This window comes from Denticeps clupeoides, chromosome 11 (assembly GCF_900700375.1).
Source record: "Denticeps clupeoides chromosome 11, fDenClu1.1, whole genome shotgun sequence".
NCBI classification, from domain to species: domain Eukaryota; kingdom Metazoa; phylum Chordata; class Actinopteri; order Clupeiformes; family Denticipitidae; genus Denticeps; species Denticeps clupeoides.
Genome location: NC_041717.1, coordinates 13,613,334 through 13,685,076, shown reverse-complemented (window position 1 = coordinate 13,685,076; position 71,743 = coordinate 13,613,334). Strand labels below are relative to the sequence as shown.

The 71,743-nt window shown below is 44.1% G+C and overlaps 4 protein-coding genes across 4 annotated transcripts; 1 reads left to right on the top strand and 3 right to left on the bottom strand.

The window, feature by feature from the left end:
* Window positions 1-20,448: 20,448 nt before the first annotated feature.
* LOC114799824 (transmembrane protein 17A) lies at window positions 20,449-23,305 on the bottom strand. Its single transcript, XM_028996705.1, has 4 exons — window positions 23,170-23,305; window positions 22,570-22,673; window positions 22,386-22,499; window positions 20,449-20,819 (listed from the first exon to the last, which is right to left on the bottom strand). Exons 1-4 carry the CDS (start codon window positions 23,294-23,296, stop codon window positions 20,508-20,510), a joined length of 657 nt encoding a protein of 218 aa, XP_028852538.1. The 5' UTR covers window positions 23,297-23,305; the 3' UTR covers window positions 20,449-20,507.
* Window positions 23,306-23,875: 570 nt separating this feature from the next.
* Window positions 23,876-25,488, bottom strand: selenoe (selenoprotein e). Its single transcript, XM_028996943.1, has 4 exons — window positions 25,375-25,488; window positions 25,178-25,254; window positions 24,646-24,724; window positions 23,876-24,019 (listed from the first exon to the last, which is right to left on the bottom strand). The coding sequence occupies exons 1-4, from the start codon at window positions 25,486-25,488 to the stop codon at window positions 23,876-23,878; spliced, it is 414 nt and encodes a 137-aa protein (XP_028852776.1).
* Window positions 25,489-32,672: 7,184 nt separating this feature from the next.
* On the bottom strand, window positions 32,673-50,464 carry scarf2 (scavenger receptor class F, member 2). Its single transcript, XM_028997065.1, has 11 exons — window positions 49,417-50,464; window positions 46,192-46,250; window positions 46,004-46,105; window positions 44,817-45,336; window positions 44,137-44,355; window positions 43,877-44,005; window positions 42,327-42,430; window positions 40,267-40,375; window positions 39,461-39,585; window positions 36,366-36,518; window positions 32,673-35,962 (listed from the first exon to the last, which is right to left on the bottom strand). Exons 1-11 carry the CDS (start codon window positions 49,569-49,571, stop codon window positions 34,809-34,811), a joined length of 2,829 nt encoding a protein of 942 aa, XP_028852898.1. The 5' UTR covers window positions 49,572-50,464; the 3' UTR covers window positions 32,673-34,808.
* A 1,360-nt stretch (window positions 50,465-51,824) lies between these two features.
* Window positions 51,825-62,822, top strand: prodhb (proline dehydrogenase (oxidase) 1b). The gene is made up of 14 exons (XM_028996132.1): window positions 51,825-52,248; window positions 52,646-52,854; window positions 54,747-54,781; window positions 54,863-55,012; window positions 55,564-55,628; window positions 55,721-55,837; window positions 56,079-56,152; window positions 57,149-57,230; window positions 57,526-57,618; window positions 57,839-57,985; window positions 59,335-59,510; window positions 60,151-60,249; window positions 60,448-60,536; window positions 60,775-62,822. Exons 1-14 carry the CDS (start codon window positions 51,910-51,912, stop codon window positions 60,960-60,962), a joined length of 1,863 nt encoding a protein of 620 aa, XP_028851965.1. The 5' UTR covers window positions 51,825-51,909; the 3' UTR covers window positions 60,963-62,822.
* The last annotated feature ends 8,921 nt before the right edge of the window (window positions 62,823-71,743 follow it).

Here is a 71,743-nt window from a genome sequence, read left to right as displayed (position 1 = left end):
CACGGGTGGGCTGGACATGGCATGAAGGAGGAAGCATTCGCACGATCACAGGACAGGGGCTTAATACAAACTTCACGAGACAGGGGAACATCTACACGCACAATTACCTGAGGGCAAACAGACAGGATAGTTTTATACAATTATATAAATATACACCAGGTGAACACGATCAGGGAACATTGCACAAGACGAACATGAAACTCGGAGTAACCCCTGCCGGTCCGGATCATGACAGATTTCATAATGTGAATTAAATTCTGTTTAGAAGATTGATTGGAAAGCTTCATTCCACAGAACCAGCAGGAGTCATTCAGTCCTAAACACCACTGCTGATGCTGCTGTAGCACCACCTTAAGTGTGGGTGGTAGTAGCAAAGTTGGTAACACACTCGCCTATAAACCAGAAGACCCAGGTTAAAATCCTACTTACTACCATTGTGTCCCTGAGCAAGACACATAATCCTAAATGTCACAGGGGGGGACTGTCCCTGTAACTGCTGTTAGTAAGTTGCTCTGTATAAGGACGTCTGACAAATGCTGTTATCATAAAAAATTTAAATTATTATAATAACACAATTGAATGGGAATTAGTTATGATGTTTCATAATCATCATTCAGCAGAAGCTGGTCACATGACACTTTGACCATAAAAAATTTAGTCATTTAAAATGGCACTGAATACAAGGTAAGATATATTCACATATTGGCAGTCTGTAAGCAAATCCAACCCATGCACATCAAACAGCCAGTCAGGATCAATTTAGCCAGACCATAGTATAATAATCAGTTCAAAGGAAGATGCTAGATCAAGGACAAACCCAACAAAATTTATCTCAACAGTTAAACCAGTATGTTACCAGCCTATCTGATCCTGGACCTGTAATTCTTATTTCAGGGACATAAATGCTGACCCTGTGTTAAACAAAGAGCATTAATTAATGCAGAGAGTTTATTCTGCACAAAGACTATTTATGGTTGTGATCTGCTCCGCACTGATGACTTTAGGTATTAAATAAGCTTGCCGATTTGTCCACAGGCACGGTTCCACCTTTACGCCATGAGCTTATTATAATGCAAAAATGATTCAGACAATCGGTTTCAAAGATCCCACAGGCATAAAGCAAAAAAAGCAAAAGCATTTTTCCTCCTGTGAACATTTATCAGTTTAGCTGGAGGCCTGATGTTAATCAAAAGGCTACATAACCCGCAGTCCATCATGTTCCACACCAGTCATAGCTGAAAGTCAGAGGTTAGTGAGTTGGAGATACTGCAGTTCTGCAACGTGGAATTAAATTTTGGGTCTTCTGTTCAGTGTATTTGTAAGATGCATTTGTAAAATGACTGCTGGATGCTGGAGAGAGAGATATTGTGCTTGTGAAAAAAAAATTCACCTCCAATCTCAACAGTGGTTTTTGGATTAGTTTTACATTGTAGAACAGATCTGAGGACTCAAAGTTGTGAAATAATACAATAATACATAGCAAAATTTTCATATTTGAGGCTCTTGCCAGCTGTGAATATTTGCTGTGATGGAAGCATTTCACATGAACGGCTTCTCTCATCCACATTAAGTTAAACAACACTCAGCAGTCCTGTTGAACACTTGGCTGTTTCTCCTTCATTCATGTTAATGATCTTCTCATGATCCTGATTATAATGATGCTAGTAGTGTGCAAAGCAGTCATGAAGGTAGGGTGAAAGTGAAGTGATTGTCGTTGTGAAACACTGCAGCACAGCACACGGCAACACAACGAAATCTGTCCTCTATATATAGTGATCAGTGGGCAGCCATGACAGGAGCAGTGTGTGGGGACAGCAGAGTCTGTTTCCACAATGGATAACACATGACCATGAGAAAATCAATGAGAAGTCAGCGATGTTCATAATACAAATGCACTAGTTACTAGAAATATTGATTTTGCATTTTATTGACCATAGTTGACCACAAATACACTGTAGATACAGCTTTAACAGGGACATTAAAGGGTGCTGGTTCAAATCCCGAACTGCCAAGGTGCCACTGAGTGTCAAGGTGCCAAGGTGCCGCGACTGTCATTGCTGCCCACTGCTCACCAAGGGTGATGGTTAAAAGCAGGGGACACATTTCACTGTATGCACTGGTTGTTGTGGTGTGTCACATGAGACAACAAATCACTTTCACTTCATTAAACAGTTGTGAGGACTGTAGTCATAATTATGTAAAGTCATATAATAGCAAAGTCACATTAATGCCGCTAATAGAACTATCATTTCAGATTGCATGTTATTGAGTTTTAGTAATTATCTCTGTTTTGGCAAATCCCACTGACATCTGATCCCAGATGAGAAGAGAAAATGTGTCCATATATCAGTTTTACAATCAAAGCAAAAATACACATGACATTGGCCAATCAAACATGGGATGAATTACATCAGTAGCAGGGATGCATAACGCCTTAGGACCGCTGAGAGTAAGATGGGTTATTAACAGGCATGACCCTTCGCCAGAATTTGCAATCCGATCAGAGGAATGCTCTTCACATGAAGCTTAATGATGGGATCTTGGGTGTCTAGACATAAATCATTAATGCGTGACTCCTCCAGTCTTGAACGTGACTTTGATAACTTTTAAGAGCTTGTTTATCCTGCTCCGAATATTTGACAGCTGCTGGTGGAGAAAAACATCACTTATTAAGCATATACTGCATTAGTTATTTTAAATGTTGCTTGCGGGGTGTTGTCTATATCTTAAAATGATCTGAGCTCTTTTCCAACTGAATAAGAGGACCAAAAAATAAGAAGGCCAAAAAAACAATCTTTCTCAGCACTGTTGGAACTCCACAATCGGCAGACTGTGTTGGTAAGAGACAACGTTTTCTGACATTGAATGCCTGACTCTCCAGTTCCTCCTCTACCACAGATCAGTAAGCATGCAGCGATCAACATGCACGGCACGGAGTGGTGTCCACCTGCCAGGAGCAAATGCCACTCACGGTGACCCTTGAGTCACTATTGCATTGCTGGTTGGAGGACACTTAAAAGGTTTAATTTCTCGTATGTAAGAGTGTGGAGTTTGACCATTCTTCATTTTTGACCAGTTTTTTTTTACTGGAACCTGGACAAGAATTGAATCAAGGTCACGTTGCATCAGAATGACACATGCATATCGTAAACTCAATAATTACCTCATTAGAAACTGGTGTTCTGCACCTTCATTATGTCTACCTGTGACCAGAGTACAGCTGCTGGTTCGATATTTTTGACTAGTGGAGCATCCCATTACCACCTTAGTGTCACTATACTGTTAAAAATGATCCCATGCCACAATTACACCTGGTCAGCAGAGGTCTTTTGGACAGAAACTTCAGTAGTAGGTGTCTGATAAACAGCAGATGCGTTGCAGTTGAGAAGAACACAAATAACTAAAATAAATCAAGATCTCTTGGAGGGATTCGGCAAAATCTTGTCTGGTTCAGTTTGAAAGGAATCCAGAGACTTAGCTTGCAAAACTTATATCGGCAAACTATTCCAAATAAATTCTGAACTGAAGTGTTCCCCCTACTTTTTTTCAATGATGGCCATGTCAAAACCCACCTATAAACTGCTCTCACGCTGCAATATGAGCACAACTGCTACATTTGCATGAATAACTGCTTTCGTTCTGTGCTTACATTCACGGTACTCTTCAGTACATTTGCACTTGTTGCACTTATTACTTGTTGCACTACTCTCTTCAATACTTAAGCACTGTATGTTCCCTTTATATATCCTTCAATAAAGCTTTACTCACTTACTTAGGTTGAATTTTGGGTTCAAGTTGGTCAGCAGCCAGAATACGGGCATTAACAGACCACTGAAGCTATCCAGGACTTGGATGGGTGTTCCCCTTGTAGGGCCTGGTTAGTTCTGGTTTCACCTGGTGGTTTTTGTGGATCTCGATGTCCCCAAATGTGCACAAAACACACACATACACACACACACACACACACACACACACACACACACGTTTGTTGTGCAGCAGTGGGTTGTGGCCTATTCTCATGCCTAGCATAGTCTCGGAGGAGGTCCAAATGAGGAAATTAATCAGGTTGCTTAACTTACACTTTTAATTGAACATTAAACCACCCGCTCTGCAGCAGGGCAGCGGTCTTCTGAGATACGCTTTTAATTCTAAATGCTAACTGGGAGATAACTACACAAATGGAACCCATTTAAAAAAAAAAGTGCACAAGGCCAGCGAGTCTGTCATTCTTGAGAATTTATGACAAATGGGTTTTTGTTAAATGTTGGCATTTGTTTGTTTGTCTGGAGTGCACAAATGCCATGTGTGCTAGCAGCTGTGTGGAACAGGGTAATGATGAAATGATGGAGGGCTGTTTGGGATGTGTTTGTGTGAAAACAGGGCTCCCTCTGGGCAAAATCCAGAAGCCTATAATGAAGTTCAACACCAGCAGTTCTCTGATACTGAGCAGATTTCAACACCCAAGGACATCAAAAACTACATTTGCATATTCAATGGAGACTGAGATTCTCTGATTAAATGGTGTTTACAAAAATACACACGGCATTGCAGGATCATAGTAGCCTAGTATGTAAGAAACTTGCTTTATCCACCACCTGACAGTGCTCTAGACTAATGGTTTGCAATGGTACGGCTTTTTTTCTTAGGTGCACCAGCCTTTTCGAAGGTGGCGGGGAGAGAGGACACAGCACCAGTATTGGTGCAAGTATGGCCAGAATTTGCTGCAAAAATATTGTCGGGTTTGGGGTTTTAAAAAGCTGTACTTCTCATACTTGGGTCTAACTATTGAGGACTGATTAAAGATCTACTCCGTGGTACTCCGTACTCACCTCTCTGTCTGACTGCAGCATGCACACTTTCAAACGTACAGGACTATCTGAACCACGGCCAATCAGAGAAAGACCCCAACCATCACGATCTCTGATTGGCTTAGAATATGACATATATCATATATGTCTGTTCCATGAACCACCTGGAGTTTACAGAGATTTTCTCAGTTTTTTTTTTTGGCTGGTTGCACCAGTGTGACTGCCATTTTGATTTTGTTGTACCATTTAGAAGTTAGTTTGCATGAGAGCCCTGGCCTGATCCACTGGTTCTGCAATTCATTTTCTACAATTATTGCAAAAAAAATGCGTCTTCATGAAAATTATGAAGGTGTGGCAACTTCATCATTGTGGCCACTGCTTTTTGTAAGCGTTTTTGAGCCTTTTGCAACTACCATAGTAATTTACAACATTTGTCTGGACAATTCTATTTGTCTCATCAATTGTATTTTAACATACAAGATAATTGTTAAATATCACAAATTAGGACCCCTAAATGTTCAGACATAAATGGAAGAACCTCTGGTAATTGCAAATGCAAGTTTCTAGACCAGACGGTTTAACAATGGTGTGCATAAAAAAAACAATTGTTCTACATATCATTTAACATAACTATCACAAATCATCAATTATTTCTGCAAAAATGATTCAGATACATTTTTTTTTAACAGTCACTTCTGACGTATCTGTGAATTTATGACATCCATTTCATAACATCTTGGTTGTAGGTTACACTCCTCTCTCTTTCTAAGTGTCTACTAGAAATTACAACAACCAATGAGCTGCCCTTTGGTTTCATATTCAAGATTGATATTGAAAGTAAAAATATGCAATCCTTCTCCTCCACCGATGTTCTGTTTGACTATTTTAGATGATTGAGAAGAAATTAAGGGGCTCAACCTTAAATAACAAATTATTCACAAATTAAAAAAAACTTATTCAATTTCTGCTGATAAAGCTCTCTAAACTGGTAAACCAACAGGACTTATGCACTTTATTGTATGTTGTCTACATACAAAAATACAGAATTATCTAAATACAGAATTATTTAAATGCTTTAAATGAACTAAATGTAAATTATAGAAGCAATTTATTTTGTCTGGGCTGCCATGGGCACACTGCACTAAAGTGACAAATCGGAAGCATAGCACAAGATGAGCTGTCAGCGTGTTTTCCAGGCAAATGTCAAAATGAGGTGGATCATGTGGAAAACTGGAAATGCTTCCCTTGTGGTCTGACTATGGGGAACGCCGGTTAACTACCATTCTCCTGTGAAAATGAGCTCGTTTTGCCGCTGTCCTCAAACACAAGATAAAAAACCTTTAGAGCCAGCTTTCAGATACGGAATTTTTAATCAACTGCAGCAAAATGTAAAAACTGCACATTGAACATGAAGTGAATAATAATGCTTTATTTTGAATTTATTATATCTTTTGCGCATATTTTTTTTTACCCTAACTTGTGAATTTGTTATTGAGACAGAGAAAGTACTCCCATATCTAGCATCCTTATTCTGATGAGCTATTGCTGCCTTCAACTGTTTGTTGTAAAATTCTATCCATTTCAGAAAATTCTAAATGATCAACAACAACATTAACAACATTTATTTATACAGCCCATAATCACAATGGGCTTTGACAGGACACACACTTGACCCTTCTGCATACAAGGAAAAACACAAAAAAAAGTGACCTGCAATTGTTGTCAGTGCAGTTTTGTAGATTAAAAAAAAAAAGTCAACAGGTGTAGTGGTGGAAAAGTACAAAGTTTAGTACAGAGTACCTGTCCATCTTTTAAGCTACCAGACCGTGATGAGTAGGCTTCGGTCCAGTGTCATGGTGTATATTATACCAATGGTCCATTTGAAGATCCCTGAAACTTTAGCTTGGTGGCTGTGCTGACCCTCTGGTACATTTCGTCTTGAGACATCTTGTCAATGGCTAATTGTCAGGGACCAGGATCCCTCAGGTAGATCTCTTTTCATTGGACTCCAGAGGTCGTCTGGGCACTTGATTCAGTGCCTTGGAGAGAATAAACAGAAACAGAAGCAGACAGTGGCATTGTACAACTGGTACAGAAATATCTGACTATAGTGGAACATTTGTGCAATAGTGGCCCGGTACTCTAACTAGGACAGCCTAAGCTTGACTAGGTGACTGTGTAATAAAGTGAACTTAATAATTGACACTGTGTCTTGGATTTTAACAGAAGGCCAGAGTGAACAGATGTGTTTTCAATTTAGATTTAAACACTGAGACTGTGTCTGAGTCCCAAACACTGACCAACAAGCCGTTCCACAATAGTGGAGCTCTATAAGAGAAGGATCTGCTCCAAGCTGTGACCGTCTGTTCTTTGGGTACCAGTAGTGACCCTGCACCCTTTGAACGCAGTGGATGTGGCAGATCGTAAATAACTAAAAGTTCACTTAGGTACTGTGGGGTGAGACCTTTAACTGCTCAAAAGTAGGATTTTATAGTCAATCCTAAATTTCATGGCCAGTGCAGTCATTGTAAGACTGGAGTGATGTGGTTGAATTTTCTGATTAGAACTCTGGCTGCAGCATTCTGAGCTAGCTGGATTTACCTCATGCATGAGAACATCCAGATAGTAATATGTTGTAGTAATCTAACCTTTGTAATAAAGGCGTGGACCAAATTTTTTGCATTGTGCATATAGATAATATTTATTTTCTTTGCAATATTTCTAAGGTGAAAGAATGCAATCTTAGTGATATTATCTACATGCAAATCGATTGAGAGACCTGCATCAACAAGGACACCTAGATCCTTTACTTCTGTACTGAGCTGTCCAGAGTTATGATGTATTCAGAGAGTTTACGTCTGGCTGCATGAAGCCCAAGTACGAGAATGCGCATCTTATCAGGATGTTGGTGAGTGTCCTTCAGACAATTCTCTATTCTTTGCCTCTCATCTGGCATTGCTGATAAATACAACTGTGTGTTGTGTAGCAGTACAGCAGTGAAAATTAATACCATGTTTACGAATGACATGACCTAAAGGTAACATATATAAGGAAAATAGCAATGGACCTAGGATGGAACCTTGTGGAACACCAAACAACTACATTCTCAACCCTGTCAATCTGCTGTGGGAGGATGATTTTCCATAGTAAAATCATTAGAGCTGTTTGTTATATTTCGAGTCTATATCTATTAGTTATCTCTATTCATAACAGTTTTAACATTAAAGAAGTTCATATAACCATCACAACTATGATTATATCAAGTGATAGTATCCATGTCAGTCTTCTTCCTGGTTAGTTTGGCTACAATGTTAATACTAATAAAGAGGACAGATACATTGATTGAGCCGTGCTATGAGCCTTCCTATAATTCCATCCATGCTATTTGGAATATGATCAATTTACTTCAACACCATTTACGTTCTAATTTTTGAGCAGTCTGCTTAATCTTTGACTAGTTTCCTTTTTAGGGGACCAGCATTTTCTTACTTAACGTGGTGGTAATTCAGGACATTTAGACGCTTAGTCGAGTTCAGCGGGGTCTGAGGGGGAGTAGATAAGTAGTGTTAAATCAGGGTATTAATATACCTCTGTGCTGTACTTTATGTAATTGTCTGTTTGTTTGTATAGCGCGGGGAGTTGATTTTAGTGTGTCTAAGACATATTTTAAAAGTGAAAAGAAAATGATCTCTGATTATCTCAGATTGTGAAAGAATGACTATATCTTCTATATTTAAGGCAAAGGTCAGTACATCATTGAGCATGTGACCACCTTCATGAGTAGGTTCTATTATATTCTGTTTAACTCTTACTCTATAGTCTAGTCTATAATATAATTACAAGAATAAACTTACAATTTTTTTTTGAGACAACAATGGCAGACGCTTAGTTTAGCCAGTCTTTCTGCCGCCTGGTCTCAACACTGACAAGTCATTTTCGGTTTTTGATTCTAAGACATTCTGTGAGGATAGGAACTGGACTGGAAGCCCCTGAACTGGTGTGCAACATAAGTGAACATTCCTTATTTGCTGTGTCACAAACATCTTTCCATGGGGCTTTTTATATTTAGTTTTGTGACCTATTTTTCCCATTTCACAAGTATTTGTTTCTCTTGAGGACTAGCATGCCATGAGGCAGACTCTACAGAAGTGCAAGTCATGAAAAAACTAATTGTGCAAATCAAAGATAAGAATATCTTATCATAAAGACCTCTTAGTTATGGCATGTATAGGTCAGGTTAGTATTGAGTGTAGAAAATGTGCTTAATGCAATCTGGTTTTATGTATTCCAAATAAAAGTAGAAATTTTCACAGATTCTCAAGACATTGTGTAAAACAATTGCAGGTGTGTGATCTCACACTAGCAAAGTAAAAACAGTTTTTATATTGTTTTTTGCTGGATTCAGCTGCATGCTGGATTCGGCTCCAGCACTCCACAGACAGTAGATGGAAGGATGATCTAGGTTACCGCCAGCAAAGGTCCCGGGTTCTAATTGCTAATACTGCTCATCCCATGAGCCCCCGCTGGGAAACCCATCAGCTCAGGTTGAGTTTTTTCCCACTCTTTCACTTACACGTGTCTCAGTTTTCTGAGCCTCTGAGTATTGTTTGACCTTGATACTTGTGTTACTGTCACGACTACGGACTTACGAGGGAAGGAAGCGCAGAGGTCTGACATGCTGGGAAGGGGATTTATTATAACAAACAATAAATACAAAGAAACAAAAACGGCCAAAAACGGGAAATAAAGGGGAACAACACAAACAAACCCGCAGGCGTGTGGCGATTGACAGAACTCAAAACACATATGAAACTAAACCAGGTCAAGTTCGTGCAGAGAGTCCACGAAAATGCCGGAGATCTCGAAGGGGTGGAAGTCTCTGGCATTTATGGGGTGTCAGGATTGGAGTCAGGTGTGGAGCCCAGCTGCAGGCAATCCTGACAGTTACTAACAAATGCTTTCAGGATCTGACTCTGGGGGAGATCTGATTGAATAAATTGTAATATTATAATTATAGTGTAGGAAATAATATTAATATGCATACATTTATTACAATACATTGCATTAATAAATAATGTAATAAATATGAACAAATACGTTTGTGTGACATGGCAGCAAAATTCACCTGCATCATTTGGGTGCGCATTTATATTATTTTTACATGGTAATATAAATATTATTATATTAATATATAAAATAATAATAATATATAAAAATAATAATACATAAATATATTATTATATTAATATAAAAGTGCTTTTCAGGACTGCTCACAAGGTATTGAGTTAAATGTAGAGGACACATTTCTTTGTGCGCACCATATGCTGTGCTTGCTGTGTATCACAATAACAAAAATAATACCTCTCACTTGTAGTGTTTGCACAATGTATGTATGTAATTTTTCAGTGATGCAGAAAGCAAAAACACACCCAGTAACACATAAATGTTTATATTATAGTGGACAAATCACGGTATGCCAAGTTTCACATGTGAATTAATAAAATGGCTACACCTAGCACATAGCACACGTCCTTCTTGATGAAATCCGAATCATGAATCATAATTCACATGGCTATGCCCCAAAACATTGCAACATAAAGGTACAGAAATTCCCCTGACATGGAAATCATTACAACCATCATAGAAAAATTTTAGAATGGTGCCGTCTGGCATCTTAAAAAGCAGGGTACAAGAAGGTGGTAAATTGCATGTATGGAAGCAGATCAATGCGGCTGTGCACATAATTTTGCAAACACCAGTTATGAATATGCAGTTTAGTAAAGTGTTTAGCAGATTTTACTGAAATCCTAATATTGATTTTAGCTTAGTTGAACTAAATTAAAAATGTCTTACATTTGGGTAAAAATGAAGTGGTCAGCCTAAAATGTTTCTTCATCAAACAGAGACAAATATAAACTTGATCACTTTTAATTTTATTAAAACAGATCAATCAGCGCCATGCACCAATAACCAATAAGTAGGCTATCTCCATAACATAAAATGCGACTGCACGACTTTCCTTTCCTCTCTGACAACAGCGCCAGATCTGCCATGACTGAATATGATGTCCGTGATTATTATTATTTAAGTCGGTGTCATTCATTGTCTAAGCTATAATATTTAAAAATTAAACAATGATTTCAATTATCCTGGATGTGTATGTTTTCTTTGATTGCTGTACACAGTTAAACACATGGTATTTGTGAATGAAATATATTACGATAAAATATGTAAAAAATAATGCTAGCATTAGGCATGTCGGTAATGACGCAACTAACTACGCAACCTAAAATCTCACAATTACATAAATTGATTACTAATCATATATAACCCATTTATCATAAATTTATTTTATTTATGATGTCATTTGTTCTTCTGTCATATCTCTGCAGGTTTGCACTGAGTTGAAGCTAGTACACAATCTGTAAAGATTTGTAAAGTAAGATTTGTAAAGTTGTTGTCGTTGCGATACACTGCAGCACACCTTGTGAGCACCATCACCCTGTGAGCAGTCACCACTTCCCCATCTGAGAGCAGCTGTGGACTATTGCGTATCGCATGCGCACGTCAAAAATTGATAAATCACGAACTCACAATTGATTAATGAGGCCAAGAGTGACTGGGACACGAAGTGCACAACATATGAAAAGTGTTTTTTTAATTAAACAAAAATAAAACACGGCACGATGGCCAGAAACACACAACACAAAGGCCATGTTTAACACATAAGCAGCATACATGGGGAAAACAAATGACAGGGGTGTGTTCTAAATATGCTTTCAAATAAGCATGGCAGCAGCAATAAAGATATATGTGCACAATTCTTGCAGGGTAATATTTGTAGTGATTATGAGTTTTTATTATTTAGCCAGCCACATCAGAGTTTGTATACCCATTTGTATAACCATGTTTCAGTCCCAAGCAGAAAATGCTGTAAATAAACTGCATCTGAATGACAGTCTGGGTCAGAATTTAATATCTCTAAATGTGAGTGTGTGGTCACCCTGTAGTACACTAGCATAAAAACATGCTTTGAGTTTTAAATCATTACTGTGGAGAGCAAGTGGAATAAAAAGGCTTCATACATCCACAATTGTAGGAAGGGATCAAATTAAACCATTGAGAAAAAAACTAAACACACGGAATAAAAGAAAGGGTATTGTCCCCACATACTGGTCCCTGGGCGCCTGTCATGGCTGCCCACTGCTCACTAAGGGTGATGGTTAAAAGCAGAGGACACATTTCGTTGTGTCACCGTGTGCTGTGTGTCATGACAATCACTTCACTTTCAATGACAATCGCTTCACTTTCACTTTTCTGCTGAAATGGATTGAAACCATAGTGATTTCTTTGAGTCGATTATAGTTGGATCTAATTGATGCAACTCATTTGGGGACATTGGGGATTCCACTTGGTACAAAACAATCCATCATTTACTTCATACCATGCCATTGCTTGTGTTCTTCATATACTGTGTTGGTCTGGTGGTGTGTATTACACCCGTCACAACACAATTCCATGTGGCTATGCACTTCATCTGTCACACTACATGACATTTAGCCGGTGCTCTTACCCAGATCAAGGGACACTGGTTAAAATGTGAGTTCATTTCCCATCAGGCTATTAACAATAGTTGCTTTGGACAGATTTCATAAGACCACACTGCCTTCACCTAGACCCCCGGTCCATCATTCCACCTAGGCCAGTGTGTTTGTGGTCTTGTGGAAACCTTACTGCCATCCATCATATTTTTATGTTCTTCTAACTCATACATTGCATTGCCTTACTTGTCTATGGGCACAACTAATCATCTTTCCTCTCTATACTGTTTATCAAGGTGCAGCGAACATTGGAAGACCTGCAGTGAACATCTGCACTTTTTCTCTGATGGGTGTTGTCTGTGTGAATTTTGCCTACAGTGGCAATATATACTGTCAGTTTATATTACCATAAGGTAATTTTTTGTCATTATTGTCATTTTGAGTTATTGTATTAGAAATCACTCATTTGAATGAATTATTTAGCCTAAACAGAACTTTTCTTCCCCGTGTTCAAAGCATCTTGCTAACTACTTTGCATGTTTTCTCAACTCCCAATTAAATAATGATGGTATACAAGGATCCATACAGAAAGTAAGGCTTGGTCTGCATTTACATTCATACCTATTTATCAGGCGGCTTTATCAAAGCAACTTAAAATGAGTAGTTACAGGGACAGTCCTCCTGGAGAGGGTCTTGCTCAGGTACACTGTAGTAATCTGTAACTTTATTGTCTTATGGTTCATATGAGAGTGTCTAACCCACCACGCTAATGCCACCACTGAATTTTTCTTTAAGTAAAAATTGGCTCATGCCTAAAGTAGCATACAGTTGCTATCTTCAGACTAATGTTCATCTTCTGGCACCTGTTAATCTTTCAGAAATCTCTAATAGTTGGCCTGAGTTAAGGGGCTTGACAAACCTGTGTCGCAGGTTCTTTTACAAACCATTTGAAATAGTGTCACGGCTGAGGGGAGAATAGAAAGGATGGACGTCGAGGGTAGGGGGTAACATGGAGTTAAACAATCCACCACACCTTACGCTGAAACAGGGTCCCCTCAGGTTCAGCTCTTCCTGTGTAGAACTCCCTGCAGCTGGACTCGTACACGTACAAGTCCTACGCTTTGTACATGGCCACAGGAAACCTCCAGCTCTCCTGCAGGCTAGCAGTTGCGGATGCACACATGTCCGCACACACTCCTGTGCTGCACTCACAAAAAAACAAACGATATACAGCATGAGCCATGCAGAGGGAGACATTTGGAGATCCACTCTGCCGATCCCTGGCGCTGCCTGGTTATATCAATACAGTACAGTGATATTTGCAGATGCTTATAGTTTTTGCTGAAAAAAGGATTTTTAAAATTTTGTTCCCTTAATACTTGGTAATGAAATGATTGACAGCCTTCACTGAGAGAGAACCTGGCTAAGAAAATGAACAGGTTTCATTTCTTATTGTTCACACTCTGACTCCAAATTTGACCATGTCACTGACATTTACTGACAGACAATGTTGTTAAGCAGGTAGTTCAAAGATTGCTGCCTTTCTTGATTGCTCAATGGACCTGATACCGACAATCCAATCGTGGTAACACATCAAAATATGTCTTGGCATTTCTGATGAGTGCTAGGAAAACATGAAATACCTACTGACCTTAAAGAAATCTAATGGCTCTGTCTACTGGAGCTGCCAAATCTGTACTAGTTTCAGTGGAGATGGAGGTTGAGCAAATGCTGTTTGTTACAAGATTAATAATCTGCTAAATTACACTGTCATTTACATTTTATTGTTTTTAACAATTATTTAACTTAACTGAATTTCTATCACCTATACAAGTGACAGCACAGGACAAATAATGCCAGGATTCCATCAAACCCCAGACTTGGCCTATCATAATCAAAAGGCAAATGTCACGACTACGGACTTACGGGGGAAGGAAGCGCAGAGGTCTGACATGCTGGGAAGGGGTTTTTATTATAACAAACAATAACGAAATACAAAGAAACAATGGCGCGGTGGCCGAAAACAGTTTAACGTAAATAATGAACTGAAACAAACCCGTAGGCGTGTGGCGATTGCCAGAACTCAAAACACATAAAACTAAATCAGGTCAAGCTCGTGCAGAGAGTTCACGAAAATGCCAGCGACCCCGAACGGGCGGAAACTTCCGGCATTTATGGGGCGTCAGGATTGGATTCCGGTGTGGAGCCCAGCTGCAGGCAATCCTGACAGAGCCCCCCCTCCAAGGGCTACGTACTCGGAGCCCCAACAGTACCATCAGTGGAGGTGCCGGGGCGGACAGCGGCAACCACAGGGCTCCTGCCCTGCTGTATCCTCCCCTTGGAGGACCCGGTCCCTCGGGCTGGCTCCCCGGCGCGGTCAGGCGTGGCGGCCCCGGTCCCTCGGGCTGGCTCCCCGGCGCGGTCAGGCGTGGCGGCCCCGGTCCCTCGGGCTGGCTCCCCGGCGCGGTCAGGCGTGGCGGCCCCGGTCCCTCGGGCTGGCTCCCCGGCGCGGTCAGGCGTGGCGGCCCCGGTCCCTCGGGCTGGCTCCCCGGCGCGGTCAGGCGTGGCGGCCCCGGCCCCTCGGGCTGGCTCCCCGGCGCGGTCAGGCGTGGCGGCCCCGGCCCCTCGGGCTGGCTCCCCGGCGCGGTCAGGCGTGGCGGCCCCGGCCCCTCGGGCTGGCTCCCCGGCGCGGTCAGGCGTGGCGGCCCCGGCCCCTCGGGCTGGCTCCCCGGCGCGGTCAGGCGTGGCGGCCCCGGCGCCTCGGGCTGGCTCCCCGGCGTGGTCCCGCTTGGCGGCCCCGGACCCTCGGCCTGGCTCCCCGGCGCGGTCAGGCGTGGCGGCCCCGGCGCCTCGGGCTGGCTCCCCGGCGTGGTCCCGCTTGGCGGCCCCGGACCCTCGGCCTGGCTCCCCGGCGTGGTCCCGCTTGGCGGCCCCGGACCCTCGGCCTGGCTCCCCGGCGTGGGTCCCGCTTGGCGGCCCCGGACCCTCGGCCTGGCTCCCCGGCGTGGTCCCGCTTGGCGGCCCCGGACTCCCGTACCTGCACACAATAATCAGGGCCGATCCATCTGGGTACGTGTGGGCCCTGTCTCCACATGTCCCCTCTGACACGTCTTGTGTCACCCCCTGCACCGCGCAGGGAGATTGTCCCAGAGCCTCCGGCGACTGTTCCAGGCACCCCAGGCTGGTGCCTTCTGGGACTATGCAGCCCCTCTCGCTGCACGGCCCTGGTGCCAAGGGGGGGGCATTGCCAGACCATCCGGCTAGCCCCTTCTGCGTCCGTTGGGACAAGCAGGCCCTCTTCCTGCCTGTCCCAGCTGGGTCCTCATGCCTACCCGGGGGCTCTATGGCGCTCCACCCCTCTGGAGGCAGACGCAGGCCCATGCCTGGCCCGCCCTCCTCACTGGCTACCGGAGGACCCAGCTCCATCGCTTCCCCACCTCCCCTCCCCTCAGGAGGAGTCCCCAACCCGAACTGCACCCCCCCAAAAAATTCTTTGGGGGAGCACCCCCCCCGGCTGCACTTAGGGGTACCTTGGGGCTTGTCCACCTCGCCTTGGACCAGCACATTCGGGTCAGGAACCTCCTCCCTGGGGTTCAGCTCCGCGGCTGGGTCGCCATCTGGTGGACACAAAGAGGGGAAGTGGGGGCGACATACGGACACATATGCCACACAGACACACACAGACAGAGACAGACAGAAGAGAGGGTCATCTAGTTCCCTCTCTGAGCACTCCGGGACCTCCTCAGGGGGCACAGCCAGGATCTCGGGAGGTGCGACCTTCTCGTCGCCCGCCAGTGCTTGGTCTTCTTGCCCCGGATCCTGACTGGCGCTGGATGTGGTGGAGGGGCAGAGTTCGATCCCTGGCTCAGGCTCTGGCCGATCAAACTCCGCCCTCAGTCTCTGCTGGAAGTCCCGAAAACTGCTGTCTGTCTCTCCCTGCTGCCAGAGGGCTGCGCTCCAGCCCCATGCTGACCCAAGCAGACACGATAGGATGGTGGTGGTCTTATCAGTGTCTGCTGCCCCACTGAAGGGTCCCGGGACACTTGGGCTGTCCCACACGGGGCTGGGCACGTCGCTGGAGATGGTGGTAGGTGTGTGGTGTGGAGGGGGGTGGACGTCTTCTCCAGCAGGTGTGGACGCTGGTGCTGCGCTGCCATTTCGCTGGGGAACGTCCGGGCAGAGGGAAGGCGGGTCGGCGACTGGAGCAGGAATGGAGGATTCCCTGCGAGGCAGTCCCGGCAGCGCAGTTGCTGGCTGGCGACCTCCCGTCGCCCTCTTCCACCAGCTTTCCTCACACTGCTGGGAGGGACGTGGGTTTCCACGGACCTCGTGACGATCCTGGATGGGCGCGATGGGCGGAGCCATCCCGGCACCGACTGCCCAAACGGCGTCATCCTGGTCGTCGTCCGTGTCCACCTCGTACCCCCGGAAGTCACATGGGTCATCACGGACGCCGCGATGATCTCGGACGCGCACGCTGGGCGGAGCCATCCCGGCAACGACCGCCCACCGAAAATCCACGTCATCATCGCTTTCGTCATCCGTGTCCTCCCACCGGTGACTCCGAGGGTCGTCCACCCTGTGGACATCCTGGACCCATGGCGCGATAAGCTCCCATGGGCAGTACTCTGGCCATTCGGGCTGGAGGCTGCCCACCTCCTCGCTGGAGGAACACCGCCGTTGTTGTTGCCGCTTCTCACCCCCCTGGAAGTGACGTGGGTCCCCACGGACCTTGCGACGATCGCAGACTGGTGCGATGGGCGGAGCCCAACTCTCGTCTCCCGTGCTCTCGTCGTCGTCCGTGTCGTCCACGGGGAGCCTTGCCAGCAGAGCGCAGAGTTCTTGGCTCGACATGCCGAAGATCGTGGGTGTCGCATCTACTGCGCTCGCTGCCCACGTCACTTCCTCGCTGCTGCCGACGCCAACGTCCTCGCTCCGCCCACTCACCCGCCGACGTTGTCGCTTCCGGGTTTCGCGGAGTTTCCCGGGGGTGACGTCATCACGCGGCGCCGCGTACCACGGCTTCTCGGGGAGAAAACGCTCCACCAGAACGGGCGGCGCGTCTCTCCCCTGCCGTCCGCGTTCGCCGCGCCGGGCTGCGTCCTTCGCGGCGTTTCTTCTCCTCTGCTTTCCACCTCTGCGCTTTTGGGGGGGTCGCTGGCATTCTGTCACGACTACGGACTTACGGGGGAAGGAAGCGCAGAGGTCTGACATGTTGGAAAGGGGGTTCTATTATAACAAACAATAACGAAATACAAATAAACAATGGCGCGGTGGCCGAAAACAATTTAACTTAAATTAAGAACTGAAACTAACCCGTAGGCGTGTGGCGATTGCCAGATCTCAAAACACATAAAACTAAATCAGGTCAAGCTCGTGCAGAGAGTTCACGAAAATGCCAGCGACCCCGAACGGGCGGAAACTTCCGGCATTTATGGGGCGTCAGGATTAAATTCCGGTGTGGAGCCCAGCTGCAGGCAATCCTGACAGCAAAAATAAAGACAAAAAAATCTTGCATTTCGAACAAATGTTTGCTGTTTAAATAAAGGCTTCTCCGTATTGATGAAAAAGATAAATTTTTCTAATATGAGCCAGAGCAAGAAATAGCTACAGGAAAGGTGAATATGTCTTTTGCACGTGTTCATATTATTTTCAGTACAATATTGCTAAAAATCATTCAACGCAAGTAAAATTTTTTAAAGATCCATCTGCTCAGTGACGCCATCAATCACTCTTTAAATTTCACATGCACAAAACCAATTTCACCCATGTCATGTGTGAGGAAAATTTTTTGTCTTGTGTCCCACAAGACCTGCCGAGCATTCAGGATGGAGAATCATTTTCACCCCTCCCCCCCCAGACTCATTAAACCTGAGGACTGTGGAAAGCAGACTTTTCCAAAGCCAAGAAGATGAGGAGCCTGTGATGTGAGGGCACTGCAATGATTATTCCACTTTATCGAGGTAAATCACTGAAAAATAATCTTCAGATTGCCCATGCTACAGTTAATTTCCCAATTGCTCATTAATTTTTAATGCAGAACATGTGTTTTATTGGAATTCATTGTCTACCGCAGGCATGGCATTTGCTCACGAAGACTCCGCCATCCATTATACAATTATACACCACCGCTCAACAGATCCATTTAACAATTACCAGATCAGGAGCAAATATAATTCATCCAATATCTTTCTGCCATATCAGAGTGGATGAAATGAGGCCTACGGCTTTAAACCGGAGGCGAATGCTGATGAGAAGAAAAACTAGGATTTGACTACACACGAGCGGTGGGCCTGAATATTGTTCCTCGTTATTGTTTCTTCACACTCTAGCTCCGTCCCATGGAACGCGATGTATCATTGCTTCGGAGACGCATTCTGTCATAATTAGAGGAAGCGCAGGAGAGTGAAACAACTGGAAAGAAAAAAGGAGAAAGGATGACAGCAGAACTCCTGGTTTAAAGCTCGACCACAAGGGAAACAATATGCTTGGTGCGATAGGGGCCCTCGCCCATTTTTCACTGTATTTCACCAATGAAAGTCAATTTGATGAGACGAAACCTTAAGGACCTAGCCACAAATGGGCTAAAGCCTCCAGGGGGGCTTTTCTGTTGTACCCCTTTCCAGTATTCTGTAAAGAATCCAGCGAACAGAGCCCAAACTTATTAAACGGCAATGATGAAAGGCCACAAAAGGCAAGGTCCCAGGGTAAAAAACCTCCCAGCAGACAGGCTCGACCACCAGAGAAAATGGCATTGTGCTAGAGTACATTTCTTAAGAAATAAGAGCGATATCTTCTGGACGCAGCACAGCCCTTGCTCAGCGGAGCTAAATCAATTACGCTGAGTGAAAGTCATATTCCCTGCATGACCCAGCACGAGTTTTGGAAATCTGGAAAACATTTACTCATCACTCATTCACTCATCTGTCTGGAGGGTCGAGTGTCTTTCGAATTTGGAAGATGATTTAAAGCCCCTAAATGGGATATGCATGTTGGGTGTTATTCACATTCCAAAGTTCGCTGGCCAAAAACTAATTCCCTACGGTGTGTGAGTTCATTTTGAGTTATTTGCTTATTTATTTATTGGCCTAATTAAAGCCATTTTTATCACATTATACAGTGTCCCTGAACATTTCTCTTTTGAATGGATGTTAAAGTAATGTGAAGAGTTTAAAAAGGGAAGAATGGAATTACCTTTTTAAAATATATATTTTTTTATATTTAAAGTCTATTAAAGTCTGAAAACCACGTAATGGCATTATGACCAATTGCATTTGCCTCTTCCCTCAAGATCCGAATTAGCATTGGGATAATTTCCGCAATGATTTCAAAACAGTTTGCAGCTCCCAAAGAAGACAAGTAAAGAATAGCATCATAAGGGACGGAATATAATGGAAAAGTTGTGAATAAGATAGGTGTCATTTTGTGATGTCCCTCAACGACCTAAAATAAAAAAGACACACACAAGGCCCTGAGAAGTGATACAGTGAATGAGTTACACAGACAATAATTAATTTAGTCTCGACCGGGGGTAGTAGAAGTCTAAACTGGCCCAAAGTAACACAGTTATGATATTATAGCGCCACCAAGTGGAGATATGGTGTCTTACTCAATCCCAATTGTCATTTTTCAGATCTGACCATCTCACGCCAGAGGCCTGAACGTGGACGGATTTCACTACACTCCCTAAATGCACTGTCACTTTTCTAGTGAGCTCCACTACACCCATGTACACCACACTACGCCATTCCAATGTCTGGCCCTTACATCATCATATTTGCACAAATATTTTTTTTATTTACACTGCTTACATTCCTGATCCTACCTATGTTCTGTGGTTACTGTAAATTTGCACTGCCATTTTCACCTGCTTTTAAGACTTTTTTCCTAGTGATGTTGCGTGCAGTAGTCTTTGTTCTTCTTGTCTATATGCACTGTCATGTCACATCTGCACTATATGTCTTATGTTGTGTTGTATTATTGGCAATGTCACATTCTTTTGCTGCAGAGTACACCAATATACTGTGTCCATATACTTGGCTGGGCTGACAATTTTCAGATTCCTCTTGATGCATGATGTACAACATGTGATGAAATAATGAAGTGAAATAAGTTTATTGTTTTATGTCTTAGTTGCTTTGCAGTCATTTAATGCTCACTAGTCTCTGTCCGGAGGCATTGGTAGCACACTCCGGCTGTGAGGAAGGGCAAATATGGGGGCCATGTCGATTGCATGTGGTCCCTGTATGTCCTTGAACTGTCGCAGGTGGAACTGCAGTGTCAGCTTGCGGGTCATGGTCCGCAGGGCGATGAAGGAGGCTGCGCTCTCAGCGAGGATGAAGAGCAGGTAGATGCCATGTACAGCCCTCTCCAGAGGCAGGATGAGGATGCCCTCGTCTGTCACGAAGAACAGAAGGATGGGCAGCTGGAAGAGGAAGCTGAGCAACCAGAATCCAGCCAGTTCTGGCACCTGATTCAAAGATGAAAAAAAAAAAAGAATAAATTAAACATACACTGACACACCATTAACTCATATAAATAGACATGGCTTGTGAAGGCCAGGGGCTGGGAGCTCGAAGTCGGTGCTCATGGACCTGATTAACAGGGGGGGTCCTTAACGCACCACCCAAGGCTCATTGAGTGGAGGCGGTTAGGACCTGTTCAGAACAGAGAGCAGCCACAGGACATGGCTGCAACATTGACATGGATCCAGGCAATCTTTTAGCTTTAGTTTGTTTAGTTCCTGACAAGTAGTCACATGCCTCCGGGTTCATTTCTGTTCATTTCTTTTCTTTGTCCTTTTGGCCCTTGTGCCATTTTTGTGTTGGTTTACAATAAAACCCCTTTCTACATAACGCCTCTTGAGCCACGAGAGGTGACACTGCTACTTATTAATCTGCAACCTTCTGTTGTGTGATTGAGAATCATACAAAAGTTCATTTCTGAACTGTCGTTCTGATTGGCTGAGAGGAATCCTAGCAAAGAAAATCTGAGAAAAACTGAGAAATCACATGTACATAAGTATTCACAACCTTTGCCAAGCAGCTCAAAAGTGAGCTCACGTGCCTCCTGTTTCACCTGGTCATCACCTGGTCATGCTTGAGATGTTTCTGCAGATTAACTGAGGTCCATCTATGGAAAAACAGTTGATTTGGAAAGACACACACCGTCTATATAAGGTCCCACAGTTCACAATCCATATCAAAGCACAAACCAAGCATGTCAAAAGAATAGTCTGGAGATCTCTGAGACAGGATTGTCTCAAGGCACAAATCTGCAGAAGATTACAGAAAAACTTCTGCTGCTTTGAAGGTCCCAATGAGCACAGTGGCCTCCATCTTGCCTAAGTGAATGAAGTTCAAAACCACCAGGACTCTTAACTAGAGCTGGCCAGCCACCTAAACTGAGTGATCAGGGGAGAAGAGTCTTAGTCAGGGAGGTGACTAAGAACCCAATGGTCACTCTGTCAGAGCTTCAGAGTTCCACTGTGGACAGAGGAGAACCTTCTAAAAGGACAACCATCTCTGCACTTGGCAGCCCACCTGGAGTTTGCCAAAAGGCACCTGAAGGACTTGCAACGCTCTTGAACTCAGACTGGGGTGATGGTTCATCTGTCAGCAGGACAACAACCTTAAGGACACAGCCAAGATGTCATAGGAGTGGCTTCAGGGCAACTCTGTATATGTCATTGAGTGACCCACCCAGAGCCCAGACTTGAATCACATCCCATTGATGCTGTGCAATCATGCCTCTCATCCAACCTGATGGAGCTTGAGAGGTGCTACAAAGAGGAATGGACCAAACTGGCCAAGGTGTGCCAAACTTGTGGCATCACAATCAAAAGGACTTGAGGCTGCAAAAAAGTATTTGGCCAAAAGCAGTGAATACTTATGTACATGTGATGTCTCCATTCTCTATTTCTCTTTTAAAATATATTTGGCAAAACCTCTGGTAATTAAAAAAAAGTAACTTAATGACTTCTTCTAGGGGTTCTGTCCAGGCCCAGTTTTGAATAGAGACTGTTAAGATACTTTACCTTTTCTTCTAGGTTTCCAACATAGCCCAAATAGGTTCTCAGGATCTCAAAGATAGTGAGCAGCACCACACCTGTCACAAGAAGGGACTGGTAGTAGTTGGGCAACATGGAGAACTGAGACAAGAAAAAAAAGAGCCATTTTAACCATTGCAGATTTCACCTTTACCTCTGTGCAGAAGCTCACCTTTAAGTGCAGCATGACGACCTCTGAGACCCACCAGAAGGGGAAGAAATACATGTTGAAATAGATGAGCATTTGCAGGGGCAGGTGAGCGACCAACTCATTATCTGCAAGGCAAAATGTGACTCATTCTGCTTAAGTTCAGTGAAAATTGCTCAGGGCCATATTTTCCTATTGCTAAAAAAAGTGTCACATTCAGTAGTTTCTAAGAAAATACATTTACATTTATGTTATTTAACAGATGTCCTAACCCAGAATAGTTACTGGGACAGTCCCCTTGGAACAGCTCTGGGTTAAATGTCTTGCTCAGGAACGCAATGGTGGTAAGTGGGGTTTGAACATAGGGACTTTGTGGTCTTCTGTATCAGTAATAAAAAGGATAAGGAAGAGAATAACACTATGCTACACCAGAGCATCTGACATTATGTCAGAAGGTATAAATTCCTCTTCAAAATACAGAACATTTTGTAAATAAACTTAATGTGACATTCACCACATGTTACATCTTCTACAACTTATTCCACTGGTTTGCTACGAGCAACGCTCCTGATGCGTAGGATAAGCAGCTTTATTTAGTCAGAAGCGGGAAATTGTAAAATGTACCGGCATTGTCTCTGTGGTCCCTGAAGTCACAGCTGTCCCTGGTCCTGTTGTTGACGAACACCGATCCGCTGAGGTTGGCCAAGCCCAGGCGTATGTTCCTGGGTAAGGGCGTGTAGAAGACAGGCATGGTGGTCGAGTCCCAGACGGGCACTGAAAGGATTAGACGCAGACAGCTCGCCTAACCAGATTAAATCGGAAGAGGCAGGCTGACAGGGGATTAACTGGCGCTGAGCGCCTGTCGCTCCAATCCCTCTGCCTCATTTCGGTTTTAATGACTCACGCCTGAAGTTTGATGAGTATTTTACAATTAGCAATGGGGCTTGAGATAAGTGACGTTGCTGATCACTCTGCAGAGGGAAAATCACGTTTTCATTAGTTTCCTAATTGGGGTTGACGCTTTCAAAAGCTCATGTAATATCTGCCATGAAATCCTATTTTTCCTGACGTTTGGCTTGCGTGGCTCATTTGCTAATTTGTCCCATGTGACCCAACAAAATAAGAACAATCACTGACACCACACATCATATCAAAATGCATTTATTCACATTCAGTTCACAAGAATGTATGCGTGTAATGAGATACTGGAGGCGAGCTCTGCTCTGCATCGTGTGAAGATCCTCGGTGCGGAACCAGGCCGTGTTTAGGCCTTTAGGTCCCGAACGTCATGCAGGCAGCTGCAGTGTCAGAGCCTGGCCACCGGGTGTCATCACAGCTCGTCCCGAGGAGCTCTGAGGGGGAAGTTCTGGAACTCCTCGGGGACCTCTTCTCCCTTCATTGACCTTTTGTAAAAGCCTAGTGAGTCCAGGACAGCACTGATCTCATCTGCAGTCATCTTCTTCACCGGCACAGTCTGAAAAAAAAGTCATGCTACATGTGAAAGAAATGTGACCGAATATAGATATGGCGGCCCTACTTTTTAACCATATATGCACACAGTTCTACACAATATAAAAATGAAAGATTATTTTTCACATATGTAGTCATTCACATATAACATACAGTGTAATGTAACCCTGATAGGAAAAAAATTGGGAATGGAAAAGAAGAAACGTATATTTTATCTTAAATAGTAGAAGACAAGATGAGAAACAAGGGAAACAAAGAACACAGTGAAAAGTGAAATACAAGGGCTATAGTGCACTTACGATCTGTAATAGATATCATACAAGGAATGATGTTACCAACAGAAAGTATTCATACAATATATAGTAAAGCCACATCACTGTACAGGCTTCTGTTTATGTATTTATTCATGCTGTATTGTATTTAATTACAGATATATAATTGATTTTTCTACAATAGACAATAATATTAAAGCTACCTTGTGCAGTGTAAAATGATGTACAGTAATTTGACATTGTGCTATTAGTCTATTAAGACAATATGTAGCATGTTTGTGTATCCTCATTTGTGCAGTCTAAATTCCCACTAAGACTAGTTTAGTAGGGGACCAGCATTGAGTCTGTGCGCTTTTACCTTTACAACCTCATCCTTTGCATTGTAGAAAATCAGCATGGGCTTCTTTTCCTCCCCTGAATCGTACTCAAGGTTGTGACTGTGACAGGCAGGTCAAGGCTAATGTTTGCCAGGAAAACACTTAAAACAGGAAATAGTGGCAGCGCTGCACATTATTTTCGGGAAAACAACAATAAGAGTGAAACATGTGACTTCCATATAAAATAACTCTTTGAATCTGGTATCTTTTACATTTCTCATGGTTTATTGTATGAGTTATACTCAGATTTCCAGGACTAATAGTGAAAGTGATTGTTTTTGTCATTGTGATGCACAGCACATGGTGCGCACAGCAAAATGTGGCCTCTGCCTTTAACCCATGACCTTAGTGAGCAGTGGGGTACCTTGTTCAAGGGGACCTCAGTGGCACCTTGGTGGTACGGGATTTCAACCTGACACCCTTTGATTACGAGTCTGCTTATATGTGATGAATGACAGAATTCATAGGAATAAATATCCCATTGGAATGATTTATTCTAGTTAATAAGGATACTACAATGCCCAGCGCTCCATGAGAAACGTGTAGAGACCGGGCATTTTTTTTATGGATCACCCAACAACGCTGGGTGCCTGGAGGGACATTCATTTAACACAGATAAAAACACATATAATATTAGCATGTACATTAAACACAAACCCAAGAGTATTTTAAATGCTGACATGTGCCACGACTGTCCCAGAGGAACCTACCAGAAGCTTTCCCTTGGCTATAACAGGCTTCTCCACCACCGTCGAATCGGAGGCGTTCTCAGCTCCTCTCCCAACCACACAGAGGGCCAGGAAGACCAGCGGGGCACCCCACATGCTGCTGCTGCTGCACTAGTCAATGATAAGGGGTTAAAGTTACACCTGAACAGCATGTTTAATAAGTTTGGTCTTGGCCAATCCCACTGTGCCCCCCCATGCAGGGGAGCATGTGGCTCTCTGCCATTGGTTCCCCTTTTCTCCTCAAATCACCATGTGTACAACAGCAGCATATTTTTCGATTTTAGTGTTTTACACCGTAGGACGCACGGCTAGCACGGTCCCAAATTCTTCATGAATTTGATTGTTTCTATTTGTTAAATGTTCATATTTCTGTGTCCCCCCTGTGAGGTCCTTGATAGCAGATGTGCAGGAGCCGGTGTTTTCCCACACAGCAGCGTTGATGAATAACCAGCAGAGACAGATTTCACATTTCAGAACGACCGAGAGTTATGATCCAGCTCTACTCACAGCCCAAACAGTGGTGATATTTGGCCAAATATCTCTTTAAAGCAAATCACCGCTTCAGTTGGCACTGTCATGTGCAGACCATCAGTCGTTACTGATAATCTCTTCATCGATTTCCTTAGCTTGGTCATCCAGGGTTCTTCAGAATCTGGAGTCTATCCCATTAATCCTGGGTTCATCTAAGATGCATGTGTCTGCACTGTGAAATGAAACGCTCAGACACCCTCAAATGGCACCCATGCCCAACGCTCAGACCTACATCTGAACAAGGAACAGGAAAAAAGCTAACACACACATCTTTTTCCCAGTCAACACACTATTCATGATGTGTGATTATGGGATGCATGAGACTTGTAGTATTGGAAATGGAGCAGAAAGTCATTAGTCAAAGATTTTAGTGTTTGAGTTCAGCTGTTTCCAAGGGTGGTGGCTGGGGGAAGATCTCCTTGTCAGCCCCTTAAAACCTGGAAAAAGCTGCTCTTTATTAGTCGATAACTACATTTTCTCAGTAACGACTTGGAGCAAAGACATGGAATGTGTGTCTGGACCTGCCAACATTCTATGGATGTCAAGGGGTTAAAGCTGCAAGGCAAAAAAAAAAAAAACTCTCAGCAACACAGGCTTGGTTGATTTGCATATTGATGCAAATGTTGTCAGGACACATGGAATCCCAGAATTCCTTAGCAATGGCCCTGATAATGTACAAAGGCTTTAAAAAGTTACTTTGAGCCGAGTTGATCATTTAAATCCATAAATGCAGTTGGGCATTCCCCAACAGATCGAGATGGAGGGGGTCGGTAATAACTCTGGATAAAGGGGAGGTCTGGGGTCTAAAAGCGGGCCCTTGAGTTAGGAGACAGGAGTGTATTTGCACTGGGTGACCCTCAGAGGGCGATAATGACTAAGTCTATATTCCCTGGCAGCGCCTCGAGCCGAGTGCGCGTCCAAAACTCTGGCCACAGACAATTAGGTTTCCAACGAAAACAAACCATTCCCGACAGGAATGTTGCAGAAAAACCATCCCGTTCCATCCTTTTCCAGGCTGAAGCCCTCGCCTGCGGGCCTCGCTGCGTGGACGACGAGCGCAAGCGATGATGTGTCAAACGATAGTGGGGTTCCATTTTAAACAGACCCACAGTTACCGTCTACATTCCGACACCAAAACACAGAAAGGTCCCTGGGAACAGAAGACCAGCCTCTCGCTGAGCAGCACGTATACATTTGTTCTGTAGAGGAAGTTCAAATAAACCCCCCTAACCTCCAGGTCACATGTCCAGTGCTGGGTCTGCTGAAACAATCGGTAAAACCTCAGATAATGGTTCCTCTTCTCGGGTTCTGACGGCGAGGTGAGGCGTTTTCATTTCTGAGACATTTTCACAACGGCTGTGGCGCCAACACCTCCTGGATGGAGATCACTCATCCCCCAGAACTTCTCCTCATCTCTCATCTTGAGCTCGGCCCCTCCCCGTCATTTTCGGTGCCAGTGCCAGCTCGCTGCTGCTCATCGGAGACGGGCCCGCGTGCAGCGGCGCATTAAGCCACGTTCTGTAATAAGGACGCGCTGAGACAGCGTCCACTGTTGTGCTCATTAATTCGATTATGTTAATGGTGGTGTCGCTGCCATTTCCCTGCCTGTTTTGTAAAAAAAAAAGGAAATAACAAGACGTCCATTCAGGTGCCGGAGTCTCACGCGAGCCCGTGGGAGAACACCAGCAGGCTGTCTGGGTCATGAACCACGATAATGAGCCTGTGTGTGTCACATTCATTCATAAATGTGCTGCTGCTGCTGAGTGTGTGTGTGTGTGCATCATCATGGTCATCAGTGTTTGCTCTATAATAGATTTTTGTAGGTGTAAAAAGGAGTTGAGTACTAATTGTCTTTGCATGCTGGAATGAGAGGAAGAATCAGAGGTTTGGAGGTAAAGTGACAGTGATGCCACAGTGTCCCATACTCCATTTTCTGTTTTCAAAGCAGAATTACAGCGCCACCTGCTGGTGTGTGTGTGTGTGTGTGTGTGTGTGTGGCGTTCTGGGCCGTCTCCGTGTGAATGACAGCATTTCCGAAAAAATGCTGTGTTGACGCTGGTGAATCAGTTTTGGGAAAAAAAACCCGTTATTGTGTGGACGGGCCCTCAAATAACTCTCCATACATTTTCTACGGAAATAAAATACAGATTTGTTTTAACAAAATGGCTCCGGGAGCCCTTGTGAAGGAGTCGGTCTTATCAGAGCCCGGTGCAGCGGACCTTTCACTGCTGTTTACGTATTTAGAGTGGAGCCGCTCCGGACATCACGCCGGATCTAGGCAGCCTTGTAATAGTCGAGTGTCCCGCCACTTGCCACATCACACACGCGAAGGGGCAAAGTGGCGACCACCGCTGCTCTCCCCTGTAATCTGCCCCCCCGATCCGCCTAATGGGAAACACATGGCCGTCTGCAGCGGGGCCTCTTCCTGACGCGTTTCTGCCGCGCTGTTAGCTACGGACAGAAAGACATGCTCCTCGAACATAGTAAAAAGCCATGACAAAAGAAATAAAATATGTCTCATATTGCTAGGGATATGCGTAGGGATGAAGAAGGTTTACAGGACAGGCGACAGCAGCCAGCAGAGATGAAGTACGGTCCACAAGGCACGTGTTTAGCTATGATTAAAGTAAAAAAAAAAAAAAGAAAAAAGTATTGAATCGCGTCAAGCTGCAGTCTGCGACAGCGGGCTTGTTGTTTGGCTTTACGACGTGTGACGCTCCCTGTAATTTAAGGGGGAGGGTTAGTGAGGCCTGGGAGTAGCTGCAATTATTTCGCTGCGCAGCTGAGCGGCGCTCCAGCCTGCCGCGCCCGCCCCTCTCCGGCCGGAGAGTTTTCCATGTTGCCTCTGGAGTATGTGAAGGCTAAAACCTGGAGCCGATACGCTACTTCCTTCCTCCACAGAATGGGTCGGGGGAGGGCATAGAGGGAAAGGGAGAACGAGAGGGTCGGGGCTTAGGAAGATGGAAGGGGGAGAAAGGAAAAGGGGAGAAGAGAGAGGTAGCCGGAGAGGGAGTGAATTTGCCTTGCATTCCATTAGAGCCAGATCCTCTTTAACGAACTCACCACAGAATTATGCTGACAAGTGGGAAAAATCCTGCGGCCTGAGGGATGCAAACAATGGGTCCTTAATCTACAGCACTTCTGTCAAATAAATCGCTAAAAAAAAAGCCAAGAAAACTATTTTATCTGTAAAAAAAGTGCTATGTGCTCACTGGAAGGCATCATCACACCTGTCTTGTCTTTGGGACTTGCCACCCCTGCCATGCGTTTCACTCGTAGCTCTAGTCACAGCAGTCCTTGTTCCCAGCGTCTCGTTGTGAAGTGAAAAAGTCAAGAGTCACAACACACAGTGCGCACATCGGAATGTGTCCTCTGCATTTAACCAATCGCCCTTAGGCCCGGTCCACTCGAAAATGACTTTCTTCGGCCGCCGCTGGTATTATGTTGTGAAAATCACCTGCTTCTGGTTCCCATGAAATACCGTTTCTGTGACGCAAGGTCAGAGCAGACAAATTGTACCATTTCTGTCACAACCATGCTGGCATGACGAGGCAGGTGCACGGAGAAGAGGACGGAGAGATGACGAGGAAGGAAGGACGCAATCGCTGACATCACGAAACCGGGGTGAAGCACAAGACAGGGGAGTCATCCGAGACACTGGTGAACATGGAACATAACCTTAAAGACCCGGACCGGAGTAACCCCTTTCGGACCGGATCATGACAATTTCAGAGAAAAACGCTTCCGTGTGGACAGGGCCTTAGCCAGCAGAGGGCCGTGAAGGTGAAAGGCACCTGGGGAGCAGTGTGTGGGAACGGTACCTTGCTGAAGAGGACCTCCGTGGCAACCTGATGATTTGAGCTTTGGATACACAACCTTTCAGTTCCGAGGTTTTTATTGCCTCTTTTTGCATACACTGCCGAAAAAAAAGAACACAGAAAGGAGAACACAGGCAAAAAGGAGAACACAGGATCGACTGGCGACGCGACAATACCATCCCTCTCTCCACCATCCCGACAGAGCATCAAGGCAAGAGGAGAAGGTCCCCAGCTGGCATGGTCAAAAAGGCTTTGCCTGTCCCAATGCTACAGGCAAGCCAGCTGGTCCCATTGCCAACCACCAAGCATGTCCAGATGACAGCTCAGCTCCCTGGTGATTTGGCTCCATTGTGAGTTTCATTCCAGACCAGCCGAGAAGCGATTCACCAGATCAAGGGCCAACTGTAGGAGGAGATGATGGGACGTATATTGTGGCTCATCACCTCCACGGTGTCATCTTACCCTCCCATACCAAGGCAACGCCCGATGTACTGTGATGATCTGGTGCCCACCAGAGGGCATCATCACTCCTGCCCGGTGTGTCCAGTTTAGCCCTAATAAGACACACCAGTCCCCTTGTTCACTGCATCTCATTGCCCTCATCGCATATCATTGGGTCTGCGTACTACCTGTGTAAGTGTATGAACAGCCTGTAATGCTTCTTTTGAAGCGTTACACCCCATTTTATTTTTATTCATAAAAATACACTTGCGTTCGTCCAACTTTCTTTTGTGCAAAATCATGACGGTAAACCATTGATGGGATTTACGGTTTTGTACGGTTCTGTTTATTGCTGACTTTAGCACTTGGTGGTTCACGCGAGGACCAAGAGCCAAACGTGTTTCCAGTAAATGTCAATGTACGGCAGCGGCATGTACGCATGTGCTGCGCCGCACAGGGAGAGCCGTGAATGCATCAACGTGGCCGCGTTTTTCGCTCTGTGAATGTCAGAGCTCACCAGCTCCAGTCAAACGAACTGAGCCCTTCCTGACCCTTGAACTCCGCGGCTCCATCCCGACAGGACGCTCGTAACCTTCCCATTAAAACAAACACGAGGCCGAGTCACGGCATGCTCAAAAAGCTGAAATCCGAGTGTCTCGTTTGGCTTGAGCATCTCGTATTTATCTTTCACGGCACTATGGCTGTGAAAGATAAAACCATACTTTTCACAGTGGAAGGGGGAATAACACGCTGCCCTCACGAACAGAATATAAAGTCATGATTTACGGGGATTTTCTATGCCCTGTTATAACAGGCATCCTGCACGGTGTACTTGCTGAGTACGCTCGTCAGAACCTATGGCTTCATCTGACGGCCACAACATACTGTAAAATATGAAATAGCAAAGGGCACAGAAAGAAAAAGAAGGAGAAAAAACAAAAACGGGCCCTTTCAAGTGAAACTTTAGCCCTGCTTCTTTCTGCTTTGCATTGCAGAAAATATTTGTCTTTTTTCCTTCACTCATAAATTTCTGTTCCTCTTTTCCTCTCTCTCTCTCTCTCTCTCTCTCTCTCTCTCTCTCTCTCTCTCTCTTTTCTGTTCCTGGGGCTGAAATAGCTACCAGATGTGGATGCAATCTGTTCCCATCACCATAGCAACAGCGCGGCTCTGAATAGGCTTGTGGGCCTGCGCCCGCTGGCCGAGTTGCAGGTCCCCGTTCTTAAGGTCCCGTTGTTTCTGTAGACCTGGCACTTGAACCGGGGCCAGGCTTGGAGTTTTAGGATATGTTTGGACTGGCAGTCAACATGTCATTTCACCCCCCCAAACCCCCGCCGGCCCACCATCCCCCTTCTTTCCATAAACGTTTGATTGCCATTTCTGGAAATTATCATCCATAGGCCCAGTGTTCCGTGCAGCATCGGTAAACAGCAGTTAAGAGTTTGGAAGTTTTGGTGTACATGGAAGCTGCTTGCATGTGCGCATCAGCGTCCCTGGGATCCCAAAATCCCTCAGAGTCCCACGCTCCAACCGCACAGATCTTTTCATAGAGGACAACTGTCTGCATGCACAAACTCGTGTTGGTGTCAGCTGTTGTGTCGCATGTGGTCAGCGTTCATGTCCACATGCCCAAACAGTGCACGGTGTTGTGTTTAGTCTGTCAGAAGAAAAAAGGAAAAAAGAATTAACGTGCGACTGGGGCGACATGTCAGCAGAGGCAGGCCCAAGCCTCTCAACTCAAACTTTTGCTCTGGATTCAATTTCAGGTCACATGATCCGCACAGGCCTCTGAAGGCGCTTGCTCCGCTGCTAGTGCCCGTGCCCCCGTTTTCCCCCCAAAGAGTACAAATATGCAGCACATGATGCATTAACAGCAGGGTCCCAGCGCACAGACCTCAGACTGTTCCAGCATGAAAGGCTGCCTTGTCCCTGAAGTGCAGTCCAGCCGTGCCTCTTCTTCCTTTGATGATCCTCTGTGACCATGCTAACCCTTATTCTCTCCAGGAAGAAGGAAGGAAAGACAGACAGGACGAGAGATAAACAGAAAGCCTAAATATCAATTAAAGCTCTGAGGAACAGGACAGGAAGGAATGGAACATGCAGAGGGGATCAGCAAATTAAATGAATGCTAAATATATACACTTCCATTCAAAAGGGTCATCCATTTAGGGTCATTTAGAAATATCCATGTTTTTGTCCATTAAATAATTAATTATTACATTGAAAAATAAGTCTTGCTGTCTTCACTAACTCAAGTCTGTCACTCTTAAAGGTGAATTAATTATAATTAGATTAGAATTACCAAAAATTACATCTAGAATGCCCAAGGTTTTCCAAGCTGATGCTGATGCAAGTTAAAATGGAAAGAAACACTTTGATGGAAAATTCCTAAATAACCCTAAACCGTAGACGCTGCTTCTAGACCCATTTGACAGCTTTCAAAATGGTGTCTAAATGTTGAGAATGTAAAAAATAAATAAAAACACACTCACATGGGTTTACAGTATATTTGAGGTTCAAGATTTCATTCTGTGTATATTCGGTGTATAAATTTCAGTTGCTACACGTTTCATTTTTATTGCTTCTGAGACATAACTGAAGACCAGCACATTTATAACACGGATGAACAGTAAAAAAATATACAAAAAGGAAAAAAAATTCTAAAACCCCACTTTTGTGCAGTAAGCACAAGCCGGGCCAGTCGCAGCCAAACCCCAACATTTGATATGCAATATGTCTTATGATCACCTAAAAACATTTACAGTTGAATGGTTAGTTAGATTTTCAGTTTGTGCAAAATCTTTGTGGAAATAGGCTTTGAGTTGCATAGCGTTTGGTAATAGAAGAGCAAAAAAGTTTACAGGGGGGGGTTACATGAGAAGCTACTGAAGATGGGATGGCACAACGTACTCCGTTTCATACGGTTCACTGTTAAAACAGTAAGATCCACAGAGAATCAACCAGTTCCCATAAAGCGCTCTTCATTTAGTTTGACTGGTAAAGTCAAGTTCAGTTTTGGTACCTGATGTTCACTTCATATAAAACAAACCATCAGACAATGAAATAACCTGAAAAAAAAAAATGAAAGCCAGTTCATTTCAAAAACAAAATATCAAGGTAGAGCAAAAACATCATATAAGCACAGCTTACAGACAAAGAAAACAATATTAAAAATATTTCAGCATAGAAAAATATCAATTATAGAGAGTAACTAATTGTACCATTCCAACAAACAACCGAAACCATAGTAGCTATTTTATATATACACATCAAAAGTTTAGCAAAACACACATTTCATACGCCCAAATATACTCAATGCTCAAGAGTCCTCCAGTTCAAATTTTGCCATTACGTTAAAATTTAGCTAAGTATTAGCATATAATCCAAGTGCTTATCAGGCCACTTTTGTAAAAACTTTTGCCTTTGAGTGCATGCGTACCATTCAATAATGGCATCACTTTTGACACTGTATTAAAAAATGTAATAATAATAATAATAAAAAAGGAACAACTTTTGCCGCACTTGACTAATGAAATGACCTGAGAGATGCAGTGACTCTTACTTTGATAAGTGGATTTTAGCAAGAGGCTGAAAGGATTTCCAGTCAATGGCCATTACATTAAAAAATTCATCATAATTTTCATTGGCATCAACATTATTCTCACCATCATTTAATCACTTTGCTGGTCATCACTGTCCACTCTATATCAATCCAGTTGTCAGCTGTTCTTGTTTCGATTGGAATGTGTTCTACAACAAGAAGGCTCTTCAAAGTACCTTTAGAAATCTTACAAGCATTTAGCTTTCAAGCAGTACATTCACAATCTTTTGAACTTTGACTAAATTGTAAGTCCAATAGTGTATGGTTCTTTTGACTGAGCTTTGGTTGACACAGGCTATTCTTTTTTTGTATGCAATAACAGATATACATCTTAGCTGGAATTAATCTGATAGCAGCAACTCCTTTGGCTTCACTTATCATTTTAATTTGACATTAAAATTGCCATTAAGGCCAAATGTGTCCTTTCCAGAATTTTGCGCAAAAGAATTAGCCTGCACTATATAAAGCATATACCGATTATGTTCATGTAAAAATCATTTAAATTGTGAATAAATGGGTTCTGGAACAGGCAAAGTCTGCAGATTCTACATTATCAGTACCATTTTGGTCTTAACAAACATTTGCAAACAAACTGATCTGCATTGTTTTAAATATAAAAGTGCTGGATATTGCTGAGCTCAATGGGAAAGAGACCTGTTGCCACTGTCATTTAACACAGATTTAGAACAGCCATTAATAGCATACACTGCATAATATGAGAATACAATTCATCCTACATTGGCATATACTAGAATTTAAACATAGAAAAAGCTCATAATATTACTTTCAAAACCTTCATTTACAAAATAATACTGTATGGTAGCAGTTCCTCCAAAATTTTACACACTCATTCCAAAGTATGCTTCATGCTTCAATATCATAGTCATAATCCTAAAAACAAACAAACAAAAAAATAAAATTATCTGTAATTCCTTTTTGATACTAATTTGAGATGTGTATTTCAATCGCTGACTGAACTTGAGATCAGATGAGCCATTCTCAAGAGATTGAAGTTCACGATTGGTTGTCTATTTCGTTATCTGGGGTGGCATGATCACCATTTTTGGGGAGGACTTTGACTCAGCATCTAAAGTGGCCTCCTTGCCTTTCTTTCTGGGAGGCTTTTTGATTGGGGTCTTCTTTGGTGTGGAGTCTGCAGCCTCCACAGGCCTAGAACCATTCACACTGGGCTGTTTCTCTGGGCTCTTTGCCTCTGGAGACTGAGTGTCCATCACCGGAATGATCATCTTCTGTAGACTAGTGGAAGTTGGAAGCAGGGCCTTGTTGGAACCTTGCTGAGCACCTGCCACTGACCGCTGGGCCTTCTGAGGTGGTGTGGGCTTCTCTCGTTGGGTCTGGGGGGTGGAGAGGCCGTTGGACTTGACAAGTCCCTCATTACGGTTGATGCTCTGGGTTTTCTCCTTCAGCTGTGCTGCCAGCAGGGTCGCGGCTTCTGAGTTCATGTGAGGGTGCATGATCTTTGGGCTTTTGGGCGGCTCTTTGGTTGTCTCGGCCCCCTTCTTTTCAGAGTGGAAGTTGCTGATCTTCTTCAGGGCGTTCTGGACCACTCCGTTGATGTGCTCCCTCTGTTCCTTCCCAGGTCTGCTTCGGTGGGGCTTCTGTTTGCTGGGCGAATTGCAATGATCTGTTGCGCTACCATCCTGGCTTTTCTGTTCATTGCTCTTAGAACCTTTGTCCCTGCTCCTCTGTTTCTCTTCACTCTTTCCTGACTCTTTTCCTTCTGAGACACTTTTTTTCTTCTCATTTGGAGATGCCAGGCCCTGGCCTTTTTCTGACTGGTTGCTTCCAGCAGTGCCATGAATCCAGGAGACCTTAGGTTTGGTGGATGGGTCCGGTGGGCGAGGTTTGGTCCTCTCTGGAGATGGAGGCTTTCCGTCACCTTTGGCCTCACTGGCACCCCCATCCTCATCTTCCTTGGACTGCTTGGAGAGGCGAGCAATACGTGCATACAGAGCCCCAATGGTGGATTCAGAGCCGCTGGTGGACCCCTCACTGTCGGTGGACTTCAGCAGCGGCTGCTCGCTGCTGTCGTTTGTCGTCTGCTTCGTGGCAGAGGTTTCTTTCAGGGACGTGTACTCCCCTGCATCGTCTTCGCTGGCTGTGGCTGTGTTGTCACCTGCTGTGTTGGGACAGGTCTTCTCATTGCTTTCTCCACCGGTTTCTGATAAAGAGGGACGTGACAAGTGACTATACAAGCAAATTAGCTCATTTTTTTTTTAATTTTGAAACGAGCAAGTTTATTTCCAATTAATTATCAAATTGCACAAGAGGAAGACGACAACAAGGAGGCAGGATCGGTCATGGTCAGTGGTCTTTTTTTTTCAGCCTTACTCATAATTTACTCCAAGCAATGACTCACATTTTGGCTCCCTGCCGTCTGCACTCTTCACCATCTGTGCCATTTCCTGTTTGTATACCAAAACCCACCCTGGCCAGTGCCTTGCGTACAGTACGCCGATATCATTGGTTCAAATCTGTGGTCATTTCCCTCAAAGTAGGTATGGCCTATTTGCACCCCCCCAAAGCTGAAACCCTTTGGTATGATGATGTCCCTGATAGCTGACCTTCAGACGGCTCGCAGTAGAGGGGTCCTTCGTCACTCGTGGCGCAGGACGAGAACGATTCCTGCGATGACCAGGAGGGGGAGTGCGGCTCCATTTCGGAGGGCGGCTCGATGAAGCTGCAGTTGAAGGTGTTCTCGGGATCATGGTGGGCTACTGATCGTTGCAAAGAGCACAAAGCACAGAGCAGGGGGGGTCAGAAAGACGCCACAACTTTGCCCAGACAGAAGCAATGATGTACTCTAGTGACTGGTTGCAGACGTGAGTGCTGTCTGCTGGGAAGGCTGGATACCTGACTTTGTGATACAACTGACAGACATTCATTTATTTGCTGTGTGAGCAAGATGAGTTTTTCATGACAAAGCAGGCTGCCGAGGGACATTTTCCACGTTATGTAGGTCAAAGCTTCGGGTGTAGGCTTTCTCGCTCATGTTTAATGTTAGGATTTTCTTGCTGACCTAGAGAATGAGGACAGCTGTGGGATGCCTGTGGTTTGGGCCTCACATCTCAACACAGACTGAGCAGAACAAATGCTGACCGCCTCAGACTTGTCTGTTCGCAAAGCAGTTACGTGTGAGCTTGGCTATTTACTGCTCCGCTAAGATCTCCAAACGAGACATGCCTCGGCTGCCAAAGCCAGCGTAGGGCTTTTAAAGAAACGATTGTTCACGTTTTAGCGAGGGGCAGCAGGCGAACAAATAAAGCTAATGTTTAACAATGTCAAAAGAAATGAGAGATGAAATGGTTTTAACAGGACTGCTGCAGACATTGAAATGCAGTCTCTGGCTGCATTTTGGCTCTTACGCGCAAAGATCCAGTAGAAATTGGTGGAAAGCAACTGCTGGTCCCTAAGAGGTCAGCCAGACAGGGCTTTGGGAGAGGACTGTCAACCCGTCGCCACGACAGGTCCACCCTCCTCTGTTGCCCTCGGACAGAATCACATTCTTGGCGCGTCTCGGCTGTCCCTTTCAGCTGCTCTGGACTACAGGTGGCCGGGGTCCTAAACGCGTCTTTTTCTGGGAAGGACGACAGGCGCTTGGGCTCGGGGGCTGCAGCAAGAGCTTTCGGGACATCTACATTCTCCATGGGAACAACGTGCTTTTCTCAGCACCTACTTGGACCCTAGAGTCGAAAGGAAACTTATTTCAGGCCTCCATATATGCGTAGTAAGCTTTCACCAAGGAAACATAGATGGGGTTTTCCACAGGAAAACAGAAAGCAACAAGACTCGTGTCTGTTTAATCGAGAGTGACTGTGCATGTTGTGGTAACAAAAAAAAAAAATGAAAGGAACGTTGGAGGGGCTTGATTGTTTTCCTGTAATCATTTCTTATTATCATTATTATTCCATGGCCCCCTAGCTTCAGCTGCAACTGTGAATGAATTACAGGTTCTGTCATGGGTTGGGATATATTTGGCCACTTCCTGTTTAACGCCACCCCTGCCCCCACTGGAATGCACAGGTCTTGAGGGAGTCCCTCGGAGAGCAGGGTTACAGAAAAGACCACTACAATACAGCAGGAGGGCCTGAAAAAAGCCCGGAAAAGTAAAGAATCAGCAGGCCATGGGTAGAAAATAGCTCCTTATTCATCATTACAGTTTTTGGTTGAAAGAATCATGAACAGGATATGAAGTTCTTAATAGCGTATTCAAACATACTCTGAAAATACTCTTGCTTTCCCAGGGAAGATAAAAGCGTTTGATGTGTTGAGACAGTTTTGTAGGATAAGTAAAGTTCTAATTTAATTATCTTGTACTTTTTGTTAATACTGAGCTGAAACAGGCTATATTTTTCCTTTTTGTCTCCTCTAGGGGAAATTCTGTCATCAACACATTGAGTAGTCCAGAAAGACACCATGCTGGTGTTCGGACCGGGTTAAAGGTCATGAGAAGACACATGCCACACTGTCTGAACAAACATACTCTTCCACTTCACTGCGTTCTGTCTGGGTTCCTTTAAAAAAAAAAAAAACGACTTTGTGCTTCAAACTCGTAAATGAGCTGTGTTAGCAATTCTAAAAGGAGACATTTTCTTCCAGGCACACAAATTTAATTTATTAAATCTAGTATCTAGCATTGTATGATCTATTCATATAATGATCTATTCATACACATATTCAGCAACGGGACTCTACCCAAACAGGGGACGGGCCCTAGAACCTAGCACTCTGCCCCCGACCCGAGCGGCAGTTAAATAAAACAGATGGGAAAAAAAAATCAGTGTAGCGCTGAAATAATACGAGCGCATGGCATTGCGGGCAGCCAAGAATAATAACACGGTCTACAACCTGCACGTTCCTTTCTGATGATGCCCTGTAGGTGTTTGGTAGCCACTGTACACTTTTCAGCCCAAGCTCAGGCTCAGGTATTCCACACTAGTCCTGCTGTATATTTTACACCCGTGTCTGGTATTTCACACAGTCTGAAATTTGTTTTTGGGTAGATCCAGTAAAATAAAGGCTTCTGTTGCAATCATACACAATATTACGATGTTACGATGCCCTTATCCAGAGCGACTTACAATGTGCTTTCATGTCACCATAAATGCATCGATGAAGTAATCAGTTCTGCTTCACTCGGACAACAACTATTGATACAGATTCAAATTTGATGCGCTGGGTTATAGTTTTTTTCTTACATAAATCAGACTATAACACACAAGTTAGTATTCTCTAAAAAGTAAGAGTACTTACTCAAATTTGTACTATTGCATGCATAATATAGTTCTATAGTAGTAGTAGCAGTAGTGATACTGGTAGTGGGTAACCCACTCTCCTATGAACCAGAAGACCCCAAACCCCACTTAGTACCCCACATCATGTCTCTGAGCAAGACACTTAACCCCGAGTGTCTCCAGGGGGATTGATTGTAAGCTGCTCTGGATAAGTATGTCTGAAAAATACTGTAAATGTCAAATTTATTAAGGAGTTTGGGGGGGGGGTAAGAATGTGGAACTGAGTGGGAAGATTTGAAAAAAAAAAAAAACACACACACACACTCACAATTTCCAATTCTAGAAAATTCACCACCCTGCTGGGATTTCACACTGTAAATAATAGGGGGTGAAAAAGCGCCTGACAGCGAACGGCTCGGACATACCGACGACTTTGGGCAGCTTCTGTCGCCTCAGAGGAATCCGCGGTAGTTTGGTGCTGATTCTGCTGAAGCGGCCGCAGAGGAGGTGCTTGTTTTTCTTGCTTCTCCTAGCATTATCCTGGTCTTGGCTGAAAGGGGAACAGAGCAAATGGTGAAGAAAAAAAACAACCCTCCGAGCCTGAATGGTGGTTACACAATAAGGTGCAGCATCCATGCACAGCCTGACATTAAACGCAGCCGCTTTCTAGGAACACTTTTCATTTCAGAAAATTCTAGTTTACTTCATGAAGTGTGTTTATTCATTTCAATAAACAAAGCCAATACTTCTTTGCACTAACATTGGCCCACTTTTAGTTAATACCTGTGAATCTTACTAACATTTGTGTAAGGGCACTAAAACCTGCACAGTGCACAGAAAGTTCACAAATATACTGTCAACTTTGCTATCAGTACTTCAAATCCTCTAAAGTATGCTACAAGTAAACATGTTGTATGTCATGGTGAAGCAGCAGGGCAGGTTTACAATAAATTTGTAAAAGATACATGCTGGAGTAAGACCTTATGGTAGCTAATGTGCTGTATGTGAAACAAAAAAAGTTAACACAACTACAGAACTAATGCAGGGGATGAATAATTCAGTAAACTGCAGACTACTGCACTTCTGCAAATGATTTCAAAACGAATAAGCAATAGTTGCTGACAAAGGTCAATATAATTGTGCCCCATGGTGACACACCTCTATTAAAAAGCTGCTGAAATGTATGAATGAGGGAAATCAGGCTGCTGCTTTTATGTCCAGGGTCACTCACTTGTTTGCCTTCTTGTGACAGAGGCAGCAGCAGAGCAGGCAGAGCAGCAGCACCAGAAGAAAAGAGACGAGGGACACGGCCGCGATCACTCCCATTCGCTGGTTGGGTTCTGGGAAGAATAAAAAAAAAAACATCCAAACTTTATAAACTCCAAACTGGTCACTTAAGAAGTCAAGGTGGGTAGAAACTCTCCATTATTTTTGTAATAAATGTAAAACTGGCCACTTCTGTCATGCCACTTTGGCGTGGGGTACAGACACAAGCACACGGCATTGTGAAAACAAAGTGAACTTAATACCGATGGCCTGAAAAAACATATTTAAAGGGCTGAGGGACACGTGACAATGGGTGTCACCAGGTGATCCAGGAGCTCCAAAGCCTTACAGTGGCATTCCAAAAGATGAATAAATAAATAGAGCACAGGAGCAGACTCCACTCATGCTCTACACCTTCCTTAGTTTGGTTCAGGCTACAGTCCATGGTTCAGCATAAACCTGAAAAAATTAATTATAATTATTATAAAATATTATATGAAATATAAGCCATTATCATTTTGAATAACCCAAAAAAAATGGGGGGCAGAAGAAAAACAAAAACCTACAGATTATTGTTACCACGTCCACAAAACCGCAACACACATGAACTTCACAATGACACCAGGTTCTGAACTTAGTGAACCTCACGTTGTGGTGGGTGTGGGGCAGATTCCCATTGTGCGGTGACATCACCACACCCTGAAACGCGGGGACGGCTGTCGCTGCCGTTTTCCCATGGGATGCCTCTTCCCTTCCTCTCCCGCTCCCCTCTGCACCCCTCTTCCCGCGAGCAGGAACACAGCCAGCAGACACCGCCATTAAAAAAAAAAGGTAAAGAAAAAGAGGGACCGCGACCTGGAATCGGCTTCAGCGCCTGCACTCGCCCCCGAGATTTACCGGCAACACTCGCAGCAGCCTGTTGTTTCGGAAAACATTCGAAAGAGTCTCTCTCTCTCTCTTTCTCTCTCTCTTTTTTTTTTTTTTAAACTGAGTTTTGGTTTTAAGGTCGCAGCTCAGAATTATGGGGTTTGGGTGGAGAAAAGGGATCTTGGGTCAGCTTGCTCAGCAAATTTTCTCCACAGCCCTTCATTTCCCGTCGTTTTCACTCCAGTTTTAACCATGCAATATCTATTTCTATCATTTCGGCAGATATAATGGAGATTTGTGGCAATGATCGGTCTCATTAACTGGAAAGTGCCAATCTTGCAGACTCATAACACACATATAACATAAGAGCTTAAGAATAAAAATAGCAAACACATGGTTCTCTATATTGTGCATCAGTGAGCCTTGTCCACCCATGACACTGTCGCCAGTTCCTTGGACCCCTTTGGTAGGTCCTGACCACCAAAGAGGAAGAACATGTCATAACATGCCATGACAATTTACCCCTTGTCAAATTCGCTGAAATCTTCAGACCTCCCCATTTTTTTCTGCTTGCTACACACCAACTTCAAGAACAAAATCCCACCTACTGGCCCAGTCACCAGTTTCTGTTCAAATGCAATAATCAGCGTTTTGTCACTTCATCCATCAGTGCTCATAGTGTTTCGATTGGTGTGCAGCCATGCGCCTGTTATAAAAGTCTTACGAAATCCAAAGAACAATGTATTCATCTCTGTTTACATTTCCAAAGCAGCCTGTTCTGCAGGACCATTAGATGCTCCACTCCCAAACCACTGCATGCCAAAGAGGAAGTGATGTCAGCACTTTGTTAGTGCCTAATGATTTCGACCATATCTGACTGATGCTAAATCTGGTAACCAAAGCAGTGATGAAACACTTGGAAACGGCACGTAAAACTAAGCATTGCCGCGTCCTCGAGTTCAAGTTGTAGGTGCAAGATGCACAAGACAGTGACAATCCCCTTGCCAAACAGCCCTGTAAAGTCCATGATGGTTTTAAAGAGGGGGGTTGAAATGAATAGCTTTGACACAACTTAAGACTGCAGAAGAAACGGGGCCACCCCGAGGCCGACCAAACGTCATTGACGGCCGGCAGCGTGAAGATGACGCATTTTCTTACGCAGGTTGCAGGCTCCCGACACTGGGTTGCAGTTCTTGTCATGGCAGGGACACGTCTGCGCACAGTTTACCCCGTACAAGCCAAACTCGCATGTCAGGTTGCAGCTGAAAAGAGAGGAGAAAGTTAATAACAGTATATTTAAAAATATAACCATCCAGTTGCATTGAGGTTAAATAGGACTCAGTAAAGTCTGGTGGATCTGGGAGTTTATGGAGTTTGGCGTAATATTATTTACTACTCACCATCATCCAATTATTGAGACTTATTCATCACAGTAAAAATTCACAAAACCGGTGTTTTCACCATTTTAGAACCAAAATAAGGAACTTAAAAGGACCCTAAAAGGGCCTTAAAAAACCCAGACACCATTTTTTTTTGGCCTCTGGAAGATGTTACAGGTCAGCTGAGACACGTACGACCAGACTTGGGGACAGTTTTTATCCTACAGCGAACAACAGAAAACACAAAGCTGCTACACCATTGTTTGCACTTTCGAATTTGAAGTATATTTACACGTTGTTATAAACGTGTACAATGACAATAAAGACTCTTGATCAACATAAATAAAACTTCATTGTGAACATTATTTATTGCTGACTGTCTTCCATTTGAGCAGATACATTTTTCATATTGCACACTCTCACACCTATGGACAATTCAGAGTTGCCAATTCACCTAGGGTGCATGCCTGGAGATGGCGGGAGGAAACCGGAGAACTCAGAGGAAACCCGCACCAACACAGGGAGAGCATGCATTCTGAACATGCATCGCTGTTACATGTATTCCATCACTATTTAAATTGGAAAATCACAAATATGCAACAAGATTCACATATATAATGTATGAATTACAAATAAATGTAATGCCATTCACAAATGCCTTTCTCATCATGTAAATAAAATTTACATGATTCATGTAATGTCAGTAGAGTTACATTTATTCACAAACCAATAAACCTGCATTTACAAACCATACCAATATTCATTTACTAGGTCCCATAAAAGTCTATTCTTTACATTTACTGATTTCTGAAACCTCCCTGACGGGGCTCGATTCACAAATGTGTTTTTTTCAAAAGGTAGCAAATAAAAAATCTCCAAAGTTAACAGCCAGTCAAATCAACTGATGATTGAGTGTTTGATTTAACGTTGACAACATTGCGCTACTTTCATGCAGGTTTCATAAACTGAATCGGGACAAAAGTCAGAAATTCTCTGAACTGGTTAACAGCTAAACCCTCACAACCCAATGAAAAGAGACGTTCAAGTGAAGTGTCCATCACCAGACCATTTTATATTGCATGTCTTCGCCTCTCTATGTGCAGGGTGACCAGATTAAAACGTGACACGACATTTTAACATGGGCGTGTCCCAATAGACCTTAACCAACATGTGAATGTCCAGCAGGAATCCCCCACATCACGCCAACTTGCTCAATTCTTTTTTTCGGTCTATTTATTTGTGTATTTTGAAACTAAACAATCTCCATCCATCACATCCCATCCCTGAGCAGATCACACGATGCAGAAATGGGAGCGGGTAACAACTTACAAGGTCCCATAAAAGCCTGGATCGCACAAGCACTCCCCACTGGCGAAGTGGCAGTCCCCATTAAAGCAATGGCTGCAGTCTTTCTCGCAGTTCTCCCCGTAGGTGCCGTTGGGACAGCGCACTTCACAGCTATGAGCAAAACGAGCAAAACAAACACAATAGACATTTTCTGAACAAGAGTCTCGAGCCCGAGCACTGAAGTGTCACTTCAATTCCTACTGTGGCTGTGCCGTTCCGCAATCTTCCAAAGGTGAACCTACCGATCTCCGATCCAGCCGGGATTGCAGTGGGTGCATTTGCCGTCAATGCGGTTGCAGAAGTGGCCGTCTTTGCATGGCGGGCACTCGTCCTTGCAGTTTTCCCCAAAGTACCCGGGGGCGCACATCTGGTCACACTTGGTCCCGTTCCAGCCTCGTTCACAGGTGATGCAGCGGCCCTCCGTCACCTTACACGGCTGCTGGCCTTTGCAGTGACCACACCTGAAACCCCAAACATGACAGTGAAGTTCTGAAAACTATGTTGAAAGAGAAAAAAGTGAAAGTGAAACACTGCAGCACAGCACATGGTGACACAACGAAATGTGGCCTCTGCATGTAGCCCATCACCCTTGGTGAGCAGTGGGCAGCCATGACAGGCGCCCGGGGGAGCAGTGTGTGGGGACGGTGCTTTGCTCAGTGGCACCTCAGTGGCACCTTGGCGGATCGGGATTCGAACCGGCAACCTTCTGATTACGGGGCCGCTTCCTTAACCGCTTGGCCACCACTGCCCTAATGTTGGTGTTAATGTTGGTGTTTACTATCTGTAGAAGATAAGAATGCATGCTGCATGATGTAACAAGCATCCAAAATGTAATGATGATGGAAAATTAGTGTTCAGGTAATAGGTGCACCGAGCTCACATTATTCAGTAAGAGGTTTGATGTTTGGAACGCGGCCCTCACCTGTTGCGGCAGCTCTGTCCGTAAAAGCCAGCAGGGCACGGTTCCCTGCAAAACTTGCCCCGGTAGCCCGGCTTGCACGTGCACGAGCCGTCCACCTGGTTGCACTTCCCGTGGATGCACTGGCAGTGGCGTTCACAGTGAGCCCCCCACAGCCCCTCCCGACACTGGCAGCGGCCGGTGAACTGCTCGCAGTGGTTGTTGTTGCAGCTGCACTGGGCATTGCAGTTGCGGCCGTACCAGCCCTGGTTGCAGATGCAGCGCCCGTTGGTCTGGTCGCACACGGAGTTGACGCCGCAGTAGCAGGTGTTGGCGCACTGCGGCCCCCAGAAGCCCGCGTGGCATGTGCACTTGCCCGTCTCCTGGTCACACTTGCCCTTCTGGCAGGCGCAGGGCTTCTCACAGTTGGAGCCCCATCGGTTGGTGTTGCACGTGCATTTGCCCGTCATGTCGTCGCACTTGCCATTCGGAAAGCACGTGCACTGGCCTTTACAGTCTGGCCCCCAGTACCTTGCAGGGCACTCTGGAATGAATCAATCAATCAATCACTCACTCACTCATTCACTCACTCATTCACTCGCTCCTCATGCTTAAAAGTGGAAGTGATTGTCACACGTGATACACAGCAGCACAGCACACAGTGCACACAGTGAAATTTGTCCTCTGCATTTAACCCATCACCCTGAGCGAGCAGTGGGCAGCCATGACAGGCGCCCAGGGAGCAGTGTGTGGGGACGGTGCTTTGCTCAGTGGCACCTCAGTGGTACCTTGGCAGATCGGGATTCGAACCAGCAACCTTCTGATTACGGGGCCGCTTCCTTAACCTCTAGGCCACCACTGCCCCAATCGCTCAGCCCTGTTACTCAGGGTCACGGCTGTCCATCAAGGGACATTGGGCACAAACTCACCACACACGTCATTCGCTCAACATGAAGACAGCATGCAGACTCCACACATATCGGATCAATATAAAAACTGTCCTAATTTCTCAACGTGCTTTCACCTTGACTGCATTTGAACCTCATTAGAAAGGTGTCAAAGTGTGACCTCACATACTGTATGTAAATTTGGGCTAAATAAGAAAGTTGTTTGGTACTTGCAGATTTTTACAGAACTCCTGCTGACATTGGTAAAAAAACGCACCACAGTCATCACATTCCATCGTGATCGGAAAAAACACGAGCGGTTACTTGTATCGCAGCTGGCTCCGAAGTAACCATGGCGGCAGCGGCACTCGTTGGGCCTGACGCAAACTTCGTTCTCCTTGCAGGTGAAGTTACCCTCACACAGAGCTGGAGACACACGGACAAGCGGTCAGTGTGCGAGAGAGGCTGGTGGCAACAAAGAAACGGCACCGTTCATGGAACCGGATACGTACGCGTTAAGCATTCCTCTCCTAGCTGGCCCCATCCACCGCAGCACACGAACTCCGGCGACCTGCGTGGTAAACAAACAATGGATCACTTGCGTTTACGGAATTCAGCAGATGCCCTCATCCAGAGGGACTTACAGTCAGTAGTTACGGGGACAGTTTGCCTGGAGCCGCTCAGGGGACACGGTGGGATCTGAATAGGGGCAGGGGGTAAACTAGCGGGTAACGAAGTGGATTTTTTACCAAAATGTTGCAGGTTCAAATCCCGAATCGTCAAGGTGCCTCTGAGGTCCCCCTGAGGGAGGTACTCACACATTGCTCCCCGGGTGCCTTTCATGGCACCAAATGTGGGTTGCAGTGAATCTGTGCACCATCTGTGACCATCTGCAACGTACGTATTACAGATGCCGGTACGAGTGCGTCTCCGAGCACATAAAGAAGAATGAGCTTCCATTCCAAACATGCCCCTTTCCTGAGTGTTCAGCTCTGGAAGGTCATGCACACGCTGCCTTTCTGCAGGAGAACGGGCCAAAGGGCCGACATGAAGAGTGGGCTTTGGCCCTGCGCTTGCAAATATTTTTCAGGAACCGCAGACAGTGCGCCGAACGCGATGGTGCACGCTCCCAGTCGCGGGGCGCATATCATGACCCCCATGAATCTCTCTCTGCAGAATACTACACTGTTTTCTTCTGAAGTGCCTTCTGATCCTCTGCTTTCTCTCAGGGAGATCGTTAGGATGTGTGTGTGTGTGTCCCCGCCACCACTCTTTTTTTGCTGTAGGTGTGTGCAAAAATGGACTTAACGTCCCTAGTCCCTTTGTTTCTTAGAATCACTTACACACGTTTCACAGCTCACATGAAAAGAAATGAGCAATCAGATGTTTCTTTGGAACACAAAATACTGAGGGAAGTTTTGGTGCAATTTAAACCAGCAGTACAATACGTGGTTTCTATTCTTTGGCATTACGTAGTGTGATTTAACAGCGGGGATGGAAACAAATCCGTTCTGAAAACATCAGCAGCCAGCGGAATACCCGGCATTTACACCCAGAGCAACAGGGACACAATGGTAGTAAGTGGGGTTTGATCCTGTGACTTTGTGGTCGGCTGGTTCATACTACTACACTGACATTGACTATAGTGTTGGGGAAAAAAAACAATGAAAAAAATGAGGATTTTTTGGTTTGCTCTCAAATTGAGTCACTCTGTCCTAAATCGAACATGTTAGTTTAGTGCTGTTTATTTAATTCGAGGGCCATTTGGCTAAGCAGGCTTAACAGAGATGTATATCTAATGGTTGTCTCTTTAATCCATAAAGCTGACGCAGCTAATTCTTCAAAGAAGGAAAATAAATACAAGCGGACACCGAACCGATCCCTGTGGGATGCCACATTCTCTTTATTTACATGACTGATCCTTCATTATACAAGCAGTTTTGGTTCTCAGGTCATTTATTATAAATACGTTACTGATGCACAAGAATCCAACTCTGCTGTGAACTTTTTTTTTAGGTGAGCAGTTGTTTTTCATTGTTTAAGTTTCAAGGGCGGAACGATGGGATTTTTTCACAGTGTTTTGGCTTTTTTTAAATGCCGATGTTCTGACAAACATGTATACTACCAACATTCAGATTTGTATAGAACTTTAAGGCAGAAAGGTTTGCCACACTGCTGCTGTAATAATAATAAATTTCATTATGTGAAAGCTACAATAGTAATAAGATTTTAGTTTTTTGAAATTCTGGTGTCATGGGTGCAGTACAGTATTACAGGATTCATACTGGATTTTGGGAAGAAAAAATATCAATATGGGTAAAAAAATGTTATTTGGGTGTATGGAAATTGCAAGTCAAAGTCACATCAGGATGACAGATGTTGTGATTCTCTTCAGGCCTTGCCTGAAGCCTTCAGACCAGACTATTTATCACTCAGAACACTTATTACTGTAAATTGTACCGAGGATGGGTAGTGTTCAGGGTAAAATGTTGAATTAGGTTCAGGTATCCCATGTGGCCACTTTGTACTGGAAATAACCATAACCGAAAGTGCCTTGGCCTAAATAAAGGGGGAGCTCATCCAAAACGTGGATTAAGTTCCATTTTTTTCCAGCTATTATGGTCATGACTGTAATAAAAACAAAACATCTCTTGGGAGGAAAAAATCAAATCAAGGTTCACAACAGAAATCAGAGACTTTTCATGAAAGCTCGTATTTTTTATAGGAAATTCCAATTAAATAAACAACAAATTCTCAGCAACGCACCCAACACAGAGATACACTTAGTAAAGTGTATTTTGTGAACATTCTGTTCTATAGAGTTTTGTACATGGCATATAAACTGAATGAACAGCAAATTTGAATGTTACAAGGCACTGATCCCACTGTTGATACCATTCTAAGCATTGTCAGTGTTCATGTGACCTCATTCTCCTTATGTTGCACATCATAATGCCACTATGAATGGCTAAATAGCAGTGCTTAGACATATAGGCCTATACTAGGCACTATTTTGTAACATAATTTAATTGGCTACAGATTTTGAATCATGTTTATGTGAAAACGTTATACATAAGGATATGGGAGGTTCTGGCTGAGGAAAAAGATGGGTGAGGGTGCATCTACTTTTGCATGTAAAGTTTGGTTAAACTATGGCATCTGATGCAAAAGTTGCAAGCCAAGCAAAATGTCAAAAACGCAAGAAAGCAAATAAAGCAACACAAGACGTCACCATATAATACAAAAACAATACATCCAGGAGAGTTGGGAAAGGAACTTAATAAAGTCTAAAATACAGAAGCTTTTTGTTTTTTAAAGTTTAGTGCCACGACTTCACTCAAGGCGACCTAGTTATGGCGCCCCCTACCGTTCAAATCCAAAACAGCGATGTTCCAGATGTGAACATCTGGTTTGACTGACCCAGATGGGCTTAACCTTCTAACGGGAACTCTTATGAACTACTTTTAAAACAGACTTTTTAATAAAATTGTCTATTAGTATATAAGTATATCATTTTACGCACAAAATTATGTAACAAGGAAATTACTCTAAAAAAAACTTGTGATATCTATATGATTCTGTTTTTCTATAGATCTATTTTTTTCATACAATATCCAGGGAGCGAGAAAGAGTGAGAGAGCCCATGATGTGCATGGAATGTGATACCGAGAACTGCAACCAGTTGCGCGTTATTCCACCGTTTTTCTAACTTTTTAAAAAAAATTTCCGATACTCACCCGGATGATTTGCACACATTCCTGCCCTTCGGGTTGAGCTCTTGGCCAAAAGCGGGACAAACGATTAGAAGCAACAAGCCAGCAGCTGCGAAAACGCTCTTCACCTCCATTGTACAAGAAACAGCATCCTTCCATGCGCCCCTTTTGTCAAGCATTCCTTCCTCTAGGAAAACTGTCCAGAAGCAGATCTTCCTTCCTCGGACCCCCGTTTCTCTCCAAGCACAACACGGGCACCATCAAAAGTCAGCAAAAATGCCCATTCCTGGTGTGTTTCTTTTAATAAAGAAAGAACAGAAGAAAAAAGAAAAAAATGGAGGGGGTGACTAGTTTCTTGGAAAGAGTTGGAGATGTAGCGACCATCTATCGACACCATGCGCGACCAGCGAGGGTGTAGCAACCGCAAAAGTTCGAAAAAGTCCCAGCCGCATCCGCTAAACTGTCGTATCCATCAGGAAAATACGGACATTAATAACCCACGATGCTTCATAGGCCAGACGCCTCTTTTCCGGGTGGAAACGGGATGGGACGGAAGTGAAAATTCGGACTTTCTCCACTAAGGTCCAGTCGTGTTTCTTTATTTGGGGTCCCGGGTCGTGGGGAATTAAGCGCCTCCGCTTTTTCCCGTTTTTTTTTTTTTTTTTTTTTTTTCCAGCGTTCCCCGCTGGTCAAAATTAACAGTCGCGGTTGCCAGATCTCGACCAAGTACCACGTCTCCAGCAGCGAGTGCGCGAAAAAGGCGACACGACGTCCATCAGAACAAGGCGGCGTGAGATCCGTACGGGCCTAAATGCACCGGACTCTTCGTTTCAGTTCTCGATTTATGTTCCACTGCCGCTTTCCGTCTGTCGGGCGGCAAAGCATGGCAACTTTTCAGGAAAAAAAAAGTTTGACTATTTGCAGGACAAATGGTGGCATGCCCAACCAAGTACAAAAATCCTTGGTATAATCTAAGAAGAAAGCAATTCGTTTGTGTCAATGAATACAAGCAGCTTTATAAAAAAATTCAAGCGTTTTGTCACTTTTAATCGGCGGACCTGGCAACCCGGAGAACAGGCGATCGCTTCTAGTGGGTGTGCCACAGTCCAGAGCCTTTTCTAGGGTTCTTTTTTAGACGCCCCCCTAAAACGCCCCCTTACACACACAGACAGACACACACAGGGAGGTGTGTGTGTGTGTGTGTGTGAAATGTTAGGAACTAAGTGCATTCTGCGATTCCTGATGTCAGATGTGGATGCCAGAACTGGGAGTCGCGCAGCAGCTGTGGCGAACGGACGCAGGAAGGGATATGCACGACAACGGCTCCCCCCTCCGTCACCTTCGGCGAACTTGCATTCCCACGGCTGGCAGGGCTGCCTCCCGATTCACCCAATCAGAAGGGAGCATTAGCTCGGCATACGGTGTGCATTTATTGTGGGCCCATGACTCAAAAACCTCATTTGTGATCATTTTTCAAGGAAAAATAAAACGATCAACTGGACACTCTGGACTGTGAATGAATTGGATGTAAGGAAACAGTGCATTGTGATGAAAAGCCGGGTCGATCCAATTAACAGAATAAACAGCACGGTTTTTAATGTACTGCCACACCTAATATATTAGGACAAACAAATCTGCTTTCAGTAGAATAATAGTAATATCGCATGGAATATCGATTTTGAAATTAGGATGTTTGGATCAACCAATAGAGAAGAACATAAAGAGTTACCTTAATCTGGCTCTCGGTTCAACAGGCCAAAAGTTTGGACACCTTCTCATTCAATGTGTTTTCTTTATTTTCATGAGCATTTACGTTGGTAGATTCTCACTGAAGGCATCAAAACTATGAATGAACACATGTGGAGTTATGTACTTAACAAAAAGTGGAGACCTGGCCTCCACAGTCACCGGACCTGAACCCAATCGGTTTGGGGTGAGCTGGACCGCAGAGTGAAGCCAAAGGGGCCAACAAGTGCTAAACACCTCTGGGAACTCCTTCAAGACTGTTGGAGAACCATTTCAGGTGACGACCTCTTGAAGCTCATCGAGAGAATGTCAAGAGTGTGCAAAGCAGTAATCAGAGCAAAGAAGCTAGAATATAAAACATGTTTTCAGTTATTTAACCTTTTTTTGTTAAGTACGTAACTCCACATGTGTTCATTCATAGCTTTGATACCTTCAGTGAAAATCTACCAACGTAAATGGTCATGAAAATAAAGAAAACACATTGAATGAGTAGGTGTATCCAAACTTTTGGCCTGTACTGTATATATTCGCATTTCACTAAATGTATAAATTGCTGAGGGAAGAGACGTCCCTCTTTCTGTTTATCAACAAAAAAACCACGTGAACATTGCGTAACCGACGTCGCGGCAGAGAACAGGCGCCCCCATTGGTCCGTATTGGAAAGTGGGCGGGGCCTGCAGGTACCGTGTATATTTATCGCGCGGCGGAACTGGGACCGCGCATCGTCGGTCCACGGTCTTACGTAAAGCCGTCGCGTCCCCCTCCCCCGCAATGCCGTACTCCGCCGGCGTCCCGTCCCGGGCCCGGGCTGGCCTGGACAGAAACCTCCGGAGATTGGCCGTCTGCGCCGGACGCAGGCTGCTCTCCGCCCGTCCCCACGCCCCTGGGAGCCGGGGAGTGGAGGACCTCGGCTGCGCGGTCCCCAGGGCCGACGTGCAAGGCGACCTGATCCAGCAGAGCCGCAGCCACGGGTCCTCCAGAGGCAAGATCTCCATCGACTTCGAGCAGACCGAGGAAGCCTACAAGAGTAAAAGCACACTGGAGCTGCTCAGGAGTTTGCTGGTGTTCAAACTCTGCTCCTACGACCTCGTGGTTGATAAGAATATGGAGGTATGTTTGTGCTTTAACAAGATAACCTTGAGCACCTTTCAGTCTCGCCGACCTTGCCCAATAAACACGAAATCCTGCAAGTAAGAATAAAAACAGGTATACATCTCATTGTTTTTTTCAATATAATGTAATACAATGCAGCCTCAACAATAAAACTTTTATACGGCAGCGCAACTTCAGTTACCTGTTCAGTGTTGTGTTACAGTCTGGAATGACACGGTTATAGCAGACCTATTTAGCCTAATATAGCTTTTGCTTTCTTGTTGGATGATTTTACTGAGTTTGGATCGGTTTAATCTGAAAGTCCCTGAAATTGTAATACAAAGTGCATGTTTTTGTGTGTCGGGCCATAACCACTACATTTGTAATATATTACACACACATCTTCAACTTGCAGATAATGTCTCTGAGTAAGAAGCTGCTGGGTCAGAGCTTGTTCGAGAAGGCGATGAAGGCGACGTTCTACGGGCAGTTTGTCGCGGGGGAGGACCACCAGTCCATCAGGCCTCTGATTCAGAAGAACCAGACCTATGGCGTGGGTGCGGTTCTGGACTACAGTGTGGAGGAGGACTTGACCCAGGAGGAGGCAGAGAAAAAGGAGATGGAGTAAGCGTCTTAAACATATTGTGTACAGATAATATTCTATATACTCAAAACACAGAAACCTCCAATTTCTACAGTCAATATTTTGGGGTGGAAGTTCACAAGTTTACCTATTTGAAATAACAAAAGACTTCAACATTTTTGGAGGTGCACTAGTGTGCGTGTGTTTGCACACCCGTTGTGCAGTCACTGGCGAATTCGGCCATAAAGGCGCCCGTGTCTCAGCTCGACCTTTCAAACTGTCATTTGTAGTTAACTTAAAACTGCACGGTTATAAACTCTTTCGTGTTCAGAGCGAGCAGAAATAGATCATAACTTGATAGGCCAGCCGGGACGTAAAAAAAAGGGTGCCGGCGGCCGATTGGCCGCTCCGGTTAAGGCCCACCTGGCCTCATTGGTTGGCACCCATGGCTGCCGAAAGGGCTCGCTTGTCTGGTATTCCGTCACATGACGCTTGGAGGCCCGAACACCGTTAATTATATACGTATACTGCCTGATCACATTGACTGTAAACCTCTCTGTCAGCGGTGAGCAACGTAATTATGCGGCATTTTGTGAACAATTCGCGCCACGGACTCCGGTAAACAATCGGCTCCGGCAGGGTCTATTGTAACAGAGTGAAATGTCTGGAGATAAGCCACATTCGGAGGTGCAATGCGGTGCAAAGAAACGTCGGGTCTGTTTATCCGCGGATCCTTGTCACAGTCGTCTTGGGGAGGGTGGGTGGGTGGGGCGGAATAAATAAAGAAAGTGCGCAGGCTCTCCGGGGCTTTAAGGTGAGGTTGTGACAAGACCAAAGGAGCCGTAATGATTGAGGAGAGAGTCTCCCGTCAAGACTCTCCGTGCCGTGGCTCCGTTTTTGCTCTCTGGCTGGATGCGTGGATCCCATGAAACTGAACCTCCCCGAGTCAATTATTGCTTTTTTTTTTTTTTTTATGTTATTTTCCGCTCCGTCTTGCTGTCCCTCAAACCGCAGAAAGCTGAACCAGACCGTTCGGTGCAAATAAGGCCTGCTGTCTCCACCGGTAGCGCATTATCCGTTCTCTCCATGGATACCGTAACGGTATTATGCAGCAGCGCCGCGCTGCCACACACTATCTGTTGCATAATGAATCCATCAATAACATTATACATATTGATGGGCTCATTTATTATACATGTGGGACTGCATATCCAGGAAGGCTGCATATCCCTGTTGATCTGCTCCTGCGTCGGGAATTCCACAGCAATAACAAGCAGAATCCAGCTCCGCTGGGCGGGGTTATGAGGGCTGGTGCTGCACCAGTGAAGTGATAATAATGGCGAGGCACGGCGCTGACGCGGTGTCTTGTGATCAGGGTCCCGTGATCAGCCGCTGATCAGTTTGCCCTTTGCACGTGTCCGATCGCAGGGTAAAAGTGGCATGGCCGCGGTCCGCAGATACTGGCGAGGGGGGACCGATGATTAGGTCTATTTATAGAGGCGGGAGGCGGGATGTCCTCAGACAGTTCACCTTATTGAATTCCCATTCTCGTCTTTGACCTTTGACTTTTGTCGCAGTGACTATTTTCAACAAGAAATCTTCGTTATCACTTGCATTTTATGTGGAAGCCTTTAAAACCACAACTCCAGTTTCACTTGTCTTTCTTTTCAACATTATTATGCGCATTATTATAGGAGGAGGTTGGGATAATTTTCATTAAAACCATATGAATGTTTCCAGGTCAATGTTGACAACACAAGAATTTATCATTTACAAATAAAACCAAACAAACTGCATTTCAAATTTGATCAAATGTTATGCCAATATTACAAATTGTTAGAAAGGATATTTTTTGGACAAAACTAGATGTTTATTCCATAGCAGCATAGAGGAATGGTTCATTCTCTGTTATTTTTGCTCCTCCTCTTCATAGCTCATGTGTGTCCGTTGCAGAGAAGGAAAGCCCAGGTACGTAAGGACCTGCTTGACCTCCAGCTACAGCCACTTGTTATTTATGGACTTCATGAAGCCTGTGTTTGACCTCCGCAGATGATGACCACAGAGAGAAAAAATACAAGGCCCACCGGAAGTTTGGAGACCGGCGAGGCGGCGTGATTAGCGCCCGCACCTACTTTTATGCAGACGAGGCCAAATGCGACCAACACATGGAGACGTTCCTGAACTGCATCCGGGCTTCAGGTAAACGCCATTCATCTGCTCCCATCTCTGAATACTTCGAGTGAAAGTGAAGTTATTGTCACATGTGATACACAGCAGCACAGCACACACACAGTGAAATTTGTCCTCTGCATTTAACCCATCACCCTGAGTGAGCAGTGGGCAGCCATGACAGGCGCCCGGGGAGCAGTGTGTGGGGACGGTGCTTTGCTCAGTGGCATTTGGCACCTTGGCAGATCAGGATTCGAACCCACAACCTTCCGATTACGGGGCCGCTTCCTTAACCGCTAGGCCACCACTGCCCCGTCAATCTGGGCTTTGAATGATTGATAAATCATTCAAATGAAAATGAAGATTTACTGTATATTGAACGCAATATCACCACTCAAATTAGAAGATGTTGTTTGGACAGACTTTCGATTTTTTAAAACCTGCCAGAATAGTTTTTTGTCTTCTTGCTTCTTAGCAAAATGCAGTTAAAAATTCTGAATGGTTGTAAATTGAATTATATAAAAGCTAAATTTAGTATCATTATTTGCATGCTCAGTTCACAAAGTCATTGTTTCTGGCAGGAGGCAGCTCTGAAGACGGTTTCTCTGCCATTAAGATGACTGCCCTCGGGCGACCGCAGTTCTTGGTAAGGAATGTTCGGACTCATCTGGCACACTTGGGTATCGCGGGCGCACATGAATCCTTCTTCCAAGAACAGGTTGTTTCTCCTATGCAAAGCTCCAGTTCTCGGAGGTGCTGGTGAAATGGAGGCGTTTCTTCAGCTTCCTGGCGGCGAAGCAGGGGAAGGGGGGGATGGACGTGCTGGAGCAGAAGCTAGAGTTGGACAAGCTGCAGGTAGGACACCGACGTTCTGTATTGCCTCACTGCTAGAATGATGAAGTGTTTCCATTTTTTGCACAGTGCCAATAAATGCATCAAGCACCCCAGTTCAAACAGGAAATATTGATAATTTGTCTTATTATTATATTATAACATTGTGAGCATTCGTCCTGTAACTGATGACTTGAGCTTAGCTTAGTATTTAAGTGGTCTGGTGTGTCATTGCTGCTGCTGAACCTCAGGACTCTCACTGCAGGCATATTTGGAGAGACTGGGATCTGAAGGCGATCTTCAGAGCTGGTTCACTGGAGAGAAGTTGGGCTCCTCCGGGTAAAATGCATCCTCAAGTCAAGTGAAGTGACAGTCATTGTCATTGTGATGCACGACGTGCACGGCACACGGTGCACACAAAGAAATGTGTCTTCTCCATTTAAGGCATCACCCTACGGTAGCAGTGGTCCGCCACTGCAGGCGGCCAGGTAGCAGTGTGTGTTGTTTTCGTCAACTAAATTTATGACAAAATACCTTCATCAACAAACCTTTTTGATGTGATAAAGATGAGATGACATGCAATGTAAACTTCACTTAATCGCGTTATCATATTTATGCAGTATTTCTGTTATTTTCATCTCCTTTCTCCCATTCACATTCAATGTACGCATTCGCAGCATCTTCGGATGCACTGCATTTACAATGAAATGGAAAAGAAAAGAGAATGTGTGGTCAAAAAACATGGAACAAATCAGTGCGTGTTCCGTGTCTGGAATGGATGTAGTGTTTTCTTGAGTCTATAAGGTAATAATAATACAATAATAAGATAAGTATGTTTTTGTCTATTCTACTAGGAACTTGCATTATATTGACTGGGTTAAATTGCATTACTTAGAAAGGGGTAGTGACAGCCTAGCATGTAAAGAAGCGGACTAGTAATCGAAAGATTGTGGATTTGAATCCTGAACTGCTAATGTGCCACTGAGGTGCCTCTGCTACACAGGTGCCTGTCATGGCTGACCACTCCTCACTAAGGTGATGAGTTAAATGCAGAGGACACATTTCAGAGTGTGCATCATGTGCTGTGCTGCAGTGTTTTACAATGACAATCACTTTGCATTAACTTCCCCATCGCGCTAATGAGTGGAGGCTATGCTATTCACACATTGGAGTATCAATATTGCAATATTGTCCAGATAGCAATATGTACCTATGAAACTACCCATGACGACTGTGACACTGAAAAAAAAACACTGAAATAATAAAACAATTATTGTTTGCCAGTATGAAACACTTATTGCACACTCAAAGTTCTGCTGTTCTCTCCCTCTGTAGGACCATAGACTTGCTCGACTGGAACAGCCTGATAGATGACCGGACTAGAATATCTAATTTGCTGGTGGTTCCAAACCTTGAGGTAGGAAATTGGGGAATTGGGCCGTTTTAGAAGAAGACAATAAAGAGTTGTATTGAGTGCTGGTGTTAAACTAGTCTTTGTAAATGTGACATTCTCCAGGGCAAATTTGAACACTTTTAATGAATCAGTTTAGCCCTTCACTTTGTCTGCTGTGCACAGAGAGTGGATGGTAACAAGCCTGGACCTGGGGAAATTCGGAGAATGGAGTAATTGCGCAGTGAATTATGCAGCTATTACTTTCCCTGTATTTTTGTTGTTGTTGTTTTTCACCTCAAAGCTGGATGCTTTTTTTCAGACAGGCGAGCTGGAGCCATTGCTTAAGAAATTCACTGACGAAGAGGAGAAGCAGATGAAGAGGATGCTTCAGAGAATTGACGTGTTAGCCAAGGTATACACTCTTATGCACATACTTGGCCAATAAAAATAATTCTGATAGTGGCGGGTCAAACTGTCATAAAGCAAGATGCTAAATGATGGTCTGAAACTCAGTTGGGAAGGTCTGAAATTCAAATGATCCTTGAAGGACTTTTTGATGCATGCAGCAGATGGAAAGTGTAGTTGTAATGCATGAAATGCTGAGGTGTGGATGTGTGTCGACTGCATTGCAGCATGCGGTGGAGCACGGAGTGAGGCTCATGGTGGATGCAGAGCAGACATACTTCCAGCCAGCAATCAGCCGACTCACCTTGGAGATGCAGAGGATCTTCAACCGACAGAAGCCGATCATCTTCAATACATATCAGTGTTACCTAAAGGTCAGCGATTTTGTCTCCAGCTGGCATGTGCGAGCTTCTGTGCAAACATACTGAAAAGTCTTGAACAGACTGATATTTTTTTTCACTAATCAACCAGCAATGCATTTCACCAATTTTAGAACTGAGCAGAGTAGCATGATTTTAATTTCTCCACAGCACAGTCTGCATCGACTCCTATTTCAGCTGAAATATTGGTTTATTTCATAGGAAATAAATGTTAATTTCCAGCATAAACCAATAACCTGCATGCAACCCAATAAAGTATAGCCATGCTGGTACTGTACTGAAGTATATAATGTTTCCATTGATCATGGTCTTTGGCCAAATTTTATGAATAAATAAACAAATCTTATTTTCTTTGATTAATTATAATGGTGATTAATTATAATGGTGACCATTTGCAGTGTCAACTGGCCCATTAGGGCCAACCAAATGAACCAGATCAGTCTCTCAAGCACCGGAAAGAGTCAAATTCCCATCCCATATCACCCATGGTTACATGATGCAGAAAAAGGATTAATAACATTCATTTTGTCACTGCTGAATTGCACTACTGTTTTGACATAAAACCCCATCTGACCCAAGTGGCATGATATAAAGGAGGACTTTTTTTCTGAGGAAAAAAACGTATGATAATAAACACTGACTTATTTCACTGAGTAAATGAGTTGCTGCACGGTGAAAGAGAGGTAAGCATTGTGGCCCCATACCTCCAAGGTCATTAATTAAAATCAGGGCTCTGGCTTTTGAGTTTGCCTACTCTCCCAGTGTTACCATGGGTTTCCTGGTGTGTTCGCCCTGCCATTGACTAGCGCCCCACCTTGGGCTAGTCCCTGCACTGCGGCCAATATACTGGGATGAGCTCCGGAAAGCACTATGGAGATATGGATTAAGTGGTTACGGATAGTGAGTGAGTGGTTGCCCAGGGTTGCCTGAGCAGCCAACGCACTACCTGCACACACAGAGTAATAGAAACACATTGTACACCATTCAGTGTTCTAGGTTCTGGGATATATTTCTTTCAGTGTCATGTTGTCAGAATTGCAATTGTCATAACACTGGCGAAATGGCGCTCTCAATACTTGATGAGCTTGTTGATCCAATTGGTGTTGGTCACTCATGCCCCACTGGCCACTACAGGATGGAAAACACTCTGTGCAAAGAGCAAATTAAGCATGCATGAAGTGATGTGTGCTGTATTCTCCAACATTAGGCAGACGAATGTGAACTGCACCCATGACTGAACAATGTCCATGTTTTTGGGCTAAAGATTCTGCTTCATCCTGATCTTTTGTCCGAGACGTCAGGCAGCGTCTGATAGTTTTCTCTTCTTTGCTTTCATCATGCAGGAGGCTTTCGACAATGTGTCCATGGATGTGGAGCTGTCAAGGCGGGAGGACTGGTTCTTTGGGGCCAAGCTTGTGCGTGGTGCGTACATGTATCAAGAAAGGAGCCGGGCACAGGAGATTGGCTATCAGGACCCGATCAACCCGGATTACGAGGCCACCAACCAAATGTACCACAAGTGAGGTTCCTTCTTATTATGAGTGAGTGGCAAAGTCAGAGGCATTGGTGGCCCATTGGGCACCGTCCCCACACACTGCTCCCCGGGTGCCTATCATGGCTGCCCACTGCTCCACTAGGGTGATGGGTTAAATGCAGAGATCACATTTTGTTATGTGCACTCTGCTTGCCGTATATTGCACTGACCACACAACTCACTTTCATAACTAGCATAACTAGTCTGAACACTAGTCTGAAATGTTTGCTATCAAGGCAACGTGTACCCACAACTAGCTTTGGTGGCACATGATGTCACCTTCTTTAAATTGAATGGCACCTTTAAAACCTTTCTTGTCTATATACATCTTATATCCAAAAATATGGGCCACCATATTAACATAAATGCCACTGTCATTCAACTATAGAAGCGTTGCATTAATAAATGTGTTCAATTATTATTATGGTGTAAGGCTCACACTCAAAAGTTCTGTCCTGTACAGAATAGTATTATTAGCATTTTCAGGTTGTAGATGATTATATGGTTCCGTTGACCCTGTATTTACACGCGTTCCAGGTAATTCTAGAGAGATAATGACATTCAAATGACGTTCTGAGGCACTGGTCGGGGATCAGAATGAATATGGACCCATGCCTGTTTGCAGGTGTCTGGACTATGTGCTGGAGGAGATTGCGGCCAGCAGGAAAGCAAATGTCATGGTGGCATCGCACAATTTGGACACCGTGAAATTCACCCTGGAGAGGTGCGTCTTATTTCGGCACCTCGCTCATGCTGCGGTCTGTTTAAGCCGAGCAATTTGTCGAGTGGAGAACGACTCGTGTCATGACTATTACACGGGGGGGGGGAGGAGATTTAGTTTTTGTACCTTTGACCTCAGTGAAGTTTTCGGAGTGTTACCGCGTTTAAGGGCTTCTCTCGTTGGTGTGTTTTCCTCCCACAGGATGAATGAGCTGGGCCTGACTCCCACCGAGAGGAAAGTGTACTTCGGCCAGCTTCTGGGCATGTGCGATCAGATCAGCTTTCCACTGGGTGAGCACGATTAGCCCACTCATCCGTTATAGCCACGACCCCGCCGATGCTTATTACCCGTCTCGGCTGGATGTGTATACAGGCGCTCCCAGCAGCCTGACGATGTGGCTTGCCCACAGCTTCCAGGAATGATTGACAGTGAGATTATTATTATCTTGGCGCAGGATTTTTGCTCTGCTGAAATGGAAAGTTTAAGAAAATGGGATGTAACTGTTTTTATTTTTCTTGCCCTTCGCAGGTCAGGCAGGGTTTCCAGTGTACAAGTACGTGCCGTACGGCCCTGTGAACGAGGTGATTCCGTACCTGTCCCGCCGTGCCCAGGAGAACCGGGGCTTCATGAAGGGTGCCCAGACCGAGCGGCAGCTACTGTGGAAGGAAGTGCTGCGCCGCCTGGCCAGCGGAGAGGTGCTCTACAGGCCAGCATGATGGATCATTTTTTTGATCTATCAAATGTAATATTCTACTAATTTGAGATAGTGGATTTATTATTTTATGAGCTGTCAGCCACAAACATCAACACAAAAAAAACCTTCTGAAAAAGGTGGTGTCATTCATGAACAAGATAAAAAAAGTGATGGTGCCATTTTAAATCACATATTAAAATAAAATAGGGGTATTCTTGAAACAATATGGTAAAACTTTCACATGACTATGGCATGTATGTCAGTATACTTCTTTTTTTCCCCGTAATTTTAAGTTGCACTAATATTTCTTTACCACATTTTCTGCCTCTGGGAATCCCACTCCACCTCTGTCGTTCCTGCTCTGATGCACAAACACAGCCTCCCTGTGTCACAAATCTTGATATTTTCTCCCCTCTCCTCATTCTCCCTCCCTTTTTTATCTTTAAGATCTCTCTGTCTTCACACTCCTCGCCTTCACGATGGCATGCGCATAATCCCACATATATCAACGAGGCATCTTTACAGCCCCGAAAGGGCTCCCTAAAATGTCAGGCAGCCTAACTCCACAGCACTTTTTTTTTTTTTATAGATCTATTCATCCTGGAGTGGGACAACGATGATAAAAAAGCATAAGCGTGATTTAAACGGCTGTAAATAAGCCCATCAATATCGCTTTCTGTTTCTAATGGTGTGGATTCAAGGGTAAAAGTGCCTTGTGTTTGAGAATAGTTTCATTTATCCTGGCTGTACATCGTGTTTTACTTTCATAAAGCATACAGTGCGGGCCAGTAACCTGCAAATATTCAGCTACCATATATTGACTATTTGATTATTTCTTTAATTACAGTTATTGCTTTGTACATTTTATACATTGTAAATGTTTCCAATGAGAGACTACTTTACTGTATATTGAGTTCTAATATGTTTTAGTGGGTAACATGCACTGTTTAAATTCATTATTGTGTGTTCACTTTACAGTGATTTAATGAACTGCAAAAATGCCATTTTGGAGCTCAGACTTTCTATACGATGTGAGTTGACAGGTTTAACAGGAATCAATGTCGCTTTGTAATTGGTTGCATCCTGGTTTGCAAAAAAAACAAAAAAAACAAAGCATTTTTGTCAAAGTTTGCATTTCTTTCTTGTCTCTGAAGCTTGTGGGAAAAATAGGCAATTAATCAACTAGAAAAGGAGATGAATTCATGATTCAGCATTCATTATCTAGTACTTAAATTTGCGCTTCCATACAAACCATCAAAATGGAATTTTTTTTTTCCTTACGCAACACAATTCCTTATGCAAGAGGCGGCGACGTACTTACGTAAGCCCCTCAACCCTTTCTCTCTCCCAGCCGACAGCTTTGTGGCATGGTCGGCCTGTGAGTGGAGGAAAGGGGCGGGAGGGGGTTTAGTGTTTGCTGTTTGCCGCCTCTAAAGCTGATGGCCCCGTTTTAATGGTAGCCAGGCGCCAATTAATGCCTCCACTTGTCTTCCTGCGAGCCCTGCCGCTCTTGCTGGGCCTGTGAGAACTGCTGACTGGAGCACACAAGGACGTATTGGGGTGGTGGTGGTGGGGGGGTTTGGCTTGGTTTATGGTATTGTCACCAGTGTCATCAGTCAATCACCAACTTTAATGTAATCCGAAAAAGAGGGATTTTTCTTTTTGTTAAAGTACCTGATCCCTTCTGACAGCATAACAACACGAAAGAACGTAACCACAGAGGTTTGAGTCTTTTTAAAAAATGGTTTCCAGGAAAGATAAACCATTAACCATACCATTTTGTTACTAACAGAAGTGCAAATTTATCTGCATAATATTATATTGTATTACTTAAATCCTTTAATATTATATAATGCAATCCAATACAATAAAATGACATATAATCCAGGTTTAGTGGTGGTAGTTTTTTTTCTTACATTGGTTGTGTTGCTCGATTATGATGCATGTGTGTATTTTAAAGGCTTTTAGAATATTGGGTTATGTGCACCAATGGCTACAGTTGAAACATGCCAGCGAAAATTAAAAAATGCCTCTTAAAGTATTCTAAAATGCATGCCGGTACGGAGGTCAAATATCAGAATAACGCAGCATGTCGCATATGGTGCTTATAAACTACTATATTCACTATACTGTTACTGTTTAATTTTACCAACTGATTTGGGAAAAAAAATGTTTTGACTGTTTTGTTGTTCTAGTCTACAATTGTAATCTGGGTGGTTATGCGTGTATGTGTGTGTGTGTATGTAGGAGGGTTACAGGAGGTGACATAATGGTGGCAGAGGGTTGAAGGTTCCACGAAAAGGGCAACGCACATGACACACCTTGGGAAATTAATTACTTCTGTCTCTCTTTTATGCTTCAACTCAGCAGCATCTACCAACTTGTTTTAATTTGATCTTCATTCAATGGCAAGGACAGGCCGTCCTGACAGGAATACTAACACAATGAAAATAAGGTCCCAGTTTCTCATAGAAAGTCATTTAAGAAAAGACGAGCAAGTCGTTTCTTTATTCATTTCATCTCATTTTATTTTTTTTCCTCCCTGCACTTAACCTATTCTTTCTTTTCCCGCTCAGATGTGCACATGTATAATATATCATTAGGGAGCTTTCATCTACGTATTTTCATAGGTGTCCTGTTTCTCTTTGAAAGTGATAGATTGACTGAAAAGGCACAAGCCTTTCTGTTAAAAGAGGCAAAGAAGGTGGATGAGGAAAGAAATGTATAAGGTCAGCTACTGGTCACTTGTGTAAAAATGTATTTCACAAGCTTGGGTTTGAGGTGGCAGGGCAGCTTGATATCCAGAAGTCGGGAGAGAGTGATGAAAAAAGGATGGTGAGAATTATAATTATAAGACATGAAAGGGAGCTTTAATGGAAAAGAATGAAAAAGTTAAATAAAAATTGTTTTTCATAAAAAAAAAAGCTAATAAGACTTGTCAGCATAGCATGTACGTTTTTGGGGAAAGTTGAAAAGTTCATGTTCCCTTGCTGTCACCCCTTGTAATGCATATTAATTTAGTTATTTCAGTAATTGCATGCTGTTAAAGGAGCCAATGGAGGCTACATGTGCGCTATATAATCATATCAGATATCCAGTAGGACAGTAATTATATTATGCCGATGAGATGGTTACCGCTGGCCTATTTTTGCCATTCCTGTGTTCGCCATCAGCAAACGTGTCTCAGTTCTGAGATGTTCTGTGGCGCATTGGGGAACGTCTTATGTGACCAGGTTCCTATCTTCTTGTCAGCGTTGTCCTTGGCTTTTCCTTGACTATGTGCTTAGTCCTGGTCCAGCCACTGTTCACCTTACATTCTTAGTGCTGTGGTTGACATGGGGAAATCCTGACTTAACATATGAAGTGCCTATTGTTTTGTCTGGCCATTTTCTTCGGTTTGGTATGTCTCTTATCAGGCAAGTGCTTTGGCTTTGGCTGCCTCAGTCATAAAATTGATGCGCCATTTGATCTATTCTGATCTCTATGTATGACCTTTGACTGACAACCTAAAATGCCTCAAGCAAATAAATAAATAAATGTTTAGGGTCACTTATGATGCAGACGATTTTCTTGGCCACAAAGCAAAGAAAATGTCATTATTTTCCTAGGAGACAATAACGAGCTTCCATGGAGATGTTTTCGTGTGTCTCTGACCCCTGGATTAATGGGAACCGATGCCATGACAGCATCCTCACTATTTAAAAAAATAAAAGACAGAAAGAAGAAAGTAAAAGAGGGAAAATAACCTCCCCATTGATCTCTTTTATCCACCATGAGAATCCTTGTGAGCATGTCTGTGTGTGTTCGTAAAAGAAGACAACGTCTAACGGTTCATTCTCGGTGTATTCTGCCCTCCCACGCCGAAGCTGAAACAGTGATTCATGCGGTAGAGCCCACACAGTTTTTTTTTTTTTTCGAGCAAATATGGGAGGGGGTTGTGACAAAAGAATATAATTGTGCACTTCGCGCTGCAGCCGTTAGGGGGCACTGGAGCCATTTCTGTCTCTGGATGTCCCTGGAACAGCTGTCTCTGGTGCGGAGAACACACCCTGCTGAGGTGTCTGTCTGAGACGGGGCCGTGGAAACAGTTTTTGAAAAGCGACCTCCTCGCACACGCTCTTATTGCACAGTGATGGATGTTGTGTTAAATGTCTACTGCTCTGTAACTTACTAAGGGGCTGTGCTTTCCTACTGGATGAGCCATAATAACGTAACACATTTCTTTCATGGCAAGTTCACTTTTTTTGGGTGTGATTTATTCCTCCATCACATCGCAAAACTACAATGGCCTTGATCACCGACAATCGCACTTTTCCGGGAACAGTGCATATTGGCGGATATTGCAAGCACGAGATTAGTGTACTTCAGGGAATACAAATCCAGCCCGCTCACACACAGAGTGGTGCGCTGCGCACTTCGCACTCTGTTCTCTGGTCCTGCATTCAACAACGCTTGGTTGGAAGCCCCTGCGATTAATGGAGTCACTTCGGGGCACTCCATTTCCTTTCACATCCGGAGCTGTAAACTGCTTAATAACCCCCGCTCCCATGCCCCATATCATATCTATTATCATCATTTCTAAAGCGGACACTTGGCCAAATGGGACTGGTGTAGTTTTTCAGTTTTGCGTGTCTTTCTAGGGCAGTGGTGGCCTAGCGGTTAAGGAAGCGGCCCCCGTAATCAGAAGGTTGCCAGTTCGAATCCCGATCTGTCAAGGTGCCACTGAGGTGCCACTGAGCAAAGCACCGTCCCCACACACTGCTCCCCGGGCACCTGTCATGGCTGCCCGCTGCTCACTCAGGGTGGGTTAAATGCAGAGGACAAATTTCACTGTGTGCACCGTGTGCTGTGCTGCTGTGTATCACATGTGACAATCACTTCACTTTACTTTACAGTGCGTGTGTTGAGCAGCTCACTGCAACTTAAGAAGATAAATTCTCCTCACCCCACATGCATCCCTTCCTCTCTGTCAGCTCAGGGTGACAGATGTGGAGTTTATTCAAAGGGACAGATGCCATTCCTTTCTGGGATTTTTAGAACAATGAAACGCAATCGGAATTCCACTCCCACGGGAGAACACTTTCAGACAAGGGGAGAGGGAGGCGGACAAAAAAGGTCTTCTGCGCTTCTTCATGCACTCTCCAGTACATGGCTGAACAGTTTTCATTACCCAAGCCTAACTGAGCATTGCAAATTGTTCAAGGCAGATTTGGTTAGCTTGCGATCAATGTGTCCCCCCGTCCAGCGTGGAGAAGGCGAGGGCTTTTGGTTTAACACGAAGGCTTTGATTTCCTGCTCGGGTTCAGGCCATGATATGAAGGGTGACTGGCGCCCAGGCCAATATGAACTACCACTTTCCTTATTTCTCCAGAAAATCAGACGTAGCGGCATAATTGTGGCAGACTGTCCTTTCCTGCTTACCAACCCACTCGGGCCATTAAGACCTAGCTGTCCAGCCCTCAATGCAAACATTTGCACATTTCACACCAACTGTTGGCCACTAATGGGATGAAAAAGCAGGGATGCGGTGGATTTAGAGTTCGGCCCCAGCTGTTTCTTTTCCCAGTCGACCTTGAGCTCATAGCTGAGAGGGCCACGTCGGGGGCATTCTCACACATCACTGATTACATCGATACCGGGCCCCGAAAGAGGCCAAAAATACAACCCCCCAAAAAAGGTACTGTCACCGCGAAGCGACAGAACGTCACAAACGAGATCGATTTCCTTGGCCTGGGGGGAAAGGAGGAGGCCCGAGGTCACAAATGGTCCAGGCGCATCAGGGCAGAGCCGGGCCGCTTTAATCGAGCGACCCCATGAGATTAACCCTAAACCCTGCAGTGGGGCCTTGAGAAGATGAAAGGCAGGATTTTTTGTTAAATCACACCATCGGCACGTTGAGACAAACAGATGGCACAGATGTGGACGGCCGCTCGTATGTCCAGCCGCCCCAGCGCGGTCGGGTTGAGAGGGATAGCTGGACCTGCTTCAAACATGAACACGAACGCTGAGAGCCCTGCATTCAAAGCACTAATAGATGTTGGGGCGTGGGGATCGTTTGGCAGTGTAAGGTCAAGGGCGTCCTCAGGATTTACATAAATTAAGGCATCTGAAGAAACGCAAGCGTTGCTGCAAGCATCTTCAGCCCACAGTTATTCGTGCAAAAATGTGCCAGAAACAAAACTGCCAAATTGATCTGATAGCTATTTAAATGCCATTGGGTTCCTCGGTTCTCATTCTTATCAAGCAAGTTACATTTACATTTACATTTACGGCATTTGGCAGACGCCCTTATCCAGAGCGACTTACAACATGCATTCAAGTTACCATCGATGAAGTGATCAGTTCCAGTTCATTAGGACCCCCAACTATGAATACAATCTTTTTATTCACTCTGTTGTAGATTCTGTACACAAGTTCGACAAAAAGTTGTGCAAAAGTACAAAATGCAAAACCTCCTTTGTAATTTTGTCATTGTGCCAAACACTCCTGAACAATCCAATGTTCAGAATTCAATAGCAAAAATTATACCCCTGACATGTTGCCTCTCTCCTTGTCCGCCAACTATGGTCACTTGAGTTTGGGACACGTGAATTACCATTCTAGCTCCCCCATCCCCACTCCAGTGTCATTAAAACTGAAATAGCTTGCATGAGAGGACACATGGGTGACACTGTCAGCCCTCTGATTGACAATTGTGCCTCCGGTCTTGGGCATGAGACGGGGAATCGATAATGAGGGTAACTGACTGACTGATGACGATGACAGTCCATGCGAGGACCTAATGACTGTCACATTCATCTTGGAGAAATGGTTATGGTTCAGCACCATACCGACCCCTACCCCCACCCCCGAGTCAAATTTTTGACTTTGACGTTTGCTGGAAGGAGGGCCCATCTGCTGGCTAACATTCGCGTCATCCACCTGAGTTTAATGGCGCCATTGACCTGGCAAGTTAATTTGCCATGTCCAGGGCAGATTCTTTAATCAATATGACCTTGTTTAGGACGCTTGTCCATGTGAAGGACAGAAATTGAGAAAACATTCTAGTCAATAGATACATTAAACTCAAATACGGGATGTGAAAACTACCAGAAGCTTCTTTCCACCGGAGTTGGTCACGGGTGCTGGACGGGTGCTACCTTGACTGGACACACCAGTTTAGAACTGCAGCCAGCTTAGAATAGCGATGGAGTGCATGCATTTTTAAATACGTGGCGGAAGGCCCACGCCAACACGAGGACAGCATGCAAGAATCACACTCATAGTCACACGGCCATAGCATGTGCTGCCCGAATGGAAACGACTGCATTAAGCAAATCGACTTGCCACTGAATTCTTTAAGAAGTGTGAATGGGTGCTAAGTCACGGTCACACTTTCTGCCAACATCATCATCTTTTTTATTTTTTGTCAACATATTATATTGTCTGACTTAGATTGGCTGAAAATGGATTGCAGGACATTTTACCATGTACACGTTTATAATATACTATCATTTTACAGTTTCATGTTAAAAAAAGTCTTTATGCAGACACTTTGTATTTCTGTGGATGCTCGCTATGATGGGCTGCATTTGAACGTGGGGGCTGCTTGGAAATATGGTGACTTATTGCATACAATGAATAGGTGCAGATTTACTGTAGGAGTCATGGGAGGCTTTTTATATCAGAGGCACATCAGGGAGGTGTTAGGAGAACTGAAATAGAGCCTGGCTTCTCAAAATCACAGTATCCATCTGTTGATGAGAAAAGAGATTCTCAAAACATAAACACTTTGAGAATGAAATGCATTCATACGTTCCCTTACACAAGGTACAAATGTTAGTAAAGACTTAAGAATATACACATTAATTTCAGCATATCTGTACAAATGAAGACTGGAAAATTGCATCATTAAGTCTGACCCATGTATATGAGCAAAGGGTCTGAAAACATAGGACCATGTGATATTTCTTTGCCAAAATAATATGGGCTGCTGTGTGTACATTAATGAGGAAAATGAGGAAAAATGAACTTAAACGATTCTAGCAAATGGCTGTAATATAACAAAGTGAACAATTTAAGGGGGTCCGAATGCTTTCCATACCCACTGTGTGTATATGTGTGTAGAGAGATATCTATCTATCTATCTATCTATCTATCTATCTATCTATCTATCTATCTATCTATCTATCTATCTATCTATCTATCTATCTATCTATCTATCTATCTATCTATCTATCTATCTATCTATCTATCTATCTATCTATCTATCTATCTATCTATCTATCTATCTATCTATCTATCTATCTATCTATCTATCTTAAGGCAGAGTCTCTCCAAAGTATCTTCAGCAACCTGCAAAAAAAAAGTGTACACATTTTCAGACAATTCCAGAGTTCTATGCATTTCAACATAAAGACATAAAGAATATTTTAGCGTTGACTTAATGTAAATAAACCAGTGAAACCCGCTGTAACCTGGTTTATTTACATTACATCACTGCAAAAATATTAGGCGTGACAGAATACCATTACTCACGTTTTACAGTGTACACAATTGCCTTCACACACCTCTTAATCTTTTCCACTTCCGTATCGACAGCATGACACGTTAACCTGCTGTTGATTTGACACAAAGTGCTGCTGAAGTCAGCTCCATTAGCAGACCATATTATAATGTGTGACTGATGTCTGAAGTGCCATTCATAAGGCATTAAAATGCAGCCGTTTGCGGTCATAAGGATGTACCTGGAGGAGCCTGTTGTCTTTTAAGTCCTTGCAGTGCTAACCTGCGTATTCAGCACATGCAGTAATAATGACAGATCCCTCGCACACGGCAACATTAAATCCCTTAAAGAACTTGTCTGAAGGTGCTATACTGTATAAAACATGCATTGCACTCCATAATGGGTGGTCTTTCAATGCACCACCATTACATAAGACACGAGACACCAGCTACACAGGTTAGGGAATTTTTTTTGTCCCTTTTTTGTCCTCAGGATCAAGGAGTAAAATTAGGCAGGATGTGTTTAATTACAAGGTCATTGAGATAAATGAGTGGATTATCTGTTGGCGGTGCTTGTTCAAACCACGTTAAATCCTGGGCTGAGGGACTGATGCTGAAGTCCTTGAGAGGAGGCTAGAGGCAGAATTCTCTGCTTTTATTCTGATATCTTTTATCTTAATGCAAATTATACACATCCAGTATGACATGCTGTTCATCCATTTTTCACCCTTCACCTCATTTACATTTAAGCCTCAGAACTTGTTTTTGTTTCAGAATGTTTTACCCAGTAACTTTACTTAAGACTGGCTTAATTAAAAAAAATCGAAGTAATTTGTCAGACTAATATTTTAGCATTGATGTAATCTCAATAAACAGGTTACAGGCAGATTTGATAGTGCTAAAATATTAGGCGTGACAGTTTAGACGGTGTTCACTTTTTTCAGAGTGGTAATTGCGTGAGTAATTAGTTTCATCATGTCTCCAGTGACTGGACAATATGTTTAAAGTACAGATTAGATTTATCTAGCCTCATGTAATTCACGTTTAGTTACAACTCACACCATATACTCCACAGGCCTCTTATTACACTAAAAAAAGTTAACCGCAGATGTTGTTTGTTTAATGTGTTTATTCTCATTACAGTAGTTAAAAATATAATTTTAATTTTTAAAACTAAACTGTATAATTTATGATTTTGAGTATTTTTTTTTTTACTTTTATAATGCTACTGACAGAAGGTTTGTTAGGTTTATTCACTTTTCAGCAATGCTAAAATATTACGGGTAACAGATTCCTTCAGGTAGGCCATTGTATTCTTTTTTCAGTGTATGCATACATCATATATGCAGCATTTACACATCACACCATATGTATTATGCAACTCACACCATATGTATTATGCACATCACTTTGCTCACTGTACACACTACATGCACACAGCCCACCTTGTTCACCTTCACCTGTAACCTGCCGATCATAACCTCATGACGGTATACTTACTTTTTTCTCGATGCTGTTTAATGCATGTGAGGCCTCATTCCTTCGTGTGTAAAGTTCTCTCATTACGTTGGGTTCACACTTGGGTTCTCCGGGCTGTCCCTCACAACCGCACTCAGAATATGCATTGTGCACTTGCCATCTCTTTTCCAGCCAACTGTCTTTTGCTAGTTTTTCTTCCATTCGCTCCAGTTCTACAGAGGGTGCATAATTTTACCGGCTGTCTGTATTTATTTTTGTAAATGCCACCACTGACTATCCAGCCGTGAGAAAACACATAAATCTTCATGTTACACTTTTTTGAGCACCCAAGCCACCAAAGTCAAAGCGGACTGTTTGCCCACGGGTCACACGTTTCTTTCTTTCTTTGTGTGTGTGTCTGTATTTATTATTATTTTTGGAACGTAGGAGTGTGACATTGGTCCCAGGACCCTCTGTTCCCCTGGCGGTGCAGCCTGCTCTGCCCTGAATACTAAAATGTCCAACACTGGTCGCTCAGAATCCCACTCTGTTGGACAGAATGCAGCTTTCCAGTACATGGTGTTGGAGGGGCAGGGTGTGGCATAATGATTAATGGTGTTTAAACTTCAATAGCAAAATTTGGATTAACTCACAGTCCGGCTATTGCATAAATCGTGTTTTTCTTTGGGAATGTCTAGCTAATTATTAACTTAAGTTAAATATATGCAAAACATATATTTAAACCAATAATGACTGAAAATGTTCAAGTACCACTTACTTTGTTTTATAAGTTTAATATCTTATGAAAAAAATATTTAACTGCATAATATTTAGTTAATTTCACTTTATTTATTTGTACCT

Bases quoted from the DNA above. Each gene is read 5' to 3' on its own strand.
- LOC114799824 (XM_028996705.1), bottom strand. From the start codon at position 23,296: ATGCCTGTCTTCTACACGCCCTTACCCAGGAACATACGCCTGGGCTTG. The intron at 22,674-23,169 runs GTACATTTTACA...TTTGCCTTGCAG, and splicing joins GGACCACAGAGACAATGCCG to ATAATGAGTTGGTCGCTCAC. The intron at 22,500-22,569 runs GTGAGCTTCTGC...TTCTTGTCTCAG, and splicing joins TCGTCATGCTGCACTTAAAG to TTCTCCATGTTGCCCAACTA.
- scarf2 (XM_028997065.1), bottom strand. From the start codon at position 49,571: ATGCTTGACAAAAGGGGCGCATGGAAGGATGCTGTTTCTTGTACAATG. The intron at 39,586-40,266 runs GTGAGTGACCCT...TTCCCCTTTCAG, and splicing joins TGTCACAAGAAGGCAAACAA to CCAAGACCAGGATAATGCTA. The intron at 35,963-36,365 runs GTCAGCTATCAG...CCTCTTTATCAG, and splicing joins CTACTGCGAGCCGTCTGAAG to AAACCGGTGGAGAAAGCAAT.
- prodhb (XM_028996132.1), top strand. From the start codon at position 51,910: ATGCCGTACTCCGCCGGCGTCCCGTCCCGGGCCCGGGCTGGCCTGGAC. The intron at 54,782-54,862 runs GTACGTAAGGAC...TGACCTCCGCAG, and splicing joins TGCAGAGAAGGAAAGCCCAG to ATGATGACCACAGAGAGAAA. The intron at 57,986-59,334 runs GTCAGCGATTTT...TTCATCATGCAG, and splicing joins CATATCAGTGTTACCTAAAG to GAGGCTTTCGACAATGTGTC.